Source organism: Malus domestica, chromosome 05, assembly GCF_042453785.1.
Source record: "Malus domestica chromosome 05, GDT2T_hap1".
NCBI classification, from domain to species: Eukaryota; Viridiplantae; Streptophyta; class Magnoliopsida; order Rosales; family Rosaceae; genus Malus; species Malus domestica.
Window position 1 is genome coordinate 8723975 of NC_091665.1, and position 72089 is coordinate 8796063.

General features: G+C 37.5%; 4 protein-coding genes and 1 long non-coding RNA gene across 8 annotated transcripts; 3 read left to right on the forward strand and 2 right to left on the reverse strand.

Moving 5' to 3' along the window:
• Positions 1-344: 344 nt before the first annotated feature.
• On the forward strand, positions 345-35162 carry LOC108173428 (MADS-box transcription factor 23-like). The gene is made up of 8 exons (XM_029103631.2): positions 345-537; positions 20852-20930; positions 33055-33116; positions 33824-33923; positions 34031-34072; positions 34169-34252; positions 34453-34631; positions 34818-35162. Exons 1-8 carry the CDS (start codon positions 356-358, stop codon positions 34831-34833), a joined length of 744 nt encoding a protein of 247 aa, XP_028959464.1. The 5' UTR covers positions 345-355; the 3' UTR covers positions 34834-35162.
• Positions 35163-38589: 3427 nt separating this feature from the next.
• On the reverse strand, positions 38590-40786 carry LOC103436594 (uncharacterized). Its single transcript, XM_008375035.4, has 3 exons — positions 40652-40786; positions 40043-40219; positions 38590-39119 (listed from the first exon to the last, which is right to left on the reverse strand). Exon 3 carries the CDS (start codon positions 39112-39114, stop codon positions 38683-38685), a length of 432 nt encoding a protein of 143 aa, XP_008373257.3. The 5' UTR covers positions 39115-39119; positions 40043-40219; positions 40652-40786; the 3' UTR covers positions 38590-38682.
• Positions 40787-43736: 2950 nt separating this feature from the next.
• LOC139196373 (uncharacterized) lies at positions 43737-46721 on the forward strand. Of its 2 annotated transcripts, XM_070822223.1 has the most exons (5): positions 43737-43815; positions 43952-44463; positions 44558-44783; positions 45534-45892; positions 45990-46721. In XM_070822223.1, exons 2-5 carry the CDS (start codon positions 43954-43956, stop codon positions 46524-46526), a joined length of 1632 nt encoding a protein of 543 aa, XP_070678324.1. In that variant the 5' UTR covers positions 43737-43815; positions 43952-43953; the 3' UTR covers positions 46527-46721. The 2 variants fall into 2 exon arrangements, 1 of the variants encoding a protein (XP_070678324.1); XR_011581203.1 differs by lacking the exons at positions 45534-45892; positions 45990-46721 and adding an exon at positions 44878-45153 and having other exon boundaries at positions 43739-43815.
• A 432-nt stretch (positions 46722-47153) lies between these two features.
• Positions 47154-48031, reverse strand: LOC114824756 (uncharacterized). Of its 3 annotated transcripts, none has more exons than XR_011581205.1 (2): positions 47637-48031; positions 47154-47281 (listed from the first exon to the last, which is right to left on the reverse strand). It is a non-coding gene; the product is annotated as an uncharacterized lncRNA (long non-coding RNA). The 3 variants fall into 3 exon arrangements; XR_011581206.1 differs by having other exon boundaries at positions 47154-47453; XR_011581204.1 differs by having other exon boundaries at positions 47154-47513.
• Positions 48032-61869: 13838 nt separating this feature from the next.
• LOC108173387 (secreted RxLR effector protein 161-like) lies at positions 61870-62631 on the forward strand. The gene has a single exon (XM_017332324.3). It carries the CDS (start codon positions 61870-61872, stop codon positions 62629-62631), a length of 762 nt encoding a protein of 253 aa, XP_017187813.3.
• Positions 62632-72089: the final 9458 nt, after the last annotated feature.

Below are 72089 nucleotides of genomic sequence, written 5' to 3' on the forward strand. Positions count from 1 at the left end.
TATATATAGCCACATACATCTGAGGAAATTAAGGAAAGAGGGGAGCTGCTACTGTTTTCTCCATTACTTGTTTCTTCCATGTAAGCTCTCTACAGTTTATTATACACCTTGCTTTTTCGAGGAAAAAATCCAAAGGGAAAAAGACTTCTCTTTTGAGATAAATATGACCCTTTTTTTTTGGATTTTTTTGGTTCTTATTGACGATCTCCTTTTACTTTATATTACGGTTATTTCTGGCATACTTTGGTCTTATATGCTTTAGGTTTTGATTACCAATTTAGGCAAATTGGACAATTTTCTTGAACATGAGTAACTAATTTCTCTATGTATCTACCAATCTTAAAGAGAAGAAGGTATGGGGAGAGGAAAGATTGTGATTAGAAGGATTGACAATTCAACAAGCAGGCAAGTGACCTTCTCGAAGAGAAGAAGTGGGTTGCTTAAGAAGGCTAAGGAGCTATCAATCCTTTGTGATGCTGAGGTTGGATTGATTGTCTTCTCAGGCACCGGCAGGCTTTACGATTATGCTAGCACTAGGTTAGATCTCTCTCTCTCTCTCTCTCTCTCTCTCTCTCTCTCTCTCTCTATTGCGTCCTTTGAATTTTCTTTGGAGAGAAATATTGTTGTCATGTGAAATTTTTGCATACCCGAAGATGTTATTATTGCATAAAATACTGATTTTTTTTATGAATCTATATATAGCATGTGAAATTACTTAACCGAAGATGTTATTTGGCTATTTGGTTGCCTCCTGTCTTGTGGTCATGGATTGTGTAGAACATTAAGAAAGTCATATTATCCCTGATAAGAAATTACTATTAAAAACTTCCAAACGAAAAAAAAGTTACAAATAAAACGTCTGAACGCTTCTCACAGTGTATTACATACATATATATATGTGTGTGTGTGTGTATAAATATATATATATATATATATATATATATATATATATATATATATATATATATATATATATATATATATATATATATATATATAGGATTCAATTATCATCTATATAGGCAAGAGCTGATTATTTACGTATAATGATAAATTGAGATAGGAGGGAGCTAATGCATGATACAAAAGTACATTGGATTTAGTTATTTAGTAACCTTCAACGAAGAGGGGTTTTTGAGGCATGGACGGTGAGAATTTGTAAAGAAGTAGATGCATGCTTCTCCTTACTTAGACGTCTTAACATTGTGTTGCATGAGATATGTTGTCTCCTCATTGGCTTTGTTTATCCACATGAAGACAGTTCTTAAAATTAAAAAGTTCTTAGACGAAGTTACTTGATCGTACCTCCTTCAACTGGAATCACCTCCATGTTGCCCTTCATCTAAGTTTTAAATGAGACGTTTGTAGCTAGTTTGTCAATTCTCGTGAAAAATAAGTCATCTATGAATATCACATTTCTTTAGGGCCTAAACTGAGGAACAGTGTGCAGACTTGAGCTTTAGGAAAGACAGTTTTCTTGGTACGAAGGGGGATGCATGTTGGGGAAGGCAGAGTTGTAGATGTTAGAATTCTCTACCAATGAAGCTACAAGTTCTTACTCATTTGCATAATTATATATATAGGGCCGGGCGGTTCTGCGGCACCATAAAAACGACAAAAAAAAGAAGTTATTCTCCCCTAATCTCTTTCTTCTGTTTCCTATCTTTCCATTCTCTGCACATTTTTTGCTCTATCTTTTTCTCCATTTGTCCTCCTCCCAGCATACTTTCTCTTCTCTACTTTTTTCCTTTACAACTTTTTTCTCTATCCTTATAATCACATATATCTCATTGCGCTAGGGCTCAGTAGCAAACATCAAGATGAGTATATAATTGAATAATTTAAATTATAAAAAAATGAATACTTCGTTCACAATGTCTATTTTCCGCAGGTTAAGTAATGAGCCTAAAACTGGATATCATAATATTTGAATTCAAATTTTAGTTCAGGACGTATGTTAGGAAATCTAATTATTCAATAAATTAATGATTCCTGGGCTCACTAATCTGTTTGTGTTCAGCACAAGTTTGGCTGGTGCAGAATTAAAGATATGATCATCAAGATGGAGAAGAAATTTAAAAATAAAACGAAAAGCTTTGAAAACAAGATAGCATGGCCATGGAAGCTAGGATGAATGGTGAATAAAGAGAGGGGGAAATATCTGTACATAGGATGAACGATAAGAGGGAGAAGGGAGAAGAATGAGTCAGAGGAAAAAGGAGAAAATTAACGAAAAACAATTAATGAGATAGGAAACATTATATAAAAATATTAATTAAAAGGATTTTAGAATTGCATGAATTTCCAATTCATAATTATTTGAACAAATAAAATTAATTGGACTAATTAGATTACATCACAACCATTACAAATGTATAGATCGTCTAATGGTCTAAGACACGTTTTTTATTTTTTTATTTTTTATTTTTTTGTGGTGTCACAAATCCGCTCCCACACACACACACATATTAAGTTATAAATTAGAGAAGTTTGATTATCATGTTTTGAGTTCAAGAAAATAAAAACAGAAGAGATAGTTTGATAGGGATGACAATGGTCATGGAGCATATATGGTAATTAGTGCTATTATATCATAACTACGTTTATATCGTCGAAAAACAAAGTGCAATAGCATAACCGTGTTCAACGTCATTTGGTTGTTGTAGCCGTGTTAATCACTTGTCAAGAGAACCTTTAGCAATTAAGTTGTAGATGAAACATGATATTATTGTAGTTCCAGAACAAATTAAGATGTAGTTGAAACATGATATGGTAGTTGCATTGGGTTATTTTTAAGTTTTACCTATATCGGATCATGCAATTATATAAGCACTAAACAAAATTTTGAGAGTTGGCCAGTACGCTATATCAATAATATGCTTAGAGAATCTCCAACACTACAAGCTATAAATTTCTATGTTAGCATAAAAATGAGTCATAATCTATTATAGCTAGTCGGTTTAGGATGAACATCTCCAACATTACTAGTTATAAATACTGGATTTTTTTTATTATTTTTCAAGATATAAAAATAATAATATTTAATTTGCCCGAGCTAGTTGATATTTTGTGAAAACTGTTGATTTATTTAAGAGGAATAAAGTCTCATGAATATTAATGTAGATTCGGTGAATATTTCATCTCCACCATTTAAATTATTTTCCACCTTAAGTGGTTAAAGGATCATCAAAAGGAATAAAAAACACAGGAACTACAAGTTAACCCAGCTCCCTTCCTTTGTCTTGGACACTCACCTAATAAGTGCTTGAAACATCCAGCCATGGTCAAAGCCAAATAAGCCACGGACACCAAATCAATGTGCCAAATGTATCAATAGTCATCAGTCAAAACATTTTGAAATGATAGAACATTTTGATTTGAGCGTGCAACAAAATGGTATTGGTTAATTTGCAAGTAGAGCCTCAATTGAGACAGAAAATGATAATGTTAGAAAGAAATGGAGAATCCAGAATTGTAAGAGATGAACCAGATGCTGGAATCAAGGGAAACATCAGAAGATCAAAGGAAGTCACTCAGCTTTCTTCCTTCTTAATTTAGTGAATGAAATGCGAATTGCAATTTGGTAGGTCTTCAACTTTTATTGGTTTTTTGCTATTTCTCTTTTCTCTAGTTATGGGTTGTTTTCATTTATTTTCCTTTCATCGGCTAGCATTTGCATTGGTATTGATATTGCAATTTGCATTGGCATTCGCATCAACATCAACATCAAAACTAGCAATAACATAGCTTTCTTCTTAGTAAACAGTAAACTCATGATCTAGTGTGCCTTTATGAGTTTGACGGGAGGTGGTGGAAAAGCTTTGCAATTTGGTTTCTTTTATACTAGGGCTATTTTTTAGTATTTTACGTTGTAGGATTTTCTACCTTATGTTAACATAAGGGCTATGATGCATACACTGGTGTAGCCACATTTACTAGAATGGATGATGCCTACCTGGTTGCAGTTTTATGTTAGTTTACCTTTTATCTACTAGGACAAGTATTGTTCTTTGCTAAGTGAGAAAATTAAGTCTTGGAATGTAGCCATTTTGTTCTGTATATAGTGTTATTCTTTTTCTTAAACAATGGAATAAGAATTATTGTGTGCAATAAGTTCTTTTCTATATAAACAAAATTTTGAGAGTCGGCCAGTAGGCTATATCAATAAGATGCTTAGAAAATTCCCAGCACTACAAGCTATAATTTTTTTAGTTAGTATGAACATTCTAACATTGCCATTTATAAATACTGGATTTATTTTTTATTTTTTCAAGATATGAAAAATAATAAATAATTCATTAGCACGAGCTAGTATTGCAGCTTCTGTAAATTATTGCAAGCCTTAAAACCATTTAAATCATTTTCCATCTGAAGTGGTTAAAGGATCATCAAAAGAATGAAAAATACAGAAACTACAAGTCCTCAATCACAACCCAGCTCTCTTCCTTTGCCTTGGATACTCACGTACGTGCTTGAAAGATTCGGCCGTGACCAAAGCCGAATAAGCCACGAATAACAAATCCACGTACCAAACGTATCATTGGTCATGTCAAAACTTTTTGAAATCATAGAACATTTTGATTTGAGCGTGCAACAAAGTGGTATCTTCGTTAATTTGCAAGTATCAATTGGACAAAGAAAAAGCTAATAATGTTGAGGATATAGAATTGGAAAAGATGAAGCAGATGGTGGATAGAGATCTTATCCGGATCTTTAAGTCTGGAGCTAGCTGAACTAGAAATCTGGCTGTTCAAGGGAGGGAGAGAGAGATCTCTGCACCTTGTTTTGTATGAGGTGGGTTAGTGGGATGGGCAAAGGGGGCCAGAGGATTTTAAGTGTGATGTAGAAACCAATGGCCGAATGGATTGAAGAGGATTGGACCATCAGAAGGCAAAATGAAGCTGTGAGAATTTGCAGATTTTGCGTCCAAGCTCCATTTTGGCCCATGATATCTTAAACACACCGCTTTTCTGTGACATATGATAGATTTTGACCATCCAAGGTCGTTTCAACCTCCAAAATGCAATTTTAGTTTCCTTAAAAAAATCTGACTTTTGAGTTGTCGTCCGATTAATGTCATTTTAATTACTAGAGTCCTTTGAGTTGTTTTAGGAGTTGTAATCATTCAATTATCAATTAAACAAACAACCTTTTGGTTTTCCTCTCAAACCTGTTAATGTTTGATTGAGTTAATTTGAAGGAGAGAAGAGAAGATGAAGTTTCAGAGAAAACAGGGAGAGGAACGTGGTGGTTTCTTCCTTCTGCAATTTCACAGAGGAATGATTTCTCATTAGTTGCCACTCCACTCGCACACAACGTGCAAAGAGAGATATAGCTTTACAACAAAAAACTGAGCTGGATCAAAACATTCAAAAACAGATCTCAGCCACTCATTTAGCTAATAGCTAAGATCATCACACATGGCACTCATGACCTTTACATCTATATACCTTCTCACTTAGTATTTAATCTAAGTGCATACACATATTAACATCACAACTTATTTCTAATCAGCTATAGAATTATAATTCAACACTCCCCTTTAAGTCTAAAGCTGATTTCACTCCAAGTTTGCTTTTGAGAAGATTAAATTGATCTTTGGTGAGAGGCTTTATGAAGATATCTGCCAATTGTTCTTCTGTGGGACAATAGATCAGATCAATGATGCCTTCTTGTAATGCATCTTTGATAAAATGATACCTCCTATCAATGTGTTTAGTTTTCTGATGAAACACAGGATTCTTGGTGATTGCAATTGCAGCAGTGTTGTCACAATGCACTGGAGTTGCTTCAGTTTGTAACTCACCAAAATCTTCAAGAACAAACCGAAGCCAAATAGCTTGAGTAGTTGCCTTAGAGGCACTGATATACTCTGCTTATGCAGTAGAGAGTGCTACACAAATTTGCTTCACAAAGGCCCATGAGAACACTCCACCGCCAAAAAAAAATGCATAACCAGAAGTGCTTTTGCTGTCATCAACAGATCCTCCCCAATCACTATCACAGAATCCGATTAACATTGCATTCTTTCCTTTTACATACTCCAGACCATAATCTAATGTTCCCTTGATGTATCTAAGCACTCTTTTGGCTGTTCCAAAGTGTTTGTTTGAAGGACAGTGCATGAATCGGGCTAGAAGACTTGCGACATACATTATATCTGGCCGAGTGGCTGTGAGATACAACAAACTTCCCACAATTCTTCGATACTGTTCCTCACTTGCTGAACCACTGCCATCATCTTTGCATAACTTCTCTGATGAAACAAGAGGTGTGAACACAGATTTACATTCACTTAAACCAAACTTATCCAACAAGGAGGCTGCATACTTTTTTTGGTGGATAAATATGCTTGTGTGAGTTTGAATGACTCCCATACCAAGAAAATGGTGAAGAAGTCCCAAATCTGTCATTTCATATCTTATCATCATGTCCTCCTTGAACTCCTTCAACATCTCATTGCTATTTCCAGTATACACTATGTCATCCACATAGATTGAAACGATTAGAATTTCTCCTCCCCTTGCCTTGATGTAAAGAGTAACTTCACTTTGACTTTTCACAAATCCACAGTGAGCAAAATAGGTATCAATTTCACTATATCAGGCCCTTGGTGCTTGTTTTAGACCATACAAAGCTTTCTGAAGCTTGTACACCTTGTCTTCACTCCCCTTGATCACAAACCCATCTGGTTGTTCTACATAAACCTCTTCTTCAAGTACTCCATTTAGAAAAGCAGATTTCACATCTAGTTGGTATAGTTTCCAACTCTTCTGAGCTGCCAAAGCAATTAGAGTCCGAATTGTATCAAGTCTAGCTACAGGTGCAAACGTTTCATTATAATCAACACCTGGTTTCTGAGCATACCCCTTGGCTACCAGCCTTGCCTTATTCTTTTGCATTGTCCCATCAAGATTAAGCTTGGTCTTGAACACCCACTTAACCCCAATTATAGGTTTATCACTTGGTCTGTTCACTAGCTCCAATGTTGCATTCTTCTCAACCATTAACAATTCATCTTTCATAGCCTTCATCCATGATTCATCTTTAGCTGCCTCTTCAAACTTTTCAGGTTCTATAATGCAGAGATTGCATTGTGCTAGAACATAATCCAGATTCCTCCATCTCAATGGAGTGTGATCAAAGGCTTGAGTCTTTCTCATGTTACTACTTACATCACTTACTGATTCATGAGAAGATACCAAACTTGGTGTTAAAACATAGTCACGACCTTCTGGAGTTGTGTCTGATGAAATACTTTTAGGCATCTCAGATAACTCATCATGACTCAACACAGTTACATAATTGTCAGAGGCTTTCTTCCATTGCCAAGCTGCATTCTCATCAAACACTACATCTCTTGAGAGTATAAGCTTTTTATTAAGAGGGTCATACACTCTGTACCCCTTTTCATAGGTTGCATAACCTACAAATATGCCCTTGACACTCTTTGCATCTAGTTTCTGTCTCAACTCACTTAGTGTGTGTACGTAACATAAACAACCAAAGATTCTAAGGTGTGCAATTCCATGTTTTCGACCGCTGAATGCTTCAAATAGAGTTACATCTCCAAGAGCTATTGTAGGACACCTATTCAATATGTAGACAGCTGTGAGTACAGATTTTGCCCACAAATAGTAAGGTAATCCTTTGTCATGAAGCATAGCTTTTGCCATTTCAACTACAGCCCTGTTCTTCCTCTCTACCACTCCATTTTGTTGTGGAGTATAAGCCATAGAAAGCTGTCTTTGAATCCCTGCATCTTCACACATTTTGTTAAACTCACTGGATGTGAATTCACTCCTTTTGTCATTTCTCAGACATTTTACTTTAAAACCACTTTGTAACTCCACCATGGATTTGAATTTTCTAAAATAGATCAAAGCATCTGACTTGTATTTCAAAAAATAAACCCACATCATTCTTGTGCAGTCATCTACAAGAAGCATAAAGTATTTGTTACCCGCAAGAGAGTCATTTTGCATAGGACCACAGAGATCTACATGTATCAGCTCTAGAGGTTTGCTTGCTCTCCATGCCTGATTCTTTGGAAACCACTCTCTATGCTGCTTCCCAAACTGACAACCTTCACAAACTTCATCCACTTCTTCTAAAACTGGCAATCCAGAGATCTACATGTATCAGCTCTAGAGGTTTGCTTGCTCTCCATGCCTGATTCTTTGGAAACCACTCTCTATGCTGCTTCCCAAACTGACAACCTTCACAAACTTCATCCACTTCTTCTAAAACTGGCAGTCTATGCACCATTTCTTTGTTCTTGAGCTGTTGAAGACCTCTAAAATGCAGATGGCCTAGTCTCTTGTGCCATACCCAACTAGACTTAGAAATACTTGCTCTCAGTACAACCTGATCATTTGGTACCAATGTCAAAAGATAACACCTATTCTTTTTCATTTCAACTTTGAGTACCAGACAATCCAGAGAAGGTCCATCAAAGATGTTACACATTTTCCCCCCAAACACCAGGTAGTAACCGTGTTCATCCATCTGACCCACACTTAGCAAGTTCTCTTTCAACCCAGGTAAGTACATTACTTCTTTGACATATTTTCTGCCTTTGCTTGTGTTTATCACAAGTGTACCAAAACCTGCCACATTCATGAGTTCTCCTGTAGGCATTTGAACTTTGCCAACCACATTTGTCTTCATGTCTATTAATAATTTTGAATCCCCTGTCATGTGGTTGCTACAACCACTGTCAACATACCATTCTCCATTCACCTTTGATTCAGTGATTGTATTATTTGCATAAAACAGATTTCATGTCACCTCTACTTGATTAGCATTGTTTGCCTTTTACACTGATTTGCCTACTGTGCACTCTCTAGCCCAATGTCCAAATTTTTCACAGTTGTAACATTTAGGCTTCCCCTTATATCTACATTCCCCAAAGTGAAACTTAGAACATACCCTGCACTATGGTTTTGTACCTATCTGACCCCTTAACTGTGCATTATGTGCAGAATTAGCAGGAAATTTTTGCTGAAACTTGAGTTTTGGATCCCATTTCTTACCCTTATGATTCCAATTCTTCTGGAACTGAGAAGAACCAGATTGAACTCCACCCCTATTTTGCTCATTTGGACTCACTGAGAAAGATGAGAATGCTCTCCCAGTAGTATCAACAGTATGCAGATCAAACCGTTGCTCTTGAGTATTTAAGATTGCAACTACTTCCTGCAATTCTACAGTCTCTAGACTCTTTGTATTTTCTATAACCAAACAAATAGAATCATAAGGTTTATTGAAACTAATCAGAACCTTCTGCACAAGTTTCTCATTTGAAAGAGATTCACCAAATGTTCTCATCTGATTAATTCGTTCATTCAACCTTGTAAGATAGCTAGATAAACACTCATCATCTCGCATCCTAGCATATTCAAATTCTCTTCTAAGATTCTGCAATTTCACAGATTGTACCTGATCACCACCATGATATTCTCCGTACAACAAATCCTATGCCATCTTAGCTGACTCGGCATTAGCGATTCGTGGGAAGATTTGATCTGAGACTGTATTCTGGATGATTCCTAGAGCCTTCGCATCCTTCATGAACACAACAATCATTTCTTCATCAACTGCATCGTCCGATGACCCTTCAACTTCCTTCTTCTTCGAGTCAGGGGTTGTAATCCCTTTCTCCACCAGATTCCATAACCCAAGCGATTTGAAGATAGTTACCATCTTAATCCTCCAGAACTCGTAGTTCTCATCGGAGAAAATTGGAGTTCTCACCTCTAAGCTTCCAGATCCAGACATCTTGGTCCGATTGTTGATTTTCTCCTTAAATGGAACTTCGGCGACCTCCACTGAGCTTTGACTTAGCTTAGTGATTTCACATCTTCACGCCCAGACTCAGTTGATCGAAACTGGCTTTGAGGCCATGTTAATGTTTGATTGAGTTAATTTGAAGGAGAGAAGAGAAGATGAAGTTTCAGAGAAAACAGGGAGAAAAGAACGTGGTGGTTTCTTCCTTCTGCAATTTCATAGAGGAATGATTTCTCATTAATTGCCACTCTACTCGCACACAATGTGCAAAGAGAGATATAGCTTTACAACAAAAAACTGAGTTGGATCAAAACATTCAAAAACAGATCTCAGCCACTCATTTAGCCAATAGCTAAGATCATCACACATGGCACTCATGGCCTTTACATCTATATACCTTCTCACTTAGTATTGAATCTAAGTGCATACACATATTAACATCACAACTTATTTATAATCAGCTATAGACTTATAATTCAACAAAACTCTGGTAGATTCCAGAAAATTTGTTCTTCGAGGGTTTATGTTTGTTTCCCTTTTGCTTCATGTTGCATTAATCGGTACCAAAGAGGGTTTCTCCCGTCTTGGCATAGTAGGTTTTTTTATGAATTGATGGGTGTTCACCAATGTGAACCTGCCTCTATCATTTGAGCAAATTTAGATGCTCATAAAAAACAGATTGCAAATTTGACTACGCAAATTGGAGAACTTAGCGAGTTGTTACTCTAAGCCCTCGAGCCAAATAATAGAAGAGATATCGAAGGCAATAATTAGGGAGTTATGAGGCCTCACGTTTAAGATAGTGAATCACAGTCTGAAGAAGAATTGTAGACCAGCCTCGGATAATAATCTAAATCATCAAAATCGCAACAACTTTGATGATTTTCGGATTATGGCTGACATTCCAACTTTTATGGGAAATTTGAAGATCAAAGATTTCCTAAATTGGCTAGTGGAAGTAGAGATATTCTTCCACATCATAGAGGTTCTTGAGGCAAAGATGGTTGCCTTCCGTCTCAAAGCAACTACAGCTGTTTAGTGGGATCAATTACAGAACACTTAACAGAGGCAATGGATGAATCAGGTTCGAACATAGAGGAAGACGAACTAGCTTTTGATGGATCGATTCTTACCTACGGAATATGAACAACTTTTGTACCGCATGTACATTAGCTGCTTACAAGGGAATAGAACTGTGAGAGATTATACAGATGATTTCATGCGACTTTCCGAGCATAACCATTTGAAGGAGATAGAAAATCAGAAGGTTTTGAGGTATGCGAATGGGTTAAAACCCTGCATTCAGGAAAATAATGGGTTGCAAAAATGTGGAGTTTGTACGAGGCCATTCGCATGGCTTTGAAGGCAGAAATGATGAAGAATGAGAGGTGTTAAACCTCCTTCTGGAAAAAACGTGGCAAGCACTCTAAAATCCCTATTGCCTTGGCTACAAAGAGAGGAAAATTTGTGCGATAACATTCTGGAGGATCGAAACCTTCAAATTTTCCTTCTAGAACACCTAATGAATGAGTTAACAAAACTTTTAAAAGGGGGAGGAACAAAAACCAAACTCAAAAGGAAAATCCGTATGTCAAACCTACAATAGACATTTGTTATCAGTGCAACAAAACTATGCATCGGTCCAATGTTTGTCTCGAACGGAGACAACCCAATTTGCTAGAGACTAACAGGAGCAATGAAGAAAAGTATGAGGAAAAAGTTGGTGGTGATGATGACTATGTAGAGGTTGGATTTGTAATTGAAGAAGGAATAAGATGCCTCACTTTGGTGTTGCAAAGAGTTCTCTTGGCACCAAAAAATGTCGGGCAAAGGTACTTCATTTTTTGCTCTCTTTCCTCCATCAACGGTAAAGTTTGCGAGGTGATTGTAGACAATAGTAGTTGTGAAAATTTCATGGCTAAAAAAGTCATCACCCATATTCCCTTAGATGGGAAAGGAAGGACCTTCGGTTCATGTCACAGAAACTTGTCATGTCCCACTTTTCACTTGGGATGAAGTAGTATGTAATGTAATTGCTATGCATGCCTACCATATACTATTAGGTAGACCTCGGCAACTTGACATGAATTCAGAATTGAGGGTCGAGATAATGTTATGTTATTCATTTGGAATAATTGGAAGATTGCAATGGCTCATGTTTCGCCTTCTGATGCACCGAAAACAATGAGTGTTTCCTAACCTAAACTAGTAACGAGCAGGAGATTGAGGGGGCTATAAAAGAAGCTAGTTATTTCTTTCCGATCTTGATGAAGGGATTGTTGGCAGAAAGTAGAGAAAATAAACAAATTCCTCCAAAAGTGCAACTATTAAAGGAGTTTCAGGAACTCATTCTGAAGAGTTGCCTAGCAAATTTCCTATCACGAGAAACATTCAACATCAAATTGTTTTGGTACCTAGAGCTAGTCTATCAAATCTTCCTCATTATCGAGTAACAGATTGAAGACTTACTAAGAAAAGCCTTTACTAGAGAAAACATGAGCCTTTGTGCAGTACATGTCCTTTTTGTTCCAAAGAAAAGAAAAAAGCGCAGCACATGTGCAGACAACTGATCTATCAACCAAATCACCATCAAATACAGAGTTTCCATACCATGGTTGGATATGCTGGATGTCCTCGAAGGTTCAAAATTGTTTTCGACAATTGACCTTCGCAGTGGATATCAAGCTAGGACATGAGTGGAAAACGGTGTTCAAGAGCAAGAATAGGTTGTTTGAGTGGCTAGTAATGTCGTTTGGACTGTCTGAGCATCGAGTACCTTTATGGGGCTTATGAATCAAGTTTGTAGTCCTTTTAATGGTTTATTTGTTGTGGTTTGATAATGTCTTGATCTATAACAAGATCAAAGAAGAATATTTAATCCATTTGAGGCAAGTTTTGAGCATGTTGAAAGAAAATAATTTGTATATGAATATTATGAAATGCATATTTTGTACATCCGAGATTAGCCAACTTCAGAGTTTGTCTTTGACGTAAGAAGTTTGGTGAGAATGGAATTCAAGTGGATGATTATAAGACCATGGCCATTCAAGATTAGCTAACTCTAGAGTTTGTCTTTGACGTAAGAAGTTTTCATGACCTGGCTACTTTTTATCGGAGATTTATGCAGCATTTCAGCACCATCACCGTGTTAGGAAAGTTGAATTTCTTTGAATGAATAATTGTTTATATGCAACTCTTCATTCTCTCACATAACTCTAACCTTCTAACTAACTTGCCACCTATTACAACAAACTTAACAAATTAACCAACTCTAAGTTTTATCACCGACTGAGTCTTTTACAATACTGTCGTTTACATTTCCCCTCAAACTAAACTGAGGAGCACAAAGAGATAGTTTGGATCGTAAGAGATGAAATATGTCTTTGGATAGTGATTTGGTGCAAATATTTGCAATATGATCTTTGGTGCAGATAAAATGGACTGAAATGGCCTTTGACAACACTTTTTCTCGAATGTAATGGTAATCAATCTCAACATGCTTTGTTCGAGCATGAAACAAAGGATTCTTAGCAAGAGAGATTACACATTGATTGTCACACTAGAGTTGAGGAGTAGAAGGAAGAGAGAAACCAATATCAGTAATCAATTGACATATCCATGTGATTTCAGCTGCAGTATTTGCTAGAGACCGGTACTCTGCCTCTGTGGAAAAAACGAGCAACTGTTTGTTATTTTTTAGCATTTTAACTGATGAGAGAAGATCCTAGAAAAAATGCAATAACCATCAGTTGATCTTCTGTCAATTGTATAATCGACCCAATCAGCATCAAAGAAGGCTTTGAGACCTGGAACAGATGACGATTTGGAAAACCAAAGACCAATGTCAATAGATCCCTTGAGATATTTGAGAATTCGTTTGACAACCTGAAAATGGGATTGCCATAGACTGTGCATAAACTGACATACAAGATTGATTGCAAAAGATAAGTCTGGTCGAGTCCAAGTTAGATACTATAGAGCACCAACTAAAAATTGATATTCTGCAGGATTTTCAAGCAATGGAGATTAGTGATCCAACTTAGATGTACTGAGATGAATGACATATGGCTTGGATCTATCCATATGAGCATTCTTCAAAAGATCCAAGATATACTTGGTTTGTGAAATAAAGATGCCTTTGGGAGATCTCTTAACTTTAATACCTAGGAAATAATGAAGGAAACCAAGGTTTTTTTATGGGAAAGAGGGAGCTGAGTTGAGAAATAACATGCGTGCAAGCTGCAGTGGATGGTCTTGTGACAATGATATCATCAACATAAACCAAGACAAAGACCATTGGGTCCTTTTTAACAAACAAGGAGTGGTCAGATTGAGATTCAGTAAATCGAAGATGTTTCAATACACCATGCAGTTTTTCATACCAGGCTAGAGAGGCTGTTTAAGTCCATATAGGGACTTGTGTAACTGACACATATGAGTGGAATAAGTTGCATCCTTAAAGCTAGGGGCATGTTGCATAAAGACAGATTCAGAGAGTTCCATGCAAGAATGCATTACTTACATCAAGTTAACTGAGACTCCAATCAAACTGAGCAGTAAGAGTGAGTAGTAGTTGAATGGTCACAGGTTTAGCCACAGGGCTAAAAGTTTCAGTGTAATCTAACCCTTCTTATTGACAGAAACCTTTAGCAACTAAGCGAGCCTTGTACCTATCTATAGTACCATTATGTTTTCTTTTAATTATGAAAACCCACTTGCATCCCACAATGTTTTGATGATCAGTTTTGGGTATTAAAGATCAAGTACCAATTTGTTGCAGGGCATGAAACTCCTCCTGTATTGCCTTAACCCAATATGGATACTTTGAAGCTTGGAGATAGGTAGTGGGGATAAAATCACGGGAAAGATGAGAAGGGAAAAGATGCTTGGTTGCAGAATAGGCTTTTGGTTTGTAAATACCATATTTGGACCTGGTTTGCATGGGATGGGTATTGAGAGGAATGGAGGAAGGTGGAGATAATGAAGTAGCTGTAGGGATTGGAATAGATGAAGTTGATGGAGAAGATGAATTGGGTATGGTATGAGGTTGTAAGGATTGTGAAAATGAAGGTGTAGGACTGGAATAAGGTTGAGTAAAAGTGAGGTGAGTATGAATGGTATTTTGAGATGAAGATGCACTTGGGAGAGTAGGATAATGAGAAACTACAATATTATGAAAGGGAAAACTGATTTTATCAAATAACATATGCCTGGAAATATATAACTGATTTGTAGTAAGATCCAGACATTTGTAACCTTTGTGATTGAGGCTATAGCCAAAAAACACACTAAGCTTGCTTTTGGGATCTAGCTTAGATTTGGAATAGGGTTGTAACCATGGAAAACAACTGCTCCCAAAAGTTTTAGAGTGGTATAGGTAGGTGATCTGTGAAATAAATGTTCCCATGAAGATGATCTAGAGGCAGTAGGTAATCGATTAATAAGAAAAACAGCTGTAGAAAAGGCATGATCCCAATAGGTATGAGGAACTTTGGAAACTGTTAGCAGTGTTCTAGTAGTCTTAACTAGGTGTCTGTGCTTGCGCTCAGCACAACCATTTTGTTGAGGAGTGTGAGGGCAACTTAGTTGATGACTTATACCATTCTCAACAAGAAAGTTTGAGAATTGAGTGCTGAGATATTCACCTCCAGAGTCTGATCTGAGAGTAACAATTTTGGTATGGAGCAGATTCTGAACAAGGCCTTTGAATTTAACAAAAGTAGGAAACACATTGGATTTATATTGCAAGGGATATAACCAACAATATTTTGTAAAGTCATCAACAAAGATGACATAGTATCTGAAATTATTCACAGAGGTAACATATGATGGCCCCCAAACATCTGTGTGAAGTAGCTCTAATGACTTACTTGTATGACAAAAGACAGGAGTAAATGACAATCTAGAACTTTTACTTAAAGCACAACTATGACAAATATGCTGGTTTGAACCACTAGACATAGAAATACAAGACTTAGCAACTTATTTATTTAATATCTTCAGAGAATGATGGCCAAGTCTTTGATGCCAGAGATCTCTAGAAGCATGAACAGAAACAGCAAGAGCATTATGAGGATTGAGCATAAAGCTAGAAGATTATGGCTGAAAGTAATAGAAACCATCTCTTACAGGACCTTTAAAAAGCATCTTCCCCGAAAAAATATCCTTCACAACAAAGTGAAAAGGATAAAGATGCATAGAACACCAATTATCAACAAGAAATTGATTTGCACAAAGCAAATTGTGTTTCAAATCAGGAGCATGTAACACATTACTAAGTTGAAATTTGTGATGAGGAGTAAGTAATGTAGAGGAACCAGAGTGAAGAATAGGCAAACTTTTGCCATCTCCAATGTAAACTTGCTTAGGTCCGAAGTAAGGCTCTAGATTTTGCAAAGTCTTGTAGGAATTGGCCATATGATTGCTAGCACCAGAATCAACAATCCAAGTAGGTTGAGTAGAATGTGTGCTTGCAGTCATAGTAGAATGTGTGCTTACAGCCATAGCAGAAGGAGAAACATTGCTGGAGTTACTGGAATAATGTGGATTCATGCACTGAGGGCACTCAATTGCATCATGCTCAAATTGATGACAAATATAAGCTAGATACCATCTTCCATCGTTATAACCTCACCAGAATTAAGGTAGAGGAGGTACCGGGCCATCAAAAATTCCGGTGAGGTTATAACGATGGAATATCAAAGCAAATAGTGCATTCCAGGTAAGGTAATTGGTTGTGGTCAGCTTGATTGGCACCATAGATCCAATATTCTGGATCGTAATTGAAGGTGTAGAGAAAGAAGAACTGGAAATTTGAGAAAGGAGAAGGATGAATCTGTGTTGCTGACTTAGAGAAGGGAGAAGCAGAGACGGCCATGGAAGAAGATTAGGGTTTTGGTGAAAGCTTAGTGAAGAAGCTTTCAGCGGGAAAGCTTAGCAGAGAAGCGTTGAGTGGGAAAACGTGGGATTTGGATCAAGTCGATAGACAAATGGCAGGTGATACCATGTTAGGAAAGCTGAATTTCATTGAATGAATAATAAAGTTACACTATAGTTGTTTATGTACAACTCTTCACTCTCTCACATAACTCTAACCTTCTAACTAACTTGCCACCTATTACAACAAACTCAACAAATTAACCAACTCTAAGTTTTATCACTAGCTGAGTCTTTTACAATACTATCCTTTACACAGTGCACCTATCACAAAATGTTTATAGAAAGAGACAAGTTCAATTAGGGAGAGAAATAGGAACAAAGCTTTGCCCCAATCAAAGATAAGCTTTTGTACCTCTCCGGTGTTGGCCTTTCCGAATTTTGAGAAGGTATTCGAGGTCAAATGTGATGTAAGTGCAGCAGGATTGGGTGTTGTTCTTTCCTAAGAAGGAGTTTTTCCTATTCACGAAAGTTTATTAACAATTAGAGACATGTTAATAAAATGCATATTAGATGGGTAACTTTGTTTCAGAAATTCCCGTTTGTTATCAAGCACAAATTTGTTGTTCAAAATCGTTTTGCCGATGTCTTGAGTAGACAAGTGTCCTTGCTGATCATCCTTTCTTAAGAAGTTGTGGGGTTCAAGTGCTTGATGGATTTGTGTTTCTCAAGAAATTTGGGGGAAGTACATTAGTCATGAGCCTATGACAGATTACTTTATCAATGAAGGTTTTCTGTTCAAAGGCAATTAGTTGTGTATTCGTGTCTCTTCCTCACGAGACAAACTTATTGCATAAAGGTGGATTAAGCGGTCATCTCGACCGTGATAAAACAATAGCAAGTCTAGAGGAAAGATATTTTTTGTCGCATTTGAAGCGGGATGTTGGAGTAATTGTGCGGAAATGTTATACTTGTTAGGTTTCTAAAGGGCAAGTCCAAAGCACTGGCTTTTAAATGGCATCGCCTATTCCAAACAACATTTGGCAGGTCCTTGCTATGGATTTTGTGCTCAAGCTACCCCGAACACAAAAAGATAAGTGGGTTCGGCTTTTGGTGTGGTTGACAGGTTTTTCAAGATGGCTCATTTTGTTGCTTACAAGAAGACTACTGATGCATCTAACATAGCCAAACTGTTTTCAGGGAGGTTCGATTGCATGGAGTACTTAAGTTCATCACTTCCGATCGAGAAACCAAGTTCTTGAGCCATTTCTGGACTACCTTGTGGAGAATGTTTGAGACCACTTTGAAATGTTAATTACTAGAGTCCTTTGAGCTATTTTAGGAGTTGTAATCAGTTTATTGAAAGCCTTTGGATGTTTCAATGTAACCATTCAGTTTTGCTTTCAAACTCTAGTGGATTCTAGAAAACTTGTTCTTCGAGGGTTTACATGTCTTTCCCTTGTACTTCATGCTGCGTCAAAATAAGTGGTCTGGATATCTAAGTTTGCTAACTTCGGACATAGATCCGGAGTGTACTCAATTCCAGATGTTGGAATTATGGAAGCATCAGAACAGAAGTTGCACTCAAGTTTCTTCTTTCTTAATTTTAGTGAATGGAGTAACAATTACAATTTGGTTGGGCGTCAAGTTTTCTTGGTTTTTTTTTCTATTTTTCTTTTCTCTAGTTTTGGATTTTTTCTTTCTTTCTTTCTTTCTTTTCTTTCATCGGTTGGCATTTGCATTGGTATCATATTGACATTGGAATTGCACTGACATTCGCACCAATAGCAAAGTTTTGTTAGTAAACTCATGATCTTGTGTACCTTCATGAGTTTCACAGGAGGTGTTGGAAAAACTTTGCAATTTGGTTATACTAGGACTATATTTAGTATTTTACATCTTAGGATTTTCTACCTTATGTTAGATGAGAACTATGATGTCGTTGTAGCCACATTGACTGAAGTGGATGATGCATACGTGGTTGTGGTTTTATGTTTCTTTACCTTTTATCTACTAGGATAACTATTGTTCTTTGCTAAGTGAGAAAATTAAGTCTTGGCAAATATATAGCGTTATTCTTTCTTTTAAACAATGGAATAAGAATTAGAGTTTGCAATAAGTTCTTTTGTATCTTTGATTTGTTAACAATATGACAGCCGCACATCAGCTTGTAGGGATTTTGCCTCATCCCCAACCATTTCACCGATAAAGCCAAAATGTAACTCTTTATACTTGTTTGCTTCAGTTATATTTCTTGTTGTAGTTGTATTGGTTGTTAGAACAAAAGGGTATCAACTTAAGAGAGTACTCGCTCTTCGCCGGCCAGTCACCAAAGTTCTTGATATATGTGTGTGTGTGTGTGCGCGCGCGAGCGCGTGTGCAGGCCTCCAACAGTTTCGTGTACGTATAAAAGTCTATTTGAACGGGGTTAGGCGGATCTGGTATTGAGGAGGGGTTTGAGTACTCTTGCAATGATTACTGAAGTTTTCAGAAGATCTGTTCGTGTAGATGTTTCCAACAATTTGACATGTCTAACGTTATAGGAGAGAATGCAGTGTCACTATGACTGCCACTTTTTGATGTTTTTAAACATATTCCTATTTTCTGAGGGTTTTAAAGGGCCATTGAGAAAGCCAATGACACTATTCATTCTAGCCGACCCAAGATAATGGAGCGTAGCTGCGCACATAAAGCATTACACATCTGCTCTCTCTCTTTGCTTCCTTGTTGCACTTTCACACAGAGTTCGATTACTCATAACCGTTCACCTGGCCTTAAGCTAGAGGCTGAGGCTCCGAAGAGTTACCGAAAGATGATGGTTTAAGTAGAAATGAGTCTGTACGAGATTTCTTGGTACTGTTAGGGTTAGGGTTTTAAGGGTACAAAATTAAAGGAGACGAGTTTCGATTTAACTATTTTTAAGGCTACAAACTTACGAACCAGATTCTCACTTCAGTAATATGCTAGTAGATCAGTGCCTTAGTTACTGGATATATATACATTTGGCTATCAACTCAGATTTGATATAGGCAGCGGCAGATTTAGGCAAAATTATCCAAGGTTCACGTAAAAGTTCACAAACATTTCTTAGACATATACTAACCTTCAAAATTAAACCATAATTCCATCATTCATAATTTATAGAACAAATGACAATATAAGTTATAATTGTCTAGACACGTTTTCATATTTTGAAAATACTACATTATAACTTCATTCTCAACAAAAAAGTAAGCATTGCTCTCAACATAAATTACCATGATCTCCCATTCAGTTACACAATAGACTTTTCATAATATTCAGTAGAAAAGTCTCTCTCCACTGAAGTCATAGCAGCCTTTAGAATCAAAGTCAATGCGGGGTGGTAGGAGTTTTGGGTGTTAGGGATTGAGATTTGAGAATTGGAATTGAAATTGAATTGAGCCGAATTTGCTGCAGCGTGCGGGTTTGCTTTTTTTTTTTTTTTTTCTTTTCATTTTAAGTTGCTATTTGTCTGCTTTAATTTTATATTTTATAAAGTAACCTAGCCCAAAACGATATTTTGGCCAGATAATATTTATAAAAAAAAAAAAAACTAATAATAAGGGAAACTCATTTTTTGAAGTATTTTATCAAACAGTTAGAGGGTACGTTCAAAAGTGTTGCACCCCAAATCATTCATAAAAATTCACTGTTGTTCGGGGGTCAGTTTACCCCCTTCCCCCTAATGGGTCCGCCCCCAAATAAAAGATGACTTATTTCCTCTTGTTTTTCTCTTTAATCAAGCTAGGAGGATTCTAACATGGGGCCTCTTCTATTGTTGGGAAGAAAAATCACTAAACCAGTAGTTACTAGTTAGTTATGAAGGTGAAGGTGAATGCGAATCAGGGCCAACTGATATAATCATTTGAGCAACTAAAATGACCGAATGACAAAAATATGTAACAGCATGAAAAAGCATTGCCAGATTGTTTAATACTCAAAGGGACTTATCGCATTCGCCCCTCCTACAGTATTGTTTGCGTAGAAAAAGCAGGTTTACAGATTTCCCCAAACCCGTTCAAAACAAATGTTAACAAGGATTACAAATATTTCCCCTATGTGCTCGATAAACTAATGACCATAACGCTATGAATTTACTACGAAATATTCACAAGTTACATGAATGTTACATCTAATGACCATAGCGCTATGAATTTCTTATCAGCGTGAAATCAGTTATCGATCGGTTCAGCAAACTAAGAGAGGAGCATCGTCAGCTGCTGAATCCTGCTTCGGAAGTCAAGGTAACCACTTAACAGCTCCAATTTTCTTTTTGCTGAATACCTGCAATTATACTGTATAGAGGCATTATATATATATGATACTGTTAAACACTAAGCAATAAGCTTCTTCAACAATGCATACTTGCTACCCAGAATTGCTTTCATATAAGGTCCTACGCATGCATACCACTTGAATAATTACGTAGCTTATGGTCTTGCCTATGTATAGTAATAAACATTAGCAAACATAATCTGTCCTCAGCAATGTTGGATTACATCCTTTCGGAGAGATTATAGAAAAGCAAACATAGAAATGGCGAGAAAGTAGTCTTTCTTAGTCACAAATTTAACTGTATGGAAAAGTACACGATAGGATTAGTCTAGAGAGTTCGAAATAGCATTATGGACAAACATGTATCCATACAAAGAAATTACGACTCAGATGTTACTATCACTTTTCATTAGAAACCTTCTGAGACAATCATAGAGCTCTATCCTCCTCAATGCATTGTTGGCACTTAACTCATTAAGAGACGCATAAAGGATTTTAGGGAAAAGAAGCTATAAACATTAACAAACCATTAAACAACTGCACCATTTTCTGAAGGTCTAAAATACATGAGATTGAAAGCCTGAACAAAATTGTGTATCAAAAAGTGAAAAACTCAGGTAGATCGGAAAAACGGTAGGAAAAACGATATGAGGCATGGAAATACAAGATCATTCAGGAAAGGCAGATGCATGCTCTTGCGACGCTGAGAATAATCAAATGTGAAGTCCAGATAGGAAAAGAAACATGGAAGAGATGGGATTTATGTTACTGACCTTGCCCTTCCACAGACTCGTGAAACAAGGTGTTTAATGAAGTTATAAGATATGCCATGCAACTAGTCATTTTCCTGGTTGAAGGTTCAATGTAAAATACTGTTACTGTAACGCAACAAGGAAAGGGAGATGAGTTTCACTATAATTTTCACGATCAACAGACTGCCTTGGGAAAGCTTCTATCTTATCTATCTGACATAAGTTCAAACAACTTGTTAAAATTTAACTAAAGTTCTAGCAAATAGAAACACAAGTTTACAAGTTGATATCACAATTCGAAGTTTCCATCAGAAGCAAAAATCTGGTAGTAGTAATAATTTAAGGGTTTCTCTACAAGGTGTTTTCTTCTATATATACAACAACAACAACAACAAAACCTTTTCCCACTAAGTGGGGTCGGCTATATGAATCCTAGAGTGCCATTGCGCTCGGTTCTATGTCATGTATTCCGTTAGATCCAAGTACTCAAAGTCTTCCTAGGTCTTCCTCTACCCCTTCGGCCCTGGACCTCTGTCCCGTAGTTGCATCTTTTAACCGGAGCATTAGTCGGCCTTCGTTGCACACGTCCAAACCACCGTAACCGATTTTCTCTCATCTTTCCTTCAATTTCGGCTACTCCTACATTACCTTGGATATCCTCATTCCTAATCTTATTCTTTCTCATGTGCCCACACATCCAACGGAGCATCCTCATCTCCACTACATCCATTTTATGTACATATTAATGCTTCACCGCCTAACATTCCGTGCCGTACAACATCGCCGACTTTATTGCCGTCGTATAAAAAATTTCCTTGAGCTTCAATGGCATACGACAGTCACACAATGTTGATGCACAAAATCAGTGGGGACTTTGGTACAACAAAAAATGTTAAGTTTGTGACCTTCGTTAGATTGCTCCGGTCACTAGTGTGGTTAAGTATGTAAATGGATAGGGACAGGGAAGCAAACACAAGATGTACATGGTTCACCCAGATTGGCTACGTTTACGGAGTAGAGGAGTTCTCATTAATTGTGAAGGGTTTACACAAGTACATAGGTTCAAGCTCTCTTTTAGTGAGTACTAGTGAATGATTTAGTACAAATGACATTCGGAAATATTGTGAGAGAATGATCTCTATTTATAGAAGAGAGTTTCTAGTTTCATTCTGACATTGACACATGTCGTGTTGTGATTGGCTTCTGATGTTGACACGTGTCGCGCTATGTTGGCTTTTGATGTCGACACGTGTCGCGCTGTGATTGGCCTTCTGGTTGGAGGGAAACTCTTCTGGGTCATTGACGGTATAACGTTGATCGATGCTCAATAGTTTCGGGATTGGTCAAGTATGGTACACAGTGCTCCCCTAAGTTCCCGAGTGAGGGAAGCTCCTCGGTTGGGGACTTGCAAGATCCAAGCCATTGAGTAATCACGAAACTTCTAAGTACCGAAGTGTGGTATCATTTTCACTTGCCTTATCTGTCTCATACGTAGATGTGACATCTTCTCTGGAAGTACTTTTCCTCCATCTAGGGGTGGTATCTTTAACCGATGAAGATGCACAAGGTAATGTATCAATTTCACTTGAAACTTACTTGTAGTTTCGGGCTTGGTCAAATGCGATACAAAACCTTATAGTAGGAGTCCCCCAAGTCGCCGAGCTAGGAGATTTGCCGAAAGCGGTAACAGACAAGGTAAGCAATCAGACTTCCAAGTAAGCAACCTCGATCGGAGGTTCAACTTCGGCTTTCGATTGATTGTTCCCCTTCTCATTGTGTCGTAAACAACAACAAGGATAAGGAGAACAAATGGAGAAGAGATGATATGAGATACTTTTGCTTTTGAAGAAGTAACTTTCCACAGGCTTATTCTTGAACTAGGCTGTAGGGTTTTCTGGTTTCCTCCAGAGTATAAGGCCGACTCAAGAAATTGAGGGTTAAAACAAGTCAATTAAATTAAGAGTACGTTCGACCTTCATGATATGGGATACTTTTGCTGTTGACGAAGTAGTGGATGAATCGGCACGTGTTCTGTTGCGCTTGTCTTCACATGCTTCCTTGTATCCTTCTCACTTGCCTTATATATTCCTCAGGCAGATGTGGTATCTTTTCTGAAAGCATAAAATGTTGAAGATGAGTACTCAAGAGCAATGTCAGGTAAGTAGTCATGCAAAAAGTTCCAGGTAGTCAGTTCCTGACTGGAAGCTTGATTCCAAGTGTTGACTGATTGCTCTCTTTCTCCTTGTCTTGCAGGTAAGAACAAGGGCAAATGAAAAGACAGGGAAAAAGCATGATATGGGATACTCTTGCTTTTGACCCTGATGATATGAGATACTTTTGTTCTGGTGTGGCTGGTTTGCATAGGTATTATTTGGGGGGAAGAAAGTTGAGTATTTCGAAAGGCTTCGTTGGGAGTGCCCTCTCAGATATGAGGAAGGGTTGAGCATTTTTGCAGGTCTGCCTGTCCGTGGAGGATGGAGGTCAACATATATAGGAGTCTCCCTAACAACAAGTAGTAATGTTATTCCTTTACTCTTCTTGGTCGTAGCAATGTCTGGCCCATCCGACCGTCGTTTTGACTTAAAATTTGGTGAAGAGGCAGCCATGCCTTCTTAAGACAACATATGGCGCCCATCATTCTTATCCCCTACTAGTCCTTTTACCGTTGAGGACTCTGTGATGAAGAATGATATGACCGCTGCGGTGGTGGCCAGAAACCTTCTCACTCTCAAAGATAACAGGCTACTTTCTAAACGGTTTTATGAGTTGGCTGTTAAGGATTCTCTGGCTCTTAGTGTTCAGTGTGTAGGTTCTGTGTCTAATATGGCCCAACGTCTATTTGCTCGAACCTGCCAAGTTAAATGATTGGCGGCTGAAGTGATAAGTCTCAAACAGGAGATCAAAAGGCTCAAGCATGAGAATAAACAGTTGCATAGGCTCGCACATGACTATGCTACAAACAAGAAGAGGAAGCTCGACCAGCTGCAGGAATCTAATGGTTAGATTTTACTTGATTATCAGAGGTTTGTGGGTTTGTTCCAAAGACATTTATTGCCTTCGTCTTCTAGGGCTGTACCGCGTACTGAAGCTCCAAATGATCAACCCTCGATGCCTCCTCCTTCTGGGATTCTGCCTAGTACTGAGGCTCCGAATAATCACCCTCTGGTGCCTTATCTTTCTGGGGCTCTGCTGACTGCTGAGACTTCTCCCGAGCAACCTTTGTGAAGGCTCCCTCTTGTTTGTTTATTTTGATTCATGTATATGTACATATTTGTAACTTATCGGAGATATCAATAAAAAAGCTTTGCTTCATTTCAACGTATTGTGTTAAATACACCAAGGCCTTCTTCACTAAGTTCTTTGAATTTTTCCTTTTGTTGAAGCTTGTTTGTTGAAGCTTTGTGAGTGAAGCATGTAGGTTGAGGTAGTGCTCACTTAATTTCCCGAGTGAGAAAAACTTCTCGTTTGGAGACTTGAAAAATCCAAGTCACTGAGTGGTCGTGAGACTTTCGAGTATCAAGCTGCAGTAGCATATGGTAGGAGTCCCCCAAGTTTTCGATCGACGGAGTTGACGAATAAGGCATTTCCTTTCTAAGTGGTAGCCCAAAACTCCTTCTTCATTTATATTTGTTATGGAAGTTGTTAGGCCCAAAGAAGATGAGGCCTAGGCAGTTTTTTTTCTTCGAATTTTCGAATTTTTGAATTTTCGAATTTCCGAAAAAAAAATATATATATACATTTTTAAAGCTTTGTAGGTGAAGCTTTGGTGTTGAAGCTTTGTAGGTGAAGCTTTGAGGTTGAAGCTTTGTTAGGCATCATGAATTGATTTTGCTTCACACTATCTTGATCAAGATAATGTGAAGCTTTTGTAGGTGAAGCTTTTGTAGGTGAAGCTTTTGTGGGTCAAGCTTTTGTGGGTCAAGCTTTTGTAGGTGAAGCTTTTGTGGGTCAAGCTTTTAGGGGTGAAGCTTTTGTGGGTGAAGCTTTTGTAGGTCAAGCTTTTGTGGGTTAAGCTTTTGTAGGTCAAGCTTTTGTAGGTGAAGCTTTTGTGGGTCAAGCTGTTGTGGGTCAAGCTTTTATAGGTCAAGCTTTTGTGGGTCAAGCTTTTGTGGGTCAAGTTTTTGTGGGTCAAGCTTTTGTGGGTGAAGCTTTTGTGTTGAAGCTTTTGTGGGTGAAGCTTTTGAGTTGAAGCTTTTGTAGGTGAAGCTTTGGAGTTGAAGCTTTGCAGGTGACGCTTTGGAGTTGAAGCTTTTATTAGGTACCTTGAATTGATTTTGCTTCACACTATCTTGATCAAGATAGTGTGAAGCTTTTGAGAATTTGTAGTTGTCCTCCATTGATGAAGCTTTTGTTGGTGAAGCTTTTGTGTTGAAGCTTTGTAGGTGAAGCTTTGGAGTTGAAGCTTTGTAGGTGAAGCTTTAGAGTTGAAGCTTTTGTTGGGTACCATGAATTGATTTTGCTTCACACTATCTTGATCAAGATAGTGTGAAGCTTTTGAGAATTTGTAGTTGTCCTCCATTGATGAAGCTTTGTTGAATTTCCTTTTTTTTTTTTTTTTTGGCGAAACTAGAAATTTGAAAATGTGGGAGAGACAACATATACAAATTTTGCTTCCATACTATTGAGCAAGAGATTGTGATGCAAGCCACACCTTGTAGTAGTCAAAGGTTTGGATGAACCATATAAATTGAATTTGCTTCAAAGGTCTGAGAATTGTAGTTGTCCTCCATTGATGAAGCTTTTGTTGGCACCATAAATTGGTTTTGCTTCACATTGTCTTGATCAAGAGTGTGTGAACCTTTTGAGAATTGTGGTTGCCCTCATTTGATAAAGCTCTTGTTGGCACCATAAATTGGTTTTGCTTCACACTATCTTGATCAAGAGTGTGTGAAGATTTTGAGAATTGTGGTTGAACTCTTTTGATGAAGCTCTTGTTGGCACCATAAATTGGTTTTGCTTCATACTGTCTTGATTAAGAATGTGTGAAACTTTTGAGAATTATGGTTGCCCTCCATTGATGACGCTCTTGTTGGCACCATAAATTGGTTTTGCTTCACACTGTCTTGATCCAGAGCGTGTGAAGCTTTTGAGAATTGTGGTTGCCTTCTATTGATGAAGCTCTTGCTGGCACCATAAATTGGTTTTGCTTCACACTGTCTTGATCAAGAGTGTGTGAAGCTTTTGAGAATTGTGGTTGAACTCCTTTGATGAAGCTCTTGTTAGCACCATAAATTGGTTTTGCTTCACATTGTCTTGATCAAGAGTGTGTGAAGCTTTTGAGAATTGTGGTTACCCTCCATTGATGGAGCTCTTGTTAGCACCATAAATTGGTTTTGCTTCACACTGTCTTGATCAAGAGTGTGTGAAGCTTTTGAGAATTGTGGTTGCCCTCCATTGATAAAGCTCTTGTTGGCACCATAAATTGGTTTTGCTTCACACTGTCTTGATCAAAAGTGTGTGAAGCTTTTGAGATTTGTGGTTGAACTCCTTTGATGAAGTTCTTGTTGGCAACCATAAATTGGTTTTGCTTCACACTGTTTTGATCAAGAGTGTGTGAAGCTTTCTACGAGTTGTAGTGTTTGCATTGTTACAGAAGGGAAATCTCTGAAGTAGATGCAAGAGGGCTGAATAGCTTGATCTTCGTATGCCATGCACTGAAGTTGTCGTTGGCTTGCAATAAGACTTTGTTGGTGACTATAACTCTTGTTGGGCATAAGTGCTCCCCTAGTTGAGTTGTCAAGCTTGAGGGTTTTTGATTATTTGTGAATGCTAGGAGTTCACATGTACAAGTTGTACCACTCGTCTTCTTGTAGGTGGAATGAATGGTGAGTTGCTTTCATCACTTGGTTGGTGGTACAAAGGTGAGTTCCTTCATCACCTTTCATCACATTTCATCACCTAGTTGGTGGCACGAGGATGAGTTCCTTCTTCCCCTGGTTGGTGGCATGAATGGCAAGTTGCCAAATGATATTAGAGTACGGGTTGTACATTTCATCACCTGGTTGGTGGCATGAAGGAGAGTACGGGTTGTACATTTCATCACCTGGTTGGTGGCATGAATGGCTAGTTGACAAATGATATTAGAGTACGGGTTGTACATTTCATCACCTGGTTGGTGGCATGAAGGAGAGTACGGGTTGTACATTTCATCACCTGGTTGGTGGCATGAATGGCTAGTTAACAAATGATTTTAGAGTACGGGTTGTACATTTTATCACCTGGTTGGTGGTAATAGCGGCAGGTTGCCGAATAATTATGGAGTACTGGGCGTACTTTTGATCACCTGGTTGGTGGTAGTAGCGGCAGGTTGCCGAATAATTGTGGAGTACTGGGCGTACTTTTAATCGCCTAGTTGGTGCTATTTTGGGCTTGTGGGCCTTCGCCCTCTACAGAACATTCTAGCCCATTTATTTTGGGCTTTGCCATTTTTTTTTTAACCCTCTAATGGGGTCTATACAAATGTCTGCAAAAGGTAAGAAAAATAAATTACATCATTCAAAACAAAGGTTTTGACATAGAAGCTTAAACAATTGTAGATCGTTGGTGCATTGCTTTTGCTTTTGCTTTCGTTTTCTGCTTTGCTTTTGCTTTCTTTTTCTGCTTTGCTTTTGCTTTCTTCTTTTACTTTTGTTTTCTGCTTTCCTGTCTCGGCTTTTCTCCATGAGCGACTGCTTTGGATATGTGGCTAGATGCCATGATTAAGGGCAATATTCCTTAAAGTGACAGCTGCTTTGACAGCCTTTTCGACACCACCTCATTGCTTCTGATTCTGAGCAGAAATGGGCTCCAATGGCATGTGCAGGCAATATGGGTTAGATTGCTTCACCTTCGTGATCTCGTAGACGTGCCTCACCGACAGCGTTGACGCCACCGCGTGTCATGGACAGCTGTTGACAAAGCACCAACACCTTCCTCTTTAATCATGGTCCTGGTGACCTGGGCAGCTGATCCCTAACCCAATTGAATTCTCACTTTGATCATATCGATTGGCTGGATGACATAGGTAGCAAGCATACCAGAGGCTCTTGTGACGCAATGGCTTGCAACGCACAAGGACTCCCTCACTTCGTCTTCACTCAATGGCCTGCAACGCACAAAGACCTGCACACTGACACCCTTTTCTTTCTCATGCCTATTTGTCGAATTCAAATCCATGGATCGCAGATCTCGCACCGACTTATCGCTCGACCTTGGCGTCTGTGACGATGATAGTGATACCAATCTTCCTCTTCTCTATTGGGACTGCGAGGAATCCCCGTCAGCCTTGACGAAGCTGAGAACCCCAAAACCAGTACTCAGCGGCAAGCATGGTCACGTAGACATAGGAAAGGCCGGTAGAGAAGACCACGACAACGGCGAGAGCCGCCGCGAGCTCCCACCACGAAAGCGGAAACCTTTCAGACTTGAGCCTCTTGCCGGTGGACCAATTGTCCTCCTTGGCATTCTCCTCGTCCCTCGGCAGCCTCCTAGCGTCCCCCGCCAGATTTCTCAGAGCCGCCATGTACAGATTGCCCCAGCACTGATACGAAGATGATGAGGGCCTACGTTAATAGTAACACTCATTCATCGGTAAATTTGCATCCTTGGTTTCGCTGTCAAGGTCGAAGCTTCAAAGTGTGGTTTTTAAAATGCAACCCACATCGATCAAAGATTCAAAATCTGAGATAGACACATGTTGTGGATCAAATTCTTGGATACAAATTTGGGAATTGAATTTGGCTTCGGTTTTGGGTTTTAAAATTGAGATTCAATTCCTCTTTGTCGGTGGGTAATAATTAAACTCAATTTATATGGTTAGGAACAATCAGACTCAATTTAGTGGTACTGGTCACCGCTGTAGCTAAGGCAGCACCAGTTGTCGACGAGATCGAGACGGAGGGGTCGTCGGAGGCAGCACCAATTGTCAGCGCAGTTGTCGATGAGATTGCCGCCACCACCCAGCCCGTCAGTACTTTCGCGGCTTCAAATTCTGCTGGTGCTCGAGATCCCAACCTCGCTCCCAAGCTACATGAAATGTAAACCCGACCTAAACTCCAAATCATCTTCGAGGCCTAGTCCCATGCTTTGTTTCGCTCTCCCGCAGCTTGGGTCAGGTTGAATCCGTATTTAACTGAAACCCGGAGAGGAGGGAGTCGACCCAGGTGGCGATGTCGGAGGGGTTGTAGAGGACGGTGTCGGAGAGATTTGCATAGGCAGTGCAGATTTGAAATTGCAGGAGAATCTGAGAGAGAGAAAAGCAACGAGCTTCATCTGAGATTGTGGGTTGAGAGAATAAAAGATATTTGCTGATTGGCTCTGTAAACTGCGACCCTGTAAACTGTGATGTGTGAGTTTATTACTGTGATGATGTCTTGATGGACGACAGAGATTGAAGCAGCAGAGAAGTTCATTGTGAAATAAACAACGATGAGTTGAGGTTTTCTTGAGTTGTGTTTGAGTGGTGTTTGGAGATTTGAAATGGATTTTGCATATTCACGGTGGAAGTGAAAAAATGAAAGAGAACCGACACAACTTTTCGTATCGATTCCCACAGACGGCGCCAAATGTTGATGCACAAAATCAATGAGGACTTTGGTATAACAGAAAGTGTTAAGTTTGTGACCTTCGCTAGATTGCTCCGATCACCAGTATGGATAAGTATGTAAATGGATAGGGATAGGGAAGCAAACACAAGATGTACGTGGTTCACCCAGATTGGCTACGTCCACAGAGTAGAGGAGTTCTCATTAATTGTGAAGGGTTTACACAAGTACATAGGTTCAAGCTCTCCTTTAGTGAGTACTAGTGAATGATTTAGTACAAATGACATTCGGAAATATTGTGAGAGAATGATCTCTATTTATAGAAGAGAGTTTCTAGTTTCATTCTGACATTGACACGTGTCATGTTGTGATTGGTTTTTTATGTTGACACGTGTCACGCTATGTTGGCTTCTGATGTCGACACGTGTCGCGCTGTGATTGGCCTTCTGATTGGAGGGAAACTCTTCTGGGTCCTTTACGGTATAACGTTGACCAGTACTCAATAGTTTCGGGATTGGTCAAGTATGGTACAAACACACAACACGCCAGATGCACTTTTCCACTTCATCCATCCAGCTTGTATTCTATGGTTGAGGTCTCCATCTAATTCTTCGTTCTTTTGCAAGATAGATCCTGGGTAGCAAAAGCAGTCGCTCTTTGGTACTTCTTGGTCTCTGATCCTCACCCCTAATTCATTTGGGCCTCCATTTGCACTGAACTTACACTCCATATATTATGTCTTTGACCGACTTAGGCAAAGACCTTTATATTCCAACACTTCTCTCCAAAGGTTAAGCTTCGCATTTACCCCTTCCTAAGTTTCATCTATCAACAACTATATTATCTGCGAAAAACATACACCAAGGAATATTATCTTGAATATGTCCCGTTAACTCATCAATTACCAATGCAAAAAGGTAAGGATTTAAAGATGAGCCTTGATGTAACCCTACCATTATGAGGAAGCTTTCGATTTGTCCTTCATGAATTCTTACGGCAGTTTTTGCTCCATCATACATATCCTTTATAGCTTGGATATATGTTACTCGTACTCATTTCTTCACTAAAATGCTCCAAAGTATGTCTCTTGGGATCCTATCATACGCTTTTTCCAAATCTATAAAGACCATGTGTAAATCCTTTTTTATATATCTATATCTTTCCATCAATCTTCGTAAGAGATAGATTGTCTCCATGGTTGAGCGCCAGCATGAACCCAAATTGATTGTCCGAGACCCGTGTCTCTTGCCTCAATCTATGCTCGATGACTCCCTCCCAGAGCTTTATTATATGACTCATTAGCTTAATACCCCCATAATTCATGCCCAAGACCCGTGTTTTCTTCTATATATACGAACAAAAAACCCAACGTTACTTAGGCAAGGGTAGCAATTTCCTTTCAGGGATGCTACTTAAGAAAGTACCTGAGTGAAGCCTAGATTATTCTTATGAGAAGAGAACTACCCATATCTCAACCACTCTTGAAAAGATTGTAGCTATATCTAAAATAGCCACGGTACTCAAAGGAACCATTTAACAGCCTTGCAACGCCACACGAACCTGAAGTCGTGGTGGAATGAATACAAACATGAACAAGTGGAGTTAACAACGAAGCCTGTCTTGGAGGGATTGTGATAAAAGGAAAACATAGATGCAACGACAGGACAAGCTAAACTTATCTAATGCACAACATTCCATTTGCAATGAGGCAATGCCTTCGAGCTACTGCATATTTGTTTGCATTTGCAGAAGAAAAGAACAAAAGACCAAGAGAAAGTATGTTGGTGTTGAAGCATTGATAGCACCAAGAGTTGAAGGATCCAAGCTTCAGAAAAATTCCATTGAATAATAGTTCGTTTGTCTTGAACCAGCAGTTCCAGACTATTCCAACTCGTATCCAATTAGAGGGCTTTATATTTACGAAAAGATAGACAACCGAGTAATACTATCCAGGCTGAAATTTCAACAATCAAAGCTTTTGGGCGTCAGAATTCTGGAAAAACAACAATGAAGTTAATATATTGATGCAATGAGAAATTCGCCCTGCCCCATGTAATGAAAAAACTTCAGCGTTGCAATTTCCATATCTTGTGAAATCCAGGAATAACGATGAAGAGAAAAAGGTGATATAGTTGTATCCTAGGGTTTCAGTAAAACATGGGAGCTACTACCTGAACATCTTAATAAAGAGTGAATGTTGTCGTCATTTGCTCCCTAGTGTGGAGGATACTATGCATGGCAGGTAACATCCTTCAATTTCAATAAAGGGAAAGTTATCGGTAAATGTTCTTGCTGTTCCATCAGTAGAATTATGAAGATACCTGTTCTCAACAACCTTGTACGATTAGTAGTCACCGAGTAGCTTAGTAAATAAGTGAAAAGGCAACCTTTAGAGCAGACATAAGATACGTTTGGGATCAAACAAGGAATAATAATATTCACCAATGATAAAAGTAAGAGCCCATACTGAAAAATATGAGATACACATGCATGGCCCCAAAAACAATTTATATCTGCCTATATGAGATACACCTGCATGGCCATAAGCTAGAGAACTTTGAGAACTAATCCAATCTGTCGATATGCATGTTTTTGTTTGTGTGTGTGTGTGTGTTTGAAAGCATGTGATCAAGCGCATGTGTATGTAAACATGCAAGGAGATATTTCCCAATAATATTACGGATAAAATGCACGCTTCAGATTCACATGTGATTTTACATTGGCTAACATTTTATTTTCTAGTGCTCCTGTAAATGCTCATCTAGTGAGTTCATATTTCATACATGACAACAGTTATTGTATATATTTGTACTTAATAGTTTTGGCAAAGGGAGGCAGCAAGCTTGAGGCAACAATTGCGGCACTTGGAAGAATGCCACAGGTACAACCATTAATTTACATTGAATCTTCAACATAGCCTAGTAATTTGATTCAAGTACCAAAGCATAAAATTCATATTTCATGTTGCTTATCCAAAACGATATCACTGATTATGGTACCAGCCCAGAAAACCTTTTCAACATGAAGGAAGAGGTAATGAAAAGAGGTTTCTTGATTATTCATAAGAAACAGAACAATAATTAGCACCAATTAAGGAAATACAGTAGCAGTGGACATGAAGTCCATTAAAGCTAACAGAAAAAAAAAATCAATTAATAAATAATTATCATCCAGCTGCTCAGCCGTAACATAGAAAACACAGATGCAATCTCAAGAAATCTTCACTAAAGGAAACATGAAATGTCATAAAAACTGAGGTCCCCAATGAAGCCTAACAACACGTTGTCCTAAGCCTAAATGATCTGGGTGTTCCCTTCCCTAGGCTTCCTCCTTAAGTGACTTTGTCAGAGACCAAGCTTTTAAACCAACTGAAATGCAACTTTTAAAAATCGCTTCCCAATATCTGATACTGTTACTTAAATATTGCTAAAACACTAAAGATCTTCCCATGAAATGTGAGATAATGATTTAATGGGAAAAATTTGGTATCTCATACACCAACACCACAAAGTAACATTTCGTAAATATGAATTAGTTTGTGAGAACGATTAGAGAATATTACCCCTACACCTTTCGTAAATTATGCAGGCAGTTAATGGGGCAAGAACATTCTGGTTTGAAAGCCAAAGATCTACAAAATTTGGAAAGCCAGCTGGAGATGAGTTTGAAAGTTGTCCGGACAAAAAAGGTATCAAAAGCCTTAGCCCTGATTATAGTCTCAGTTAAAATTTCATGTTCCCTTCTTTATATAGCACATGCATGGCACTCATTTGGTTTTTTTTTTCTATTCTGCAGAACCAGATACTTGATGATGAAATAAAAGAACTGAACCAGAAGGTAAACTGGCTTAATTTCCCCTAGTTGATTAATGTTGACTCATTTTATTGGGGGTTAACTGATAATTGTTAATTTTGTTTTTTACTTTATTTTCAGGGAAATTTGATACATCAAGAGAATATAGAAATGCATAACAAGCTAGACCTCATAGGTAAAGAGAATGAGGAACTGCAAAAGAAGGTACTGTCTATACATTAAGCTCTACTTTTCTATTTAACACATTATAATTCATCAAAAGGGTGGAGAGAGGCAATGGGTAAAGGGAAAATGAGAGGAACCAAATGAGGCTAAAACATAAAGCCATTATGTTAAGTATACTCATCAGCGAACGTGAAGATGTCTTCTCTAGCAAACGCTAACACAGAATAATTTAATCTCAGATTTTTGAAGCAAGGGATGTGAATAGAGGAAACAAAACTTCCCAGCCTCCATATAGCATCAGTAATGCACATGATTTGCATGCACCCATCCATCTGCAGCTAAGTCAGCCACATATTCAAACTCAGCCTGGGCCTGGGCCTCAGAAAGATGAAGTCTCAGCAAAAGCATTCAAATTAGGGTATCTCCTAAAGACTGTTAACATGTTATATAACACCCCCACACCCCCCCCCCCAAAAAAAAAAAAAAAATCGTGTAATATTGCATACCACATTGATACAAGTGGACTAACCCCCAAAAAGAAAGAATAAAGAAAAGCTCACTGTTTTGATCATGCTATTAACATATCTTTCAAATTCTGCAACAGATTACAACTGCATTAGCAAAGTTGCTTCACAGCTGTGGATGGCTATGTCATAATGCAGAAACTTGCATCTAAGAGTGAAATGTCATACTTTCACTAAACGGATTCCACCGAAGGACCAACGGCTTTGGTATGAAATGTTCTATAAAACAAAATTTAGGATCTCTGTAAAAGTATTAGACAACAAGTTAGGTGTAATTCATGCAATAATGGGAAACAGTTGTGTGTCAGGACCAACTTTTATCTATATTAAAAATGTGTTGTGACCAATCACAGAACAAATGTCAATTGTTATACCTATATTTTATTTTAATGAATAAAAGCATCTCGAACAAGATGACTATCAAACTGACCATTATGTTTTTATTAATTCTAGCAGTTAGTTGGTTTATGAACAGTTCAATGAAGCATCTGATGGAAAAATAGTTAGATAAGAAACATGGAGACACGGAACAATATCTGGAAGAAACATTTAAGAAGATAACAAGGCATCTGAGGATTCACATGTAAGTTGAAAAAACACATAATTTGCATGAACAATTGGTACTTAACAATCAAATTATTTATTTGAATATTTCAGATAAATCATATACCTCTAAGAACAAAGTACTGATAACTACAGATAGACAACCTGCTGAAACTATGAGTCAACAATGTACGCAGACTAACAAAGTAACGCGTAGAACAGATGAGACAAAAAGGCATGTACCTATAAACAGGATGGAAATATTTGTATACCTAGGAAACATTAATAAACCAATAAAGTTTTCGAACTATAATTTCTGACAATTTTATCAATTTGTAGTTGAGTTAATGAGATTAGCAGAACACGATGATCACTGATATGAAGTTTGTTATAATTCTGAAGGGGAAAAAGGAAAAATTTCCTTGAGTTCCATTCATAAATTCCCTTGTCGGAAGTGCATTTGAAAGTGCAGTGACAGAGTGCCAGAATATCAGACGCTAGACTACCTGTTGTAATTTTATGCACAAGTGGAAGCGAATGCTAACAAAAGTACCAAATAATAACATCGGAGGCGAAAGCTAAAAACAAACAATCTCAAAATAAAAATACAAAAGATTTACATGGTTCGGCGTAAAGCTTACGTCCACAGACGAAGCACGGCGAGTAATTTCACTAAACAAAGTGAGATTACAAAACAGTGTGTAACTCTCATAACCCAAATCCAACACATTACAAACCCTAAACCAAACGAATAGAGAACTAAAACAAACGGAGTAGTCTCTCCTAATTGGAAGTCAATCAAATACTAATCAAATAGATAATTAACAAAATCTCTCCCCCAATCAACAAATCCATCTAAGAAGTCAAATCCAAACCCAAAAAGAACACCAAAACAACATAAGTAACACAAAACTAATTTCTACATAATCCTAATTTTGTATCGTAAATCACAACACTAGCCAGAAGTAGAGCACCCAAAACTAGATAAAATTCCTCTGCAGATTATAGGAGATCTGAGACACCACGATGAGAGTGTGCACCATGTTCACATTCTATATCACTCTCACACAAATAGTACAGAAAAAACAAGTTGGCACGGATTATTGTGTTAGTCAGCACAATGTGCAGAGCATGTAGCAAACACATTTACTTTGATTTATTAATTGAAAACTATGCACATAATGAGACAAACCACCAGAATCTTCGTAATGTTAATTGCATTAATAGTGCTTGCAGGCATCTATGACATACTCTGAGATATAGGACAATTCAGTACTGTCTTTAAAGCTGCTCAATGTGATTTCAATCCAGAAAGGAAACATCTAAATGGTAGATTGTGTAGAATTATTAAAGAGACTGGTCATACGGCTTACTTCCAACAATATCGATATTGTCTCTAATTTGGTAATTATTACTTGCACAATTCGTTAGATGTGGGATTTAATCACAAAATGTCTCGGTGTTGGTTAGAGTGGGGTCAAGTTATTTAAACTATTACTTATCATTTACTACAACCGATGTAAGATTCAACACGTCCCCTCACGTAGGACCCAATTAGTGGGTTATGCGTGGGAGACCCACACATCGGCAATCACGTGGAACAAAGGGGACTCACCCTACACGCGGGGCCAATGGATCCACCATCATCTGACGGGGCCAAGGGGACCCACCCATCACGTGACAGTAGAGTAAGGGTCCGCTCCCTTGCTATGATACCATATAAAATTATCAGAGAGACGGGTCATACGGTCCACTTCCAACAACACCAATATTATTCCCAACTTGGTAATTACCAACTGCACAATCCGTCAGGTATGAGTTTTATCACAAAAAAACATCGTAGTTAGTTAAAGTGGAATTAAGATATTTAAACTATTACTTATTATTTACTACGACCAATATGGGATTCAACATCTGGCTCAATAATTTTTGCCACATTGAAACTATTCCTATTATTATCCACTGCGCAGTCTAAAACAGGCCTCCTGAATGATTGAATAAGATTTTTTACTATAAAATTTGGAGTTGGTTTGCAGTAACTTTCTGTTTTACTTGTATCATGATAAAAAACACAACCAGTGCATATTTAATAACTTTGAAGGCAATCAGTGGATATTTGACAAACTAGAAGGTAATCTTGCTAATACTTTAAAAGTGTAACACTCTTCTCAAGATTCACTACTGCCATTCTATGTTATACCTAACAGATAAAATGAACAAGAACAGCTGCAAGCATAAAAAAAAAACAAGCTACTAACACTTCTGATTTGAAGAAAAAATGCTTTATGGTCGGTATTTATTGTTATCCTAAAATCAACGAGGGGGCTATGTGCCTACATTATCATGATTTCATGAAATTCATGTCTTATTTAATAATCGATTTTCTGGTCTTCTATGAAATCTGTTCAATCAATCTCAACCATTGGTTTTATTTTTGAATACCAAACAAACACTGCACAGCAATCAATAAGAGAATCTACTGTAAGCCAACCCAATATTCTTGCCTGTGTGGAAACTATGATCAATATTGTAGCTCTTAGTTGCTAAATTATTCTAATTATTCTTTGTTGTGGGTGACCAATATTGGGATGAACATGCATAAAATAAAGATAATGGAATAAATTAATCACCCATTACTTAATCGCTATTTTCTAAATAGGTGCCGAACGATCTTTATTTACATTTGGGTTTCAACATGTGTTAAAAAACTCCGCGCTTAATCTTAATCTTCTAGAAGGTGGCCTAGGAGTTTAGTTTCCAGATAAGAAGGGATGCAATCCAATTTTCCTACCTCTATTTCTCTAGAAAACTGAGTAAATATTTCTATCAAAGTCTACCAGATGAGATGTTGCATTCCTTTTTTTTTAATTCAGTTAGCATGCTACAAATGAACATATGCTATCCTGCCTGAAGAGTCCTTTGAATTTTTTTCTTTTTTTTTTGGTTCACAAACTGGGCACAAAGCCCAAGAACAAGGTCAACAATAGAAAACTTATACCCTAGAGCTATGAGTCCTCCAAATACTATCACAAGTACAAAAAAGGCTTTGCGCGACGCAGAACTTTCATCTCGCAAAGTAAAAAAATATTGCGCAAAAATTAGCCCAACGAACCTTCGTCGCTCACCCACTGTTGGGCCAATGCAATGATAGCAGGGTTTGCGCGATGAATAAATGATATGCGTTTCACAAAGTACTTTTGCGTGACGTAGGTCACTTCTTCATCATGCAAACCCTTTTTATTTTTTGGCAAAGAATTTTTTTATTTAATTTTTAATAAATATTGTAATTAAATTCTAAACAATAATTAATAAACCAAGAACAAGTATTTAATTATAAAATTTATGAAAATGTACATGCAAGATGTCTGAACAAAAAATAAAAAAACTACAAGTATTCTAGGTTTAATACATCATGCTACTGGTATCGGCTTGACGAAATAGCTGGGAAGTCGAAGGTGGAGCAAGATCACGTGCTAGCATCGGGATTTGGAGGTCGGACATCGCTAAGGGCTGTACAATCATACTCATCCACTCGTCCTGGGCCCTAATGTGCTTGCCCTGGGTCGCAAGCTGACCTTTTAGGACTGTTACTTCCTCCTTCAGGGCATTGACCTCTCCTGTGGACGATCTGGAAGAGGAGGCACCCGTCTCACGAACCCCTGCCTTTCCCATACATCGAACAACCTTGCCATGACGACGACCCAACTTCTGATCCAGGACCTTAGTCATGATCTGAAGACCTACATCCTCGGGTACAATGACGCCCTCGATCGGGGTCTCCGGGGGAAGCTGTGATGTTGCTTCTTGGAGAACAATAGTGCACTTTTCCACCATAGCACCTTGTAATAATAAAGAAAAAACATATAATGTTTAATAACAAAATATAAATATTATTTGAACGATTCATAAAAATAAGAATAATAACAATACACACACACATTCAATAAATTAAATATAATTAATCAACATAAACAAATGGACATTCTAATTGTAACATATATGTAATATGCACTATTTTAAATGCATTTTCTCGAACTAATAAGGAGACACATGCAAAGATAAGAAAGGAAATGTTCAGTTATTACGTAAATATATCTCTCTCTCTCTCTCTCTCTCTCTCTCTCTCTATATATATATATATATATATATATATATATATATATATATATATATATATCGAGCATCACCACCAAACAACAGTACAATAATGGAGTCCGAGAAAATGGTTTTTGTAAGCAATAAGACCACTCCAATAGCAATTGTAAATATTGGTTAAATATCACATCTCCCAATCTCCCTCTGTCCTATCCAAAGTCATATCACAGCTGCATCCATGATACTCACAAATATAATTGTGCACATTCTTAACTAAGTTTACAACTCAAGCACTCATTAAATATGTGGCAGTTAACTAAATGATATTTACTCATATAGCTTCAGCCTAAATTAGAAATATACAGAGCTAGTTGATTGCAATTAAAAGAGATTAGAAGATAAAAAATTGTGCCAAAAGCTTATTTGTTTTGTTCTGTTCGTATCCTTGTTAGTGTCAGAGAACTAAGATTTTGCTAGGCAAATGAGAATTTGATGATGTTAGAGAAAATTTAAACATCCATAGAACAAAATCAACAGACCCCAAATCATATCCAAATCAAGAAAGCAAAATGATATCCAGAATTCTCTAAACAACCGCAACTTGTTCTTTCCAATAGACAAATTGGGTGCAGAGGCAAAATTTTCAAAGCATATCATAGAAAAGTACCTCCTTTAGAATTAAAGAAATTTGAAAGGCAAAAGAAGTTTAGTTCAATTGTTGACGGCTTCGGGAAAGTTAAATACAGAAGGTGCTTTCTGCAGAAGTTTGAATCCGGTCCATTGTTCAACCATGTTGCAACTCCGAAACATAGATAGGAATCCCACAGCAGATTGACATGGACGCCTATGAAGCAATGTAAGCAAATATCAAGAACTCGATGCGAAATCATGAAAAACTAGTAAGCAAACCATTACAACATTGAAACTAAGCAAACAATTACTGCATTGAGTTGGCACAGTTCAACAACTACACATTTGGGTATAGATTAAAGCAAATTATAAATGTGAAATTGAAATTGAACACTATATTTGGGTGAAAAATCACCTAGGTTCTAAAATATAGTTGAATTTCAGAGCAGATTGACAGAAAATATATCCAGATATCAACTGAACCAACAAAACAGGGAACTACGATGCCCAAAGTTCAAAGTTTTCAAGCGGATTATGGTATCAAATTTCAATTTCTATTAATAAATTAAACAAAGAAACATTCTTTACTAAAACATCAACAGTTAAGCAGGAATTAAATGGATGAATCAAGTATCAGAAATATTACATGTATTAAAGCTCAAAGTGCATGAGCTTCCAATATGGATCAAAGGATTCAAATCCCATATGTGGAAAACTGGGATTGAACAAAACCCATGTAGTGAAATTTTGTAATAGGGAGGACAGACTAAGGATTCATGCTTTTACTGTTCTTCGAGAAAACTCACCACAGAGATCATTAAATAGCTAAAACCCAGTTCTGGAAATATGAAATGGAATATTTAGGACCCGTTTGTTTGACCGGATTAGGGAGGACTGGACTGGACTGGACTGTAGTCCCTTGTTTGGTCTGCACCAGGATTAGGTTTAATGGGATTAGGTCTGACTCGCTGGGATTAAACCCCTCACTACGAGTTCTAAGCGAAGCACCCCAATCACCCCCGGACTCGTAAGACCTCTTGCGCTCCTGCGCTCCTGCGAGAGAGAACCTCGCTCAACCTCGATCCTCGCCGTGCTCCCTCCTTGCCCTGCTCCCTCATCTTCGTCCTCCTCATCCTCATCTCTGCGTCCTGCTCGCCCTCAACTCCATCCTGCTCGCCCTCATCTGGTAAACTTCGAATCCGACATTATTTCTTCGATTTTTTTTTGCAGATCGTGATATTACTGGGCTTTATTTGATTTAGGTGTTTTGGGTTTGATAAATTTTCAATTATAGACCTCTGCACTTGAACAAATTAGGGTTTTGATTTTTAGGGTCAAATTGAGATTAGAATTTTCAATCATAGCTTGTCGTTGCTCTGGGCTTCGATTGATGGTTGATACATGCTTTTTAAGTTTGTATATCTTTTGATTCTGGTTTTCTAGGGTCTGTAGCTTTTAGATTTTAATTTCTTAACCAGTTAATTGTTGATTTGGATGATAAGTTACAAAACATTGTTGAGTTATTACAAAACATTGTTGAGTTATTTGATTTAGGTGTGTGTGCAGTGTGTGTGTGTGTGTGCAGTGTGTGTGTGAATGAGTGTGTATGCAGTGTGTGTGTGTGTGCAGTGTGTGTGTGAATGAGTGTGTCTGCAGTGTGTGTGTGAATGAGTGTGTATGCAGTGTGTGTGTGGTGTGTGTGTGTGTGTGTGTGTGTGTGTGTGTGTGTGTGTGTGTGTGTGAGGGTAAGAGTGTGTTGCACTCTGTCCCCGTGTGTGTGTGTGTGTGACTGTGTTTGTGTGTGAGTGTGAGTGTAAGTGTGAGTGTGAGTGAGTGTGAGTGTAAGTGAGTGTGAGTGTGAGTGTGTGTGCAGTGTGTGTGTGTGTATGCAGTGTGTGTGTGTTAGTGTGTTGCATTCTGTCCCCGTGTGTGTGTGTGTGTGACTGTGTTTGTGGGTGAGTGTGAGTGTGAGTGTAAGTGTGAGTGTGAGTGTGTGTGAGTGTGAGTGTGTGTGCAGTGTGTGTGTATGCAGTGTGTGTGTGAATGAGTGTGTATGCAGTGTGTGTGTGAATGAGTGTGTATGCAGTGTGTGTGTGTGTATGCAGTATGTGTGTGCAGTGTGTGTGTGTGCAGTGTGTGTGTGTGTGTGTGCAGTGTGTGTGTGTATGCAGTGTGTGTGTGTGTGTGTGCAGTGTGTGTGAGTGTGTATGCAGTGTGTGTGTGTGTGCGCAATGTGTGTGTGTGTGTGCAATGTGTGTGTGTGTATGCAGTGTGTGTGTGTGTGTGTGTGTGTGTGTGTGTGTGTGTGTGTGTGAGTATAAAAACAGAGTGTGTGTGTGAGGGTAAGAGTGTGTTGCACTCTGTCCCCGTGTGTGTGTGTGTGACTGTGTTTGTGTGTGAGTGTGAGTGTAAGTGTGAGTGTGAGTGTGTGTGAGTGTGAGTGTGTGTGCAGTGTGTGTGTGTGTGCAGTGTGTGTGTGTATGCAGTGTGTGTGTGTGTGTATGCAGTGTGTGTGTGTGTGTGTATGTATGCAGTATGTGTGCAGTGTGTGTGTGTATGTGTGAGTGTGTATGCAGTGTGTGTGTGTGTATGCAGTGTGTGTGTGTTAGTGTGTTGCATTCTGTCCCCGTGTGTGTGTGTGTGTGTGTGTGACTGTGTTTGTGGGTGAGTGTGAGTGTAAGTGTGAGTGTGAGTGTGTGTGAGTGTGAGTGTGTGTGCAGTATGTGTGTGTATGCAGTGTGTGTGTGTGTATGTATGCAGTATGTGTGCAGTGTGTGTGTATGTGTGAGTGTGAGTGAGTGTGAGTGTGAGTGAGTGTGAGTGTAAGTGTGAGTGTGAGTGTGTGTGAGTGTGAGTGTGTGTGCAGTGTGTGTGTGTATGCAGTGAGTGTGTGTGTGTGTGTGAGTATAAAAACAGAGTATAAAAACACAGTATGTATGCAGTGTGTGTGTATGTATGCAGTGTGTGTGTGTGTGTATGTATGCAGTATGTATGCAGTGTGTGTGTGTATGTGCAGTGTGTGTGTGTATGCAGTGTGTGTGTGTGTGCAGTGTGTGTGTGAGTGTGTATGCAGTGTGTGTGTGTGTGTGTGTGCAATGTGTGTGTGTATGCAGTGTGTGTGTGTGTATGCTGTGTGTGTGTGTATGCAGTGTGTGTGTGTATGAGTATAAAAACAGAGTATAAAAACACAGTATGTATGCAGTGTGTGTGTATGTATGCAGTGTGTGTGTGTATGTATGCAGTATGTATGCAGTGTGTGTGTGTATGTATGCAGTATGTATGCAGTGTGTGTGTGTGTGTATGTATGCAGTATGTATGCAGTCTGTGTGTATGTATGCAGTGTGTGTGTGTGTGTGCAGTGTGTGTGTGTATGCAGTGTGTGTGTGTATGCAGTGTGTGTGTGTGTGTGCAGTGTGTGTGTGTATGCAGTGTGTGTGTGTATGCAGTGTGTGTGTGTGTGCAGTGTGTATGCAGTGTGTGTGTGTATGCAGTGTGTGTGTGTATGCAGTGTGTGTGTGTGTGTATGTATGTATGCAGGGTGTGTGTGAGTCTTTGTCAGTGTGTGAGAGTGTGTATGTCCGTGTGTGTGTTAGTGTGAGTGTGAGTGTGAGTATGTATGTGTATTTTGCACATTTGTCCATGAGTGTGTGTGTATGTACTTGGTTTATAACCATGATATTACAATGTGAATGTTTTGTATTGTGTGGGGTTGATGCTGAATTGCAATTTTTTGTGGTTGTTGGTTGCAGAGAAGAGGAGCATAAACAGAAGGCTAAGGCTAAGGCTAAGGCTAAGGCTACTGCATTACAGGTGTCCTTTAATTTCCCTCTTCACATGCAATGCCTAGCAATGATAGCAATCCTCATACTAGTGTTCTTAGACACATGTTTATAGATGTTTATAGATGTCCTTAATTTGTTTTTTGTTTTTTTTTTTGTTTGGATAGATATGGATCGAAGGAAGCTTTTATTGATCTTATTGTTAGAGATGTCTTATTTGGAGACAATTTGTATTTGTACGATTCTTGTGGTGATGATGCTACGTGGCAAACAGAGACATGTTGAACGACCCACATTGACTAACCGTTCACTTATTAGACGAGAGATTAGTTTGTGTTATCTGAATGGTATAATAGGGAATACTGATACTGAATGTGTCAACGAATTGAGAATGGATAGAAGGACTTTTGGCATATTATGCGACTTACTTCGTCAAGATGGGAGGGTAAAAACTGATGGTTTGGTGTCTGTAGAGGAACAGGTGTGTATGACTTTACAAATATTAGCACATCATACTAAGAATCGTAGTGTTGGCGGTAGATTTTATAGGTCGGGAGAGACTATAAGTAGGTATTTCAATAGCGTATTGCAAGGAATTTTGCGATTACAAGGTATCCTACTAAAAGTCCCCCAGCCTGTGCCTATTGATTCTACAGATCCTAGGTGGCGATGTTTTAAGGTATGATGAGAATTTTTTTTCATTTTCCCTAAGCTTTAACTCTTCATTCCCTTTGTATAAATTAACAACAACTTTTTTATTTTTTATTTTTAAGAATTGCTTGGGAGCATTGGATGGAACACACATTGATGTGCATGTACCTGAAATTGACAAACCAAGATACCGAACAAGAAAGGGTCGAGTCGCAACTAATGTGTTAGGTGTGTGTTCAGGAGATATGCAGTTCATATATGTGTTTCCGGGGTGGGAGGGTTCCGCATCAGACTCTAGAGTGCTACATGATGCAATTAGTAGGCCTAATGGTTTTAAGGTACCAGCGGGTAAGACTATTACTTAGTCTCAACTTTGTAAGTTAGGTTTAGTTCTGTTTGTCAACTACAAAACACTAATAAGGTCTGTTTTTTTTTTCATTAGGTTATTATTACCTTGTAGATGGTGGTTATACAAATGGTGAAGGATTCCTTGCACCCTATAGAGGAATACCTTATCATTTATCTGAATGGGAGGGACGAACACCTTCTAATAAGGAAGAATATTTTAACATGAAGCATTCTAAGGCAAGGAATGTAATTGAACGCTGTTTTGGCTTGCTAAAAGGAAGGTGGTCGATACTAAGGAGTCCATCTTTCTATCCGATAAGGACACAAGGTCGAATAATTACCGCTTGTTGCCTACTACACAATCTTATTAGGCAAGAGATGTTTGTAGATCCAATGGAGAATTTGCCAATAATAGAAGATGGACAAAATACAGAAGAAGGTGAATATGTTGGTAGTGTTCAAACATCGGACCAGTGGACTGCAATGAGGAATGATATGGCTCAGGAAATGTATAATGAGTGGAGAGCAATTAGGAACCAGCAACCGAACTAGCTATATGTGTTAATGATAACATTTTATTTTAGTATTCCTTTTTATCATGCATTTGTTAGATATTAGCACAATGATTGGATGGTATGCAAATTAATTGGATATTATGCAAGTTGATTGGATATTATGCAAGTTGATTGGATATTATGCAAATTGATTATTTGTATGGTATTTTCCTTCATTAAAATATTTTTTGTTTAGGTATGGATAACGAAAATTTTTTGAATGCTACTCAAGAGCCAAAAGGAAGAAGGCGTAAATGGGAAGCATTTGAGGAAGAAGTATTACTAGGAGTTCTTGAGGATTTTGTTGCTCGGAAGCAACGGTGTGACACCGGTGCTTTCAAACAAGGTACTTTGGTTGAAATAGCAAAAGCTGTCAATGTTTTATGTCCTCATTCAAATATAAAGGCAAATCCACATATTGAGTCCAAGTTGAAGAAATGGAAAAAAACATATAGTATGGTCGTTGACATGATAAACACAAGTGGATTTGCATGGAATGATGTCAAAAAGTGCGTTGAAGTTGACAGTGATGACGCATGGCAAACTTATGTGCAGGTTCATATCCTATTTTATTTATGCATTAGTTATATTCTTGCTGCTATATTTGTTACGCATGCTAAATTCTAGTTTTGCTATGTTGATATAATCTTAGAGAAATAAAGAAGCCGATGGATGGAGAAGCAAACATTTTCCACTGTTTGATAGATTTGCATATATATTTGGAAAAGATCGGGCTACGGGTAATGTAGCCGAAACCCCTGCTCAAATGGTGGAGGAACAAAGTCATGATCATGTTGGTGAAAGTGATATTGGAGGTGAAAATTTTGTTTCTTCAATGAACCAACAAAGCCAACAAAGCACCCCATCTAAAAATAGCCAAAGAAAGAGGAAAAGAGCTGTGGGAAGTTCAAGTGATGGAACCGAGGCAATTATCAGTGGACTGAAAGATTTTTATGTTGAAAGTGGGAAGAGGATGCAAATGGTAACCGAAGCTTTAGTTCAAGGTACTGCAGATCATACTGACATAGCTAATGAACTTGAAGCAATGGGTCTCTCTCCTATGGATCAAATTGATGCATTGTCTCTTATTTTGGATAAACCAAAAAATGTGGGAGTGTTCAGGGCAATCAAACCGGAACTCAAGAAAGTGTTCGTCCAAAGGCTTTTAAGCGACAACGCAAGCGGATGAGGATTTTGGCTAATGTTAACATGGATGTATTTTATTAACGTTAACATGGATGTATTTTATTAATCATACAATCTTATGTTATGACTTATAACTTAGCTTTGCACTAGTATTTTGGCTTATGTTAACTAGCCATTTTGTAAATTATGGAGATCTATTTTGGCTAATGTTAACTAATGTTAACTAGGATTTTCTAAATTATGGAGATCTTATGTACTTGTATTTGTTGAAGTTGCATGTATTGGCCACTATTATTTTTCTTCTGTTGGGTGATAGAGTTTAAATCAAGCTACATTTGCAAATTAAACCCAATTCTATTAGCAGGTAATAGAAACAAAACAATTGTCAATTTTTTTTAAGATTCATAATATACATGGCAAAAATATGCTCCAATTAACCCATATCATGAGATTTGTAGCATTACTCTATTATACAATGGCAAAAATTTGTAGTCCTAGTCTAAGCAAACACAAATTTGGTGAACAGTACTGTTTTTCTTATCCTGCTTCTTAGTCCGAGACTGCACCAAACGCTTCACTAAGTTAGTCCAGCTTAGTCCAGTCTAAGCCAGTCCAGCTTAGTCCCGGCAGCTAGTCCAGTCCGAGACAGTCCAGCGCAACAAACGCACCCTTATGGTATAAGAAGATGGGGTTTCCTGAATAGGGTTTTAGGGGATTGGGATTAGAAAAGTGGGAATCTCTACTGTGCTAAATATGGATTGCGGTTCCACTGAGAAGTAGAGGACTTGTATTATACACCTGTATGTATGAATTTAAAATAAAAGATTAGAGAATACAGATACAGAAACAGAGAACAAAGAAGAGATACGGAGGAATGTAGAGTTGGTGTTGGGCTAGAAGTTGTACCTGCAAGTCAAACTCATTTCTTTCGAGTTTGTGTTGGGATTCCTACCCTTACAAATCCGAAACCCTATCAACTAAACAAAATCAACAGACCCACATAACCTCAAACCCTCACAAATCCGAAACCCTATCAAATCATAACCAACATCCAATTTTATCTGGATATTTCGACAAAGTACTCAGAAATCAACATGCAATTTGACCCTAAACCCTAAATAACAAAAACCCATTGAAAATAAAAAATCCTTACCTTAAGTTTGGGACTTGATTCTCGTCGGCTTCGAGATTCGTGTGGTTGCCCGTCATTTAGAACGAGAGGGAGAGAGACAACCGACAGAGTAGTGGTGGTGGTTGGATTCGAGATTGTGAAGAGGAAAGACAGGTCTAGGTTCAAGATTTAGGGTTCAAGGTTGTGAAGAAGAGAGAAAGGTCTACAGGAAAGAGAGAGGGAGAGATGAGCGAGAGGGAAGAGATAGGTCTACGAGAAAGAAATAGGAGATGCAGGACTAGGGGAAGAGAGAGGTCTACGGGAATGAAAGAGGCGATGCAGGTCTACGAGAAAGAAAGAGCGAGAGGGAAGAGAGAGGTCTAAGGGAAAAGAAAGATCTATGGGGTTGAAGGTTGCCAAACTTGGAAAATTGAAAAAAAAAAAAACACCTCTTTTCACTATTGAACGGCCAAAATTATCACAACTAGCGCGACATAGGTATACAATTTGACGTTACGCAAAGTAGTTTTGCACGACGATCACATTAAGGCGTCACGCAAGGTATTTTTTTAATTTTTTTAAATATTATAAAAATTACTAAAAATGTGACTTTACTCATTTCAAATTCAAAATTTTCTTACATAAACCCCAAAATAATATATTTTTTCTAACAAAAACCCACAATAATTTTTTTCACATATATATCATTCAATTTCTTAAGTTTTATAAGTACAAAATAAATAAATTAAAATCTACTTAGTAAATCTATATATACCATTGAACTTGATGGGAAATGCATTGTACGAAACTAGTTTCAAAGATACAGCCGTCAAATTTGTTTGTATATGCTTCGAGATCGCATACGCCAAAAAATCGCAGAAAACAAACATGCATAGATCAAGTAACGGGATAAAACTTTTCAACAGTTATAAACGAAAAAACACGATTTAACGATAGTTTTAACTCCGATTTTGATGATTTTTTACATCTACACTCCTAGATCCTATATGAATACAATGAACTAATTCGATTGTCAATTTAAAATATTTACACAAGTGGATACCACAAAATCTTATGTTATACTTAATGAAAGTATAAATAAACTCTAAGTGTTAGTAAATCTATTGTTTTGATGGGAAACGCATTGTACGAAACTAGTTTCAATAATCCAACCGTCAAACTTGTTTGTATATACTTCGAGATCGCATACGCCAAAAATCGCAAAAAACAAACATGTAGAGATCAAATAACGGGACAAATATTTTCGACGATTATAAACAAAAAAAAAATATTTAACGGTTATTTTAACTCCGATTTTGATGATTTTTTACAGCTACACTCCTGGATCCTATATAAATACAATGAATTAATTTGATCGTCAATTTAAAATATTTACACAAGTGGATACCAAAAAATCTTATGTACTAAATGAAAGTATAAATAAACTGTAAATGTTAGTGAATCTATCGTTTTGATGGGAAACACATTGTATGAAACTAGTTTCAAAAATCCAACCATCAAACTTGTTTGTATATGCTTTGAGATCGCATACCCCAAAAATCGCAAAAAACAAACATTCAGATATCAAGTAACAAGACAACCATTTCGACGACTATAAACGAAAAATCACGATTTAACAGTTATTTTAACTCCGATTTTGATGATTATTTTACAGCTACACTCCTTGATCCTATATGAACACAATAAACTAATTCGATTGTCAATTTAAAATATTTACACAAGTGGATACCACAAAATCTTATGTTATACTTAATGAAAGTATAAATAAACTCAAAGTGTTAGTGAATCTATTGTTTTGATGGGATACGTATTGTACGAAACTAGTTTCAACGATCGAATCGTCAAACTTGTTTGTATATACTTCGAGATCGCATACGCCAAAAATCGCAAAAACACAAACATTTAGAGATTATGTAACGAGACAAACATTTTCGACGGCTATAAATGAAAAATCACGATTTAACGGTTATTTTAACTCTGATTTTGATGATTTTTTACAGATACACTCTTTAAACCTATATGAATACAATGAACTAATTCGATCATCAATTTAAAATATTTACACAAGTGGATACCACAAAAGAAAAAGGCAATGTAAAAACCCCAAAAGAAAAGCAAAAGGAAAAAAAAACTTTGCGCAACGTAAGTACACCTACGTCGTGCAAAGTTTTTTTATTTTTTGCCCTTTTGCTTATGAGTACAAAATAAATAAATAAAAATCTACTTAGTAAATATATATACTATTGAAATTGATGGGAAACATATTGCACGAAATTAGTTTTAACGATTCAACCGTCAAACTTGTTTGTATATACTTCTAGATTGCATACGCCAAAAATCGCAAAAAAAAAATATTCAGAAATCAAGTAATGGGACAAACCTTTTCGACAATTATAAACGAAAAATCATGATTTAACAGTTATTTTAACTCTGATTTTGATGATTTTTTACAGCTACACTCTTTGACCCTATATGAATACAAACTGTGATCATCAATTTAAAATATTTACACAAGTAGATACCACAAAATCTTATGTTATATTTAATGAAAGTATAAATAAACTCTAAGTATTAGTGAATCTATCGTTTTGATGGGAAACACATTGTAGGAAACTAGTTTCAACGATCCAACCGTCAAACTTGTTCGTATATGCTTCGAGATCGCATATGCAAAAAATTGCAAAAGACAAACATTCAAAGATTATGTAACGGGACAAACTTTTCAACGGCTATAAACGAAAAATCACGATTTAATGGTTATTTTCACTTTGATTTTGATGATCTTTTTTGCAGTTACACTCTTTAAACCTATATGAATACAATGAACTAATTTGATCGTCAATTTAAAACATTTACACAAGTGGATACCCCAAAAGAAAAGGGCAATGCAATAACCCCAAAAGAAAAGCAAAAGGAAAAAAAATAAAAAATAAAACTTTGCGAGACGTAGGTGCAACTGCATCGTGCAAAACATACTTTTGCATGACATTTTGTATTTTGCATCGCGCAAACATACTTTGCACGACGAAATTTGCTCCGTCGCGCAAACATGTTTTTCTACTAGTGTATGTTCTTGGATTAGTGATCAGTTTCAATATTTTTGAATACCAATATAGAAAGATGACTTAAATAGTTCATGGGAGAAAATTGGGTCATCTGGGAGATATTTTATTCATTAAATATTCTTTATTCTTTTAAAATCCAATAGTTTCAATTTAAATTATGTACTGATTGGAAAAGGAAGGGATATCGGGCAACATAGAATTGAAAATTTTGAGGACCTATTGATTCTAACAACTGATTGTAGAGTTTATCAAGTTGGGGGATGTAGGTCTGGATGGGGAAGTTCTTAGCACATTTTCCTTACTTTTTGTGTGAAATACCTCACTTAGTTTGAGGTACTGGATGTAGCTTTTTCGACGGGAAAATATACCAAATATTAAAATAATCAAATACTTCAGAATAGTTTTTATTTCTAAACACCTCTTCTTCTAAATTTGGTCTGTACGTAAGAACTTGAGTTTCCATAGCTAATATGCTAATCAGGTAGGCAGATCCATAGATGTTCCTACATGTACGGGGGTGTGCACGCGCGCACACATATATACGGGAAGATAAAATATTATTGTATCATATTATAAGATATTATTGTATCATATTGTGCATTACTGCATTTATAAATAGATGAAAAGTTTAGATCTGTATACTTCAGTTTTTCTATATTTCATCACAAGTGAACCACAATGGCTTAAAACCAATGTAATCAGGCCACTAATGTTGCGGTTTGGTTTGGTCCGATTTGCAGTTTAACTCGCATATAGTACCCAATGAAAAATTAAGAGCTATTGTCGAAGTAAATATTAGAAAAATTTGTAAACTTATCAATTTAAAAATTTCATCATCAAACTATCAACCTTGGAACTTAAATTTACAAGTTCACAACTTGAAAATTCTTATTTTCATAACTCAACAAAAAGTCTCTAACCTCTAATCTCATAAGTCCAAGATGTTTGATAAAACACTAATATATAAAATATTATATATGTGTGTTCACACAATATTATATAGATTATGTATTTTAGTATAAGCAGTTTGGTTCCGCTGACCCACATTTGTACAAGTCAAAACCGCATATTAAACTGATTCTTATTAACCAATTGACACTTATCAACTGTCTGTTATAATCAAGGAACAAAATGCCGATAATATCGGCGATATTTCACCGATATTATCGGTTTTTCACGGTACCGATATTTTAATAGGTATCCAACGGGTTTTCGTCAAAATATCGGGATACCGAAACTATTGCGATATTTTGGAACTGTGCTACTCGGAGAAGAACGCCGAAGCTTCTACAGCTCCGGCCGATTACAAACGCAAACCTTAGACTCCGATCTAATTACCAACGTGAAGAGGAAAGAGAGAGGAGTAAGTTTATACCCATGGTTCGCCGTGAAATGGCCGAAGGTGTTCGGAAAGCTCCTCAACAGTCACGGGTTCACCGGAGTTGGGTGAGCTTTCCCTCGACCTGATCTCGTTCCATAACACACACCCAAGCTTACCTAACCGGAGAAAATGAAGAAAACTCGCCGGAGGTTTCTGGGTTTCGTCGATCTTGCAGAGACAAGAGGAAGAGAGAGAAAGACGAGGTTTTGATGGTGATGCCGTCTACGGAACGATGGTGTGGGTGCCGTGTACTAGGGTAATCACGGGAGAAAGAGTGAGAGTGATCAGAGGGTTTCGAGAGAGAAGAGAGTGTGCAGAGAAGGAAAGAAAGAGAAGAAGAAAGAAAGGGGGTCTCGGGTAAGATCTGGTTGATCTCGGTGACGATGGTGACGAAGCAGGAGGAGGAAGAGGAGGAGGGGAGGCGGCGGAGGGAGAAGGAGTAGGAGGAAACAAAGAGGGTTTTGCAAGGGCGGAGATTGCGAAGAGGGATAGGAGGGCGATGAGGAGGAGGAGGGATCGTTGACTTGTTCTCTCTGTCTTCTATTCTTTCTCGTTTCAATTGGCAATTTAGGGATTTAAGCAAGTTTCAGGCCCCCAAATCATCTACTTATATTGCCCTAAAAAACTCCAAGTAATTACAACATCGTATTAGAATTGTAATTGATCCTTGTTAGATTTGGTTTAGAAATTCTATGTAATTTAGTGATTGTTTCATATTAGGTTTAGATTTGAATTTTTTACTCCATTCAGATTTTAAAGGATTATAATAGATTTAAAAATTTATGAATTTTGATGAAGTTTAATAATTTTTAAAACTTTTATGTAAAATTTTAAGTGAATTCCCTCAAATTTTCAGGGAGCGATTTGAGAATGTTTAAAATATTATGTGAAATATTTCTAATTTTTTCGAGTTTCCCAACTTTTTAAAAATCTCTTCGAATCAATTTCTAAATGAATACATTTGGAATGTATGAATTTCTTAAAAATTATGATCGAATACCCTTTAAACTTTAAAGAATCACTGAAAATCCTGATAAATGCCCTTATATTTTTAAGGAGAATTAAAATGTTTATAAGCCCCAATTGGATGTAGCGCTTAATTTAACTAATTGACACAACACAACAAAACCAGTTAAGATTACAAATTAACACAAAAGACGACTTGATGCGAGGTCATATCTAAAAAACTTGCCGCAATAAGCCCCAATTGGTGTGTTTAAACTTCTTTCATTAATTACTACATATTTTCTACACTCACAATGTTTGTCAGCTCGCTATATAATCAACTTGATAATGTTAAATCCATCATGCAATGCATTTCCTTCCAATTTTTTGTGATAAACTAATAGATAATTGACTAAATAAACATCCTGCAAAGTTTCAATAAAAATTTCCAAGTTTTTCTTACAATTTCCGTGGTTTCCATGTAATTTTTATCGATATCGATATTATCCTGATATTTCCATCGATATTTCCGTGTTTTCGGACTACCGATATTTCCGATATTACCGATATTTAATACCTTGGTTATAATTACCATCACTCAATTAGTTAATACTATTAGGGGGCGGGACTAAGCTGGACTAGCTTAAACAAGACTAAGCTGGACTAGCTTAGTGAAGTGTTTGATGCAGTGTCGGACTAAATACCAGAATAATAAAAATAAATAAAAAATTCTTTTTTTTTTCTCTAGAAGTCTCTCTGTCTCTCCCTTTTTCTTTAGTCAAACTATCTCTGCTCCTTTTCTCCATCTCTTCCCTTTATGTTTCCCGTCCAGCTCCTTCTCCCTCACCTTTTCACCCTCTTCACTCCCTCTCACAATTTATAATCAACTGTGCATATCTTCAAAATCAAACCACAAAGCAAAAAATAGAGTGTAAATTAAGGAGTTGGGGCAGGGTGCATATGCAATTGGCTCGAAGGTGAAAGATAGGTAAAGTCTGTGATCAACAATTTTTATGTTTTCTGGGTTTGATCTACATCACTCCCATCGTTGATTCAAGCTCATCTCACATATTTTTTTTTGGGTTTTCTGGGTTCGGTCTTATAGGTTTTATGGGTTCGATTTTCTAGGTTTTTAGGTTGTGAGAAGCCAAGAAGGAGGACATGGGGTGGGAAAAGTGGAGCGGTGGTAGCAAAAGATCCATCTTTGCCGTCGTTTGGGTCGACCCAGATGGCGAAAGACCCCAAATCACTGACTGAAATGCCAAAAAGGGTGCTAGGTTTGCGGGACGATGGAGATCGACGACAGCCGTTTCTGGTTTGGTCACTGGAGAAGAAGTGATGATGGTGCTCATGTTGGTTCGCGGGACGCGGCTTGTAAATGAAGAAGACGGGACTAGCAATCCCGTTGTTTTTGGGGGGTTTCACTAAGACCCTCTAGCGAAGTGCTTAGTCCTGTTTAGTCGGGGCGAGTCTCATTAATGTTTGTCCTATCGTGTAACAAACATGGGACTAGACTGCTACTTAGTCCAGTCCAATCTAGTGAGTGCTAGTGAGTGCAAACAAACGGGCCCTTAGAGAGTTAGTTGCAAAGGATACTACTGTAATAATCCATGTATTGTGGATACTATATAACACATTGTCAAGGAATAATTCAGGATGTGAAATATAAAGTGTTCTGAAATTCCTTCATCTCGAAAAGGGTGTTTGTTTCCCCTCACTAAAGTTCACTGGATTGGACTAGACTAAAGATTAGTCCAGTCCCATGTTTGTTTTCTGGCTGGACTAGTTTTAATGAGATTAGCCAGGACTAGCTTTCAATAACAACCTCACTAGCCGTTCATAGCGTGTCCCCCCAAAAACCATCGAACTAGCTAAGAACTTCTTCGTCCTGCTCAAATCAACTCCCTAACCTCGATTTCAACAACATAAGCTTCGGGTTCATCTCCGACGACGAACTTGTCGACTTCTTCATCTCCGACAATGACCTCGTCGACTAGGTCATCTCCGCCATCTTCTTCTCTTTTGCTGCTTCACTATTGCCATGGTTATGGCTTTGAAGCTACTGATTTTGGCTTTGCCGAAGGCTTGCCTCCTCATCGACAGGGTCAGCTCCTCATGACTGCTTCGCAATCTTAGTAAATCGACTTTTGTTCTGGGTTTTTGGGTTTTTTTTTTTTTTTTTTTTCGTTTCTGAGTTTTTTTTTTGGGATTTACCCAATTGATTTTTGTTTTGAATTTCTGTAAATCAATTTACAGGTTTAATTGGTTGGAAGGCTTGCCTTTCTTTATGGAATCTCTGAAGGCTTGGCGAATGGTTAACCAACAAATTCTCTTAATTAAACAAGAAAAGTAAGAGATTGATGCATTATTTGATGGAGAGAAAATGATGGAAAAGAGAAACGCATAAGGGTAAGGGAAGGGGAAAGAAAATTTGCTTAGGTCCATTCATTTCCAAGATTTCACTGTCCTTTAATTATTAATTTTTGTTTAATTTTTAAGGCAAAAAGAAATTAAAAATGGCAAAAAAATATATAGTATGTGACTTAGTCCGACATTGCACCAAACGTTTCACTAAACTAGTCCAGCTTAGTCTAGTATAAGCCAGTCCAGCTTAGTCCCTAAAGCTAGTCCAGTCTGAGGCAATCTGGTGCAACAAACGCACCCTAAGCTTCTATCTATCTCTCTCTCTCTCTCTCTCTCTTTCTCTCTCTCTCTCTCTCTCTCTCTCTCTTTCTTCAGAACTCAATTTCTCAGTGTTAAGATGGTATCATCGCCAAAAAGGCTCATCGCCGCTCCGATCTTTGGTGACTTTTCCGCTGCTTTGTAAGATTGTAGCCGTTTTGATCTCTGGTGGTGGTTTTTCGCTTTTCTGTAAATCCGTGTGCAATTTTTTAAGACTCTAGAAGGATGTTGAAGCAGTCTGCATTCTCTCATTGTTGAAATTGATTCAGGTGACATCTTTCTTTCGATATTGAAAGATATTTTGATCATGGATTATTGGGTTCTTAAGATTCTTGAAGAAATTGTATGGGCTAAGATCTGAGAAATTTGCTGTATTTTGATTGTATAGCGTAATGTTCATAAATTGCTGGTGAAGAAATAATAGAGAAATTGGAATATTCAAGAAAATGTTCTTTTTTCTTGGTGATTTCAGAAAGTGTTAATCTTTCTTGGCAATTTAGGAAAGTGTCAGTCTTTCTTGATAAAGAGTTTCAATCTCTTCGAGTTTTGCAGTTTTTCCAATTGAAAAGAGTGTCAATCTCTTCCTGGTCATTACATATTGCTACTTATGTATCTATGTTCTGATCCAAGATGACTACTCTAATTGTTAAAGTAGAAAATTTGTCGGGGATGCTTACTATAAAATTGAAAGATGATAATTTTGCCAAATGGGCATTTCAGTTTAAGGCTGTGTTGAAGGGTTACAAACCATTTGGTCATTTTGATGACACTAATGTGTGTCCACCAAAGTTTGTCATAACTACTGATCTTGAAGTTACCGAGGAAGTTACTAAAGCTTATATTGATTGGGAGTCAACTGATATGGCTTTATTGAGTCTTTTGCTTGCAACTTTATCTGATGAAGCGATGGAATATGTTCTTGGATACAAGAATGCTCATGAGGCATGGTTGAATCTTGAAGATAGGTTTGCTTCTGTCTTAAAATCACAAGTGAATCACCTAAAGACTAAGTTGCTTACTATACAAAAGGGAACTGATTCAATTGATAAGTATCTGCTGAGATTGAAAAATATTAGAGAGCAATTAAGTGCTGCATGAGAGTATATCTCAAACAATGATGTTATAATTGCTGGTTTGGCTGAGCTGCCAAAAGAATATGCGATAATAAGAACTATCATTCTTGCTAAGGAGTCATCAATTACTCTCAATGAGTTTAAAGCACAACTTCTTGGTGCTGAAAAGGAAATTGAAGGAGAAATTAGTATGCTGTCTCAGAGTTTGTCAGCCTTGTATGTGAAAGGGACTGGTACTAATCCTGGATCTTCAATGGTCAATGGTTTTTCTTCTAATTTGCATAATCATAGTCATATCATTGCTACTACCGGTGGTGTTTTGTCACAAGTTCCCTATATTGGTCCATCTCAATATCAACCTCCACAACAATTTCAACCTGATATGTAGTCCTCCCAGTTCTATTCCCCACTACAACCACCAGCTACCTTTTATCCTCCTGCACCATATGGTGTTGGTTTCTTTGGGAATTCTGGTTCCAATTAAGATACAAGAACTCAAAATTCAAATTTTGGCTTCAAATCATTCAATGGCTCTAACTCTAAGAGTCAAAACAACTACAGGTCCAATAATGGATACAAGGGAAGGAATTTCAATTCTGGAGGGTACAGGCAGAATTCAAATAACAATGGTTGGTCTGGAAACACAGATACAAGGATGAATGTAGTTATTGAATGCCAAATCTGCACCAAAAGAGATCATACAGCAACAAATTACTTTCACAGAAACACCAACAATTCTTCTAATGGTTTTGTGATCAATTGCCAAATTTGTGGGAAGATGGGTCATGCTGTTCTTGACTGTTATCAGAGAAGCAACTACACATGTATCGCCCCGCCCCGAATTAATTCTTTAATTCGAGAAATAATATTATTATTATTGATAGGCCCAACCTAAAAATCATGTTTAGTTGATTACCATTAGTTATTTATTTTCTACTATATTCAATTCACTAATCCTTACATTAAATTCAAAACCGACCTTTAAAAAAAATCCATAAGGTAAAAACTCAAATTATTTACTAAATTCATTTCTTTAGTACAAAAACACCACAAAGGATTTTTCTCAATTATTTAACTACCACCTATCGTAACCTTTAATTATATGTCTTGTTTACGACCCTGATTCATAATTAAAAATTTAAACACCAAACCTACAAATTTTATTCTCATTTTGTCACAATTTCCTTTTATAACACACTTCTCATTCTAAGAATTATTTCTCGAGTTATTTAAGGCTACATCTAACACTGTTAGACTGCCTACGTACCCTGGAGTGGGATCAAGCCTTTCGTAGTTTACATATCCACTTCCAAATCCATTAACTTCGACTTTTTAGTGACTAACTATCACAAAAGCGGTACAAATAATTGAATCACACTATATGTACATCAAATATAGACTCATAGTATCGAAAATAGTGTGAAAGAGGTAGAGACGGTCCACTGGCCACGCACCGCCGTGGGTGGCGGTCAGCAATCCCGACTCGCTGGAAAAATTCTCAAAAATTACATAAATGAAAGTCTCAAATAGTAGAGCAAACTTTTATACCTGCGGTCAAATCCAATTTTGTTTAGAAAGGCTCCAATTTGGACCAAACCCGCCGGAACCCTAGAAATGGGTATCCTTGATTCGACTCCAAACAAACTCCGACGCCTCAACCATTGCTTGGGCTTTGTTACTGGGGTTAAGAGGAGTCTATTGGTAGTGGTAATTTAATCAAATCATTTTAGATTTGGTGGAATTCAAGTAAGGAAGGTCGCGGCACCCTCGGGTGTGTTCTTCCTAATTGCAAGACCAAATTTCATGATTTTTGGGGTGTAATAGGGAGAGGGAAGGTGGTAGAGGGGTTTCCAAATGGTTGTTTGACACAATTCACCGGAAAAGGGGTGAAATCCCGTTAGAAACATGTATGGCGCTGAACCGGGTCGGGTCACCAAGGCCCGGGTCCCGATTTCCTGTGTCCCGTTCCTCTCTTTTCCCTCTCGGTTCTCTCTCCCCATTGGTCCTCCCCCCTGATTCTTTCCCCCTTCTCTCCTTTCTATGCTTTTCTTTCAATCCCAACCGTCCATTTTTTGTTTCTTCCTTTCATCTTAGCCACACATGTGGCATGTCACATGGCTCCAAATTTTCTGGAGCCTTCTAAAAATGTTTGAAAATTACCAATTTATCCCCGACTTTAAACGTTAATAACTTCTTCTTTCTAACCTCGTTTCACGAACGGTTTACGCCTACGCGTTCGTAAGATTGAGTTCTATTCAAATATATAAATTTTGACCTTGAAAGGTCTACATATTTTAAATAATTAATATCCAACTTTAAACCTCGTAAATAGTTTAATTTAGCACTAAAATTTTATGAATTAATATAAATTCCCAATTCTTTTCACATATTCATAATTATGAATGCCCAATTCATATATTTACATTTTTCAGGGTATTACAACACATATCAAAGCCAACCTCCTCCATCCTCAATAAATGCCATGAATGCACAACAATCATCACAATTCATGCCCACTGATTCATGGATAATGAATTCTGGTGCTTCTTACCACATGACAGCTGATGTCAATGGCTTGGCACAAGTTGCTCCATATGAAGGAAATGAGAAGATTACTATTGGTAATGGCTTAAGTATATCAATAAAAAAACATTGGTTCCACTACTTTTCATACAAAGGTCCACTCATTATTACTTACTTATGTTTTACATGTTCCAAAGATTGCTAGAAGTTTGTTGTCTGTTAAATAAATGAGTGCTGATAATAACAGTTGGTTTGTATGTGATAAGTCAAACTTCTTTTTACAGGACAAGAAGATAAAGGAGGTTCTATATCAAGGGAAGAGTAGGCCCACAGAGTTGTTTTAGATCCTAGTTTTCCACAGTGCTAAAGGTGTGCAGTCTACAGTTCCTACTACAACAACTTTACTTGGTCAATTGGTGAAGTCAAATGTGTGGCATCAAAGGTTGGGTCACCTTACAAATAAAGTACTGTCTTGTATGCTAAAACTATGTAGTAAACCATATAATACAAATAATAAGCATAGTGTTTGTACATCATGTATTCAAGGAAAAATGTCTAGATTGCCATTTCCAGAGAGAACTGAAAAATGTCTATCTCCATTTGATAAAGTTCATACTGATGTCTAGGGACCTTATCCTATAAAGTCTGTAGATGGCTACATGTATTATGTAATGTTTGTTGATGAATATACAAGATACACTTGGGTATTTCCAATGTGCAATAAATCTGATGTCTTCTCTATTTTTGTAAAGTTTTATCAGTTTGTGTTAAACCAGTTTGGAGTCTCTGTCAAGTGTTTACAAACTGATGGGGATGAGAGTACATTAGTAAGGCTTTTACAAAGTTCTTAAGTGATAACAGAATTACTCAGATGCTATCATGTCCATATACCCCTTAGCAAAATGGAATTGCTGAGAGGAAACACAGACATATAATTGAAACTTCAATTACATTACTCACTAATGCTGTTTACCATTGAAATTTTGCCTGTGCACACTCAATATTTCTTATCAATTGAATGCCATGCAAGTCTCTGTCTATGGTATCTCTTTATAATCTACTACACAAGAAACTTCCAGATTTAAAATCTTTGAAGACATTTGGAACTGTTGTGTTTCCTTGGCTTAGGCCTTACAATTCTAATAAGCTTCAAACAAGATCAGTGTTGTGTACTTTTCTTGGATACTCTCCAGGTTATAAAGGTGTCATATGTTATGACTTAGAGTCCAAGAAATGCATTATTTCTAGACATGTCATACATGATGAGATGATTTTTCCTGGTAAACAAAGATCACGAAATCGAGTCAATGAAGCAGATAGTAACCAGCATGTTGCACACTTCCCAATTTTAGTTCCTATACCTGTTACTTATATTTCTAGTAATCATGAAGTTACTCAGATATCTAGTAAGAATGGTGGAGCTACATCTTCTTTAGTGAGTCACATTAATAGGTTAGTTTTAAGTTTAGGGAATCTTCAAAGTCAAGATAATGTAATGTAGGGTACATCAGGCCATACTGTTTCCATAACAAATGATACAACTCCTTTGCTTCATGTCTTCAGTTCATAGCAACTTCAGGTGATACTTCCATTCTCCACCTTCATCTTCATTTGTTACAGAACATACAAAGATATCTGGTTCTGTGCATCACAATTATAGGATTCAAACAAGGTTACAAACAGGTGCAATTTCAAAAAAAAAATTATGCAGCCTATTTAGCAACTTTTCCTGAGATTACTTCCTTGGATATTTTGGATGATTTCTCGAGTGGTTTCTCATTCTTAGCTAATGTCATTGATAATGAGGAGGTTAATACTTTTAAAACTGCTAGTGTCAAGACAGAATGGCAAAGAGCCATGCAAGATGAGTTTGATGCCTTAAAAGCACAAGGAACTTGGTGTTTAGTTCCTCCTTCTGTTGATAGAAGCATCATTGGAAGCAAATAGTATACAAAATCAAGAATAACCCTGATGGATCAATTTCCAGGTATAAAGCAAGGCTAGTTGCACAAGGGTATAGCCAAGAGCAAGGCTTGGACTACTCTGAAATGTTTAGTTCTGCGGTTAGACACACCACTGTGAGAATGATTCTTGCTTTGGCGGTTCAATTTGGTTGGAATTTGAGGCAATTAGACATTAAAAATGCCTTCTTACATGGAGACTTTGAAGAGGAAGTTTATATGAAGCAGCCTCAGGGGTTCATTGATTCACAACATCCAAACTATGTCTACAAGTTGATCAAGTCACTTTATGGCATGAAACAAGCACCAAGAGCTTGGAATTCGAAGATCACTAATTACCTACCTACTTTGGGATTTGTTACATCATTATCAGATACATATCTATTTGTGAAGGAAGATCATGTGGATGTTATTATACTCCTATTATATGTTGATGGTATAATTGTGACTGGTTTTAATGCTTCAAATATTCAATTAGTGATTACAAGCCTTGCTGCAGTGTTTGATCTGAAAGATATGGGAAAACTCACCTATTTTCTTGGTCTCCATATCCAATATAATCAAGATGGATCTATATTCATCAATTAGTCTAAGTATGCACGGGATTTGTTGAAAAAGGCTGGTATGGAACATTGTAAACCTACATCTACACCTTCCAAACCTCATACTCAGTTGCTTGTGTCTGAAGGCATACCAATGATAGACCCTACTCTCTATAGAAGCTTGGTGGGTGCTTTACAGTACTTAACATTCTCTAGGCCTAATATAGCATACTCAGTGAATATGGTGTGTCAGTTCATGAACAATCCAACAGACTTGCACCTTCATTTGGTCAAGCGAATTCTGAGGTATTTACAAGGTACTATTACATGTGGTTTGAAGTACACAAAGGGTGAAGATATGTCAATCACAACCTATTCAGATTCAGACTGGGCATCAAACATCAATACTAGGAGGTCAATAACTGGATATGTGGTGTACTTAGGTTCTAATCCTGTTTCATGGCAATCCAAGAAGCAGTCAACTATCTCAAGAAGCTTGACAGAGGCAGAATATAAGGCAATAGCTCATTGTGCAGCTGATATTTTTTGGATCAGATCATTGCTAAGAGATATGCATCAATTTCTTCCCCCACCTTCTTATCTTCACTGTGACAACTTGTCAGCTCTTGCTATATGTTCAAATCCTGATTATCACTTTGTAAGGGAGAAAGTACAAAAAGGTGATATGCGTGTTCAATATCTTCCCACAAAAGAGCAAGTTGCCGATGTTCTAACTAAAGGACTACATAGTCCTATATTTGTAAAGCATTGTCACAACTTGAGCTTGGGTTCACAATTTGCAAACTCTAGTACTGTAGTTCGAGGTTGGTCACTTGCAGAATAGCATTAAATAGTTGTGTTTTCAGTTCCAAACTCTGCTAGTAGTATCCTAGCACAGTTTGAGGGGGAGTATTAACCAATTGACACTTGTCGACTGTCTATTGGTTATAATTACCATCACTCGATTAGTTAATACTGTTAGAGAGTTAGTTACAAAGAGTATTACTGTAATAATCCATGTATTGTGGATACTATATAGCACATTGCAAAGACTTGTAATAATTCAGGGTGTGGAATATTAAGTGTTAGCACATTGCAAAGGCTTGTAATAATTCAGGGTGTGGAATATTAAGTGTTCTCAAATTCCTTCATCTCCTTTCCCGTAACTCAATTCCTCAGTGTTATGAATTCTTCCGGTCTGATTTGGTTTTATAAACCGAATGGACAAAAAAAAAAAAAAAAAAAAATCAAAAGACGACAAAAACAACCAAACCAAACCAACCAGAGCAATTTATATTCAAAAATAAAATCCTAAACTGCTTTACACGATATGAGCAGAATTGGTTTATACCAAAACATAGATTAACTAATAACAATTTTTTCTTTGTAAAAAATTTAATTAAACTAGCCTAGTTGAAAATGAAACTCAAAAGGTAGATTCAATCAAGCTTGTTGATACTAAATCAATAACGTCCTACATCAGATATAAATTTTAAGGGACAAGAAAGAAAACATTAAGGAAGCTCAATTAATCACCTCAAGACATTTTAGGTAAGACACAGTGTACTTTCTTTTACAATTATAGCATTACACAATAGGGATCAATCTTATCCATGAAGAGAAGGTTTATAGTATCCCTTTCAGTCCAACATACGTAAAAAACACTCACAAGAAGTCCAGCACATAATTATCAATTTCCAAACAGAACTTTGAATCATGATCAAATTCCAAAACTCAAATGTTATGCGTAATGTAAAAATGGGAAACATCATGCGTATAGATATATGTGCGTAAAATAATTCAGACAACGGCATCTGTAACCTTTGTCTAGATAAGGGCCATTTTGGGATTGCCTCTGTAGGAAGAACTAATGCTCATAATGTTAAAAGAATCCAACCCAACTCATTAAAGATATCCTACACAAATCTAGAGAATTCTGGCACCAAAATCGGTCCATCATGCATGCATATTAATATGCTAGACAATTCTAGCATTATTATCTTATTCAGTCGATTAGGTTTGTTGCAATTACAAAAATCTAGAATCACCACAACTTGTGGCTAAGATGAAAAGAACCTAATTCAACCGACTTAGTAAGCCGGCTGTGCTTTTGTATAAGTAGGTGAGGTGCTAAGCAAAGCATGTAAGAAACCAAGTAATCAAGCAAGTAGGAAACCAAGAGAGAGCTACGTAAGAGAGTGAGTTGTAAGTGAGTAGTCTTGTGAAGAGTGTGAGTGGTCTCGAGTTTATCTCTAGAAGTGAGAGAGTGTCATAGCTTTTAAAGTGCGTTCTTGAGAGTGTGTTGTAATATTTCATGAGTGTAATACAAATAATTTGTTTACTTGTTTTGTCTTTCCAACACTTGTGTTAGAGTTGTGTACTCTAATTTTCTTCAACACATAAATGCTTTTTCTAGAAGACAAGTTCAAATGACCCAGAAGCACTACCAGGTTTTTCTGCCAAATGATGATGGTAGTGCTCGTAGTTTGCAGAAAGCACTTTTAGCCGTTCCATAAGCTTTCCCAGACTATAAATGTTAGTACTAACTCCTTTCCATAGCGCCACTGATTATTATCTGAATGAATTGTCACTGTATTGCTCTAGTCTCTAGCAACATAACATGAATCTGATAAGAAAACATAACCATACACAACAAATGCATATTCCTAATACAAGGCAGCAAAATCTACAAACCCAAAAGTTTACAATCGTTCAATCCTAATTAATACACAGCAGGAAAATATACAAAGACAAAACTTTGCAACCGTTCAAGTAATAACTAGGAAAAGCTTTAGAAACTCTAATAATCAGTACTAGCCCAAACCCTAAACCATAAACCACAATCCCTGTGGGGAATATAATAAATAAATAACTTGCATCCAATTAAATGTGCTATTACTTACTAGAAAATACAAATTCATTACCTTTACGCTAATTTCAATCAAATCCAATGCAATGCATCCACCGCACTCTGATCGAACAAAAATCGCTACGCCGAATCACCCCAGCCACAAACCCTACTGTCAATGTACAGAAAGAAATGCAAGAAAATACATAAATATCAAAAACCATCACCAAACTAGAGGAAATACTTTTAGTATATACGCATTACAGGAATACAGTCACCGCACAAACATGCATCTTTAGATACACATTACGCCATAAATAACTAGAGGTATGTATGTGTGTGCGTGTATATATCTAAGTGTGTACATATATGTGCGTGTGTGTGTGTGTGTGTATATATATGTGTGTGTGTGTGTTTATCGTCTTCACCTGAGCGTGAAAAGGAAGCCATGGAAAACCCATCGGCGGTTCTGAATTCTTCGATAACAGAAAACCAAGTGTGATTAGCAAGAAGCTTCGGATTAAGGAGAGGAGATAAAAATCTGGTTCAACTGTTATGACCCTGATTTTAACCTTGAGGACAAGGTTGTTCTTAAGGGTTAGGCAATGTTATGACTCTGATTAGCTTAATCATAATTAGTCATTGAATTAGTTAGTTAAATGAGATTATTATAGATAATTAGGAAAGTTGGTTAGATTCTGCTAGCTGGCAGTTGGGTTCTGAGTATTATAAATGGTCCAATGTGTAATGGTTTTGCCCAGTGGTTAATTTGATAAAAAGAAATATAACAACAAAAAAAAAAACAATTCAAGAGCTCTGCTCTCTCTCTCTCTATCATGTGTGTTACTTGCAGGTTGATTAAGGGAATTGAGAAATGGATCGTATGAATGGTATCATTCTACTCAAATCCTAGTTTCCAGCCTTGCACGCCTACCTGATTAGTCTTCCTGCCATGAATGCGCACGTTTCAGCCGCATTAAACTCCCTCGAAGCTTCGATGCATGTTGCGTTCTGTGAAGCTTTGGCACCCATCCGCCATGAACTTTCTCTATTACGCTATGATTTGGCTCTCTTAGCTGCGGAGGTTTCTGATCCAGCCCCGATGTTGTTGCGAGTTATATATTAGTTAGAGTGTAAATAGTAATTTATTGTCCCATATTGGTGAAGTACATATGTAATACCAATTGTAACTTCTATATATATTCCACTTTGGAGATTAATGAATATATAAGAAATTCCCAAATATTGTCATATATATTTTTGGTATTTACCATGTTTAGTTTAATATTGATATTTACCATGTTTAGTTCAATATGGCATCAGAGCAGTTCACTCTTGGTAACCTGTGTGTTTTAATTTTGTACCCATATTTTTCGTGATTTCCTTCGTAAAAAAAAATTTTATTAAAAAAAAAAAAAAGTGAATAGTGGCGCTACAGTACAGTGCATGAACAGTGGTCCTCTACAGTGCCGTAAAACAGTGATTGCTACAGTGCCGTGAATAGTCTGCTACAGTATCTGGTAAATTGTTTTCATTCTGCTGCGTATCTTTTGTGCCTTTATTGTTTGTGATTTTTGGTCAATGGCTCAATATAATCATAGTATTATTATGCATCTTGGTGGAACAAATAAATGGATAATAGATATTGGGGCCACTGATCATGTGACTAGTGACCTTAGAGTGTTTGATGAGTTATGTGACTATGTTCGTGATCTGTATGTTACTAGTGCAAATGGAGCACATTCCCCTGTAAAGGGTGAAGGCATTATCTCTCTGACTCCAACCTTATCATTGGTCCGTGCTTTACTTGTTTCTGATCTTAAGTGCAATCTTTTGTCAGTAGGAAAACTTCTTGATACCGTATATTGTTCTACTCACTTCTACCCTATGTATTGTTATTTTCAAGATATTCAAACTCAGAAGATAATTGGTCATGGTAAAAGAATAGGAGGTTTGTACATCTTGACTATGGAGGATACTGTTGTTTCTGGTTCAAATAATCATCAAGTTTTAAGTGCTAAAGTGGATGACAGACATCAAATTTGGTTGTGGCATCGATGATTGGGATATCCATCATTCAATTATATAAAACATCTATTTCCTTCTTTGTTTCGCACTTGTAGTGATTCAGAGTTCAAGTGTGAAACATGTGTCATGGCTAAGAGTCATCGTGCTTCATTTCCTGTAAGTGATTCTAAAGCTACTTTGCCATTTGATTTGATACATTCTGATGTGTGGGGTCCAGCAAAAGTTACTTCTAATGGATTCCGTTGGTTTGTTACTTTTATTGATGATTGTACTCGGTTAACTTGGGTGTTCTTGATGAAAAATAAGAGTGATGTTCCGTTACTTCTTCAAGAATTTTGTACAATGGTGTTTACTCAGTTTCAGACCAAAGTTAAGGTCTTTAGGTCTGATAACGGGGGAGAATATGTGAATCACACTTTGGCATGTTTTTTTCGTGATCATGGTATTATTCACCAAACGACTACTCCGTTTACACCCCAACAAAATGGTGTGTCTGAACGGAAGAATCGTCAAATAATGGAAGTTGCTCGCTCCCTGATGTTGGATAAATGTGTTCCTAATCATTTGTGGGGTCATGCTGTTTTGGCTGCTATGTATTTGATCAATCATGTTCCAAGTAGGGTTCTTGATTTTCAGACACCGTTCGATGTGCTACAACAACATGTTTCTCTTGTTTCTGTATCAAAGTTTCCTCCGAAAGTGTTTGGGTGTATTGTGTATGTGCATGTCTACTCTCATCAGCGGAGTAAACTTGATGCATGTACTCTCCGGTGTGTCTTTATTGGGTATGCTAACAATCAGAAAGGCTATAAGTGTTATCATCCTCCGACTCAAAAAACTTATATTACCGTAGATGTCACCTTCTATGAGGAAGTTTCGTATTTTGTGAAGCCCTCTTCCGACTCTCCACTTCAGGGGGAAATGAGGAGTGAAGTGCAGATTCGAAGAGATGGTATGGATGATATGTTACAGGCAGAGTTGGGAACATAACCTATTATGTTACGTGATACTGATCAGTCCACTACAGATAGTGATCGGTCACATGTTATTCCCAGAACTATTTCCACTGACGATAGATTAGATGTGCCCAGCGAGTTGCTTGTTATTATGTCTGACGAATTACCTTCTAATGATCGGTTGCCTGTTGCTGATATGTCTAACGAGTTGCCTGATGATGGTTCGTCCAGTGATGATTCTTTTAACAGTTTGGTACAAGATGGTGGCATACATGAGGTAAATTATGACGATTCTTCTACTTATCAGTTGCCTTCACGAGCTAATTGTGGAAAACCTAAAGTACAATATAAGCCTGATATGCATGCCAAAGCCAAATATCCTATCAACAATTATGTGTCTACTCATCGTTTATCCAAACCATATGCATCTTACATATGTCAGCTATCTAGTGTATCAATTCCAACAAAATTGCAAGATGCCTTGTTTGACCCTAAGTGGGTTAATGCCATGCAAGTTGAGATGGAAGCTTTGGAAAAGAATTCTACCTGGGATTTGGTTCCTTTACCAAACGGAAAAAAAGTCGTTGGATGTAGATGAGTGTTTACTATTAAGCATAAAGTAGATGGTTCTATTGATCGGTATAAAGCTAGATTAGTTGCTAAGGGTTATACTCAAACCTATGGGGTGGACTATCAGGAGACATTTGCTCATGCTGCCAAACTTAATAATGTGCGTGTTCTTCTGTCTTTAGCAGCAAACCAGGATTGGCCTCTGTTGCAGTTTGATGTTAAGAATGCTTTCCTTCATGGTGATCTTAAGGAGGAAGTGTATATGGATCTCTTACCTAGTATTGGAACATCTCCTGGAAAAAGGTGTTGTATGTAGGTTACGAAAGAATTTGTATGGTTTGAAACAATCTCCTAGAGCGTGGTTTGGGAGGTTTACAAGTTCAATAAAGAAGTTTGGTATATCCAGAGTCATTCAGATCATACTTTGTTTCTAAAGCGACAAAATGGTAAGCTAACTGCATTGATTATTTATGTTGATGACATGATAGTGACTGGTGATGATCAGAAGGAGATACAACGTCTTCAAAAATACCTATCTACTGAGTTTGAGATGAAAGAATTGGGTGAATTGAAGTATTTTCTTGGAATCGAGGTTGCACGATCCAAGCATGGTATTTTTCTGTCTCAACGGAAATATGTTCTTGATTTGTTAGCTGAAACAAGTATGTTAGATTGCAAACCTGTTGCAGAATCATCGTCTGGGCTTATTTCCAGATCAAGTTTCTACTCATAAGGAACGGTATCAGAGGCTTGTGGGGAGATTAATTTATTTGTCTCACACTCGCCCTGACATTGCTTATGCAGTTAGTGTGGTAAGTCAGTTTATGCACTCACCTAGTGAAGCTCATATGGATGCAGTAACCCGTATTTTGAGGTACTTGAAGATGGCTCCTGGCAAATGCCTGTTTTTCTCCAAGAATGGTCATTTGAATGTCGAAGGCTATACAGATGCAAATTGGGCAGGTTCTATCACTGATCGGTGATCTACATCTGGATACTTTACGTTTGTGGGTGGTAATTCAGTTACTTGGAGAAGCAAGAAACAAAAAGTGGTGGCTAGGTCAAGTGCAGAAGCTGAGTTTCGTAGTATGTCGCATGGTGTATGTGAGTTGTTGTGGTTAAAAAAATTGTTGAGAGATCTTGGGTTTAACCTCAAAGGTGCTATGAAACTTTATTATGATAACAAGGCTGCTATTGAGATTGCTCATAATCCAGTGCAACATGATCGAACAAAACATGTGGAGATTGATCGACATTGAAAAATTGGATGCTGAAATTATTATGTTTCCGTTTGTGAGATCTGAAGATTAACTTGCTGATGCTCTTACTAAGGCTGTGTCTAATAGTGTGTTTTCCAACTCGCTTGACAAGTTGGGCATGCGTGACATCTTTGCACCAACTTGAGGGGGAGTGTTGCGAGTTATATATTAGTTAAAGTGTAAATAGTAGTTTATTGTCCCACATTGGTGAAGTACATATGTAATACCAATTGTAACTCCTATATATACTCCACTTTGGAGATTAATGAATATATAAGAAATTTCCAAATATTGTCATAAATATTTTTGATATTTACCATGTTTAGTTTAATATTGGTATTTAATAGATGTCTTCCGATGATGCTGAAATTTCCGATCTCGATCTCCAGAAACTTCCACGACTTGGGATACAAGACAGAGAAGGCAGCGCACAACGACTTCCCTTGAAAATCCAAGTCCATTCCATTCCTCCGTTACTCTCCTCATCTCCGTTGTTGAGCACAATGGCCAATTCGCCCGTCCAACCGCCACACTCAAATGATTTTGTATCCGCCACAATTCCATTGCGGAATGTTGAGAAAACCAGGCCCGTTGTGATGTGACAACAACACCGCTACTATTTCCGATTTTAGAAAAATTTAACACTGAATCAGCCCACGTTCGCAGTCACAAACCCGTTTTGAGCTCCAAGGAAGCTACAACAATGGTGCATGTTCTGGGTTTTCCTCTCAAGCACGCAGGAGCTACTGAATCTGCAGGTCTCTCTCATACGAACACCACGAAACGTCGCCATAAGGTATTGCGATCTTTGATTTCCAATTTGTCACACTAGAAGGCCAAATGGCATCAGCTTTTGCAATTTATTTTGGCGTATCATACTGGTGTTATTGTAGTCATTTATTTTTTTAATGAAAATTTTGGAGGGATTAATTGGTATCTTGTGAGCAAATTTCTGATGAAAGATCTGTGTGCATCGAACTTGTTTGTTGAAATGTCTAAGAGACAGAGTACAGAAAATTTGTCATGGAATAGCAACCTAGGTTGTTCAGTTGCCCTTGGTTCTCCCTGCACATTTGCCAGAGATGTGGACAAGCCTGGATCACAATTTCATAAGCAGGAGATTTGTGAGGTTTTTACTATCAATACAGCTCCTCCTATGGTAGTTGTTGGAATTGTTCATTACATGAAGCCATCACACAACTTTAGTTCCCTGAACACATTGGGGGTTCAATAGCTCAAGGGGGAGGTAAAGAAGAGGTTATGCAAGAATGAGTGTAAGTCCAAGAATATTACTGAGGAGGTTCACATTTGGGACACCGTATTGATGAATTTCGAAAGTGGCAGGGCTGTTCATGAGGATCTGGCAAAATATAGTGACCTGGAGAATCAAGTTTTGTGCAAATGGACATATCTTGGTCATGCACATATGCAGCTAAATAATGAGAAAGATTCCCAAGAAATGGAAGCTTGTGGACGTGATGATGATTTATTGGAGGAGATTGTATTGGGTGATCTTGTAGATGGTCATCATGCTAAGATAAGATGCAGGGTAGCCTTCCCTAGCCATCTCACATCAACTGCTGCGAAGGAATTAGGTCTTGTAGCAGGAATCCCTGTTGAAACTTCCCTAATTGATGCTCATATGGGTGTCGTGGGGTTACTAGAAAGTGTGCCTATAACAGATTCCGAGCCCAAAGAGTGTTATGTGACAAAGCTGACAGGTCATGGTGTTGTGGATACTATCAGACAAGCTTGGAACATCAAGTACCCATAGAATTTCTACATCTGAGAAATTGTTTGATAAGAGAAAAGAAATGTATGGAGTTCATTTTGACTTCATACCATTTTGGAATGCTACACTTATGGACAAAGGTAAAAAGAAAAAGTCACCAGAAGAGGCTCAAAAGGTTGTTGGGAACATGAATGATGCTGCTGCTGGTGCCAAACAGATAAAGGAGATGGAACAAGTCTTGACCAGGTTGATAGTTTTGGGGAATGGGCTATTTTCTGATCTTATTGCACAAGTGCAGGATATAATAGAGAGTGTAAATGAAGCTGATATCTTGTCGGAGAAGTTTGATAGTGTAATTATTAGAGCTGAGATTCAAAAATTGGCTCGAGAAATCAGGGAGGTAACCTCATCTAGACCTGTAACCATCTACAATGAGAATTCTTTCTCTAGTGGGAATCATGCTTCATATTTAGTTCCAGTTGCTGCACTTGCTGCAATGGGCTATTGTTACATGTGGTGAATATGTTGGTCATTTTCTGATGTGATGTATGTGACAAGGAATAATATGGCAAATGTTATTGAAGCTCTAATTAGAGAGGTAACTAGCAAGACCAATGACTTTGCTAGGAACAGAACAAATACATTGAAGAGGAGTTAATGCGCTATGAGCACCTTTTTGGATTTAGTATGCTTTCTTGGTCACCTGGAAAGCAATTTTGGTTCCTTAGCTATTGATTTTCATGCTGAGTTATCTCTGTTTTTCACTTGTAACCTTGACTTTCGGCCTTTACGGGATCTGGGAGATGCAACGGCTAAAATTGTTAAAATGATACTCTATTTTAAAGCTGTCAAGGCAGAGTGGCTTAATGGGGTTACAAAGATAACCAAGTTGAGTAGTTTTATGATACA

Bases quoted from the DNA above. Each gene is read 5' to 3' on its own strand.
- LOC108173428 (XM_029103631.2), top strand. From the start codon at position 356: ATGGGGAGAGGAAAGATTGTGATTAGAAGGATTGACAATTCAACAAGC. The intron at 538-20,851 runs GTTAGATCTCTC...ATTTCTTATCAG, and splicing joins TACGATTATGCTAGCACTAG to CGTGAAATCAGTTATCGATC. The intron at 20,931-33,054 runs GTAACCACTTAA...TGTACTTAATAG, and splicing joins ATCCTGCTTCGGAAGTCAAG to TTTTGGCAAAGGGAGGCAGC.
- LOC139196373 (XM_070822223.1), top strand. From the start codon at position 43,954: ATGGATCGAAGGAAGCTTTTATTGATCTTATTGTTAGAGATGTCTTAT. The intron at 44,464-44,557 runs GTATGATGAGAA...TTTATTTTTAAG, and splicing joins CTAGGTGGCGATGTTTTAAG to AATTGCTTGGGAGCATTGGA. The intron at 45,893-45,989 runs GTTCATATCCTA...ATATAATCTTAG, and splicing joins CATGGCAAACTTATGTGCAG to AGAAATAAAGAAGCCGATGG.
- LOC103436594 (XM_008375035.4), bottom strand. From the start codon at position 39,114: ATGGTGGAAAAGTGCACTATTGTTCTCCAAGAAGCAACATCACAGCTT.
- LOC108173387 (XM_017332324.3), top strand. From the start codon at position 61,870: ATGGAACATTGTAAACCTACATCTACACCTTCCAAACCTCATACTCAG.